At 40.7% G+C, this 62,117-nt stretch overlaps 1 protein-coding gene across 1 annotated transcript; it reads right to left on the bottom strand.

Annotated features, from left to right (window-relative positions):
* Positions 1-6,675: 6,675 nt before the first annotated feature.
* On the bottom strand, positions 6,676-41,837 carry LOC138851821 (four-domain proteases inhibitor-like). Its single transcript, XM_070081303.1, has 9 exons — positions 41,748-41,837; positions 32,013-32,120; positions 29,840-29,989; positions 23,521-23,673; positions 16,063-16,209; positions 14,983-15,135; positions 13,133-13,282; positions 8,537-8,689; positions 6,676-7,324 (listed from the first exon to the last, which is right to left on the bottom strand). Coding segments are annotated over exons 2-9 (981 nt in total). The 5' UTR covers positions 32,086-32,120; positions 41,748-41,837; the 3' UTR covers positions 6,676-7,322.
* Between the last annotated feature and the right edge of the window lie 20,280 nt (positions 41,838-62,117).

Below are 62,117 nucleotides of genomic sequence, written 5' to 3'. Positions count from 1 at the left end.
AAAGTTCTCTGTACATTTTCTACTTCGGCAATTTCACCTGCCTTGAAAGGTGCTGTTAGTGTGCAGCAATATTCCAGCCTAGATAGAACAAGTGACCTGAAGAGTGTCATCATGGGCTTGGCCTCCCTAGTTTTGAAGGTTCTCATTATCCATCCTGTCATTTCTCTAGCAGATGCGATTGATACAATGTTATGGTCCTTGAAGGTGAGATCCTCTGACATGATCACTCCCAGGTCTTTGACGTTGGTGTTTCGCTCTATTTTGTGGCCATAATTTGTTTTGTACTCTGATGAAGATTTAATTTCCTCATGTTTACCATATCTGAGTAATTGAAATTTCTCATCGTTGAACTTCATATTGTTTTCTGCAGCCCACTGAAAGATTTGGTTGATGTCCGCCAGGAGCTTTGCAGTGTCTGCAATGGAAGACACTGTCATGCAGATTCGGGTGTCATCTGCAAAGGAAGACACGGTGCTGTGGCTGACATCCTTGTCTATGTCGGATATGAGGATGAGGAACAAGATGGGAGCGAGTACTGTGCCTTGTGGAACAGAGCTTTTCACCGTAGCTGCCTCGGACTTTACTCTGTTGACGACTACTCTCTGTGTTCTGTTAGTGAGGAAATTATAGATCCATCGAAAGACTTTTCCTGTTATTCCTTTAGCACGCATTTTGTGCGCTATTACGCCATGGTCACACTTGTCGAAGGCTTTTGCAAAGTCTGTATATATTACATCTGCATTCTTTTTGTCTTCTAGTGCATTTAGGACCTTGTCGTAGTGATCCAATAGTTGAGACAGACAGGAGCGACCTGTTCTAAACCCATGTTGCCCTGGGTTGTGTAACTGATGGGTTTCTAGATGGGTGGTGATCTTGCTTCTTAGGACCCTTTCAAAGATTTTTATGATATGGGATGTTAGTGCTATTGGTCTGTAGTTCTTTGCTGTTGCTTTACTGCCCCCTTTGTGGAGTGGGGCTATGTCTGTTGTTTTTAGTAACTGTGGGACGACCCCCGTGTCCATGCTCCCTCTCCATAGGATGGAAAAGGCTCGTGATAGGGGCTTCTTGCAGTTCTTGATTAACACAGAGTTCCATGAGTCTGGCCCTGGGGCAGTGTGCATGGGCATGTCATTTATCGCCTGTTCGAAGTCATTTGGCGTCTGGATAACATCGGATAGGCTTGTGTTAATCAAATTTTGTGGCTCTCCCATAAAAAATTCATTTTGATCTTCGACTCTCAGTCTGGTTAGCGGCTTGCTAAAAACTGAGTCATATTGGGACTTGAGTAGCTCACTCATTTCCTTGCTGTCATCTGTGTAGGACCCATCTTGTTTAAGTAGGGGCCCAATACTGGACGTTGTTCTCGATTTTGATTTGGCATAGGAGAAGAAATACTTTGGGTTTCTTTCGATTTCATTTATGGCTTTTAGTTCTTCCCGCGATTCCTGACTCCTAGAGGATTCTTTTAGCTTAAGTTCGATGCTTGCTATTTCTCTGACCAGTGTCTCCCTACGCATTTCAGATATATTGACCTCTTTTAGCCGCTCTGTTATTCTTTTCCGTCGCCTGTAAAGGGAGCGCCTGTCTCTTTCTATTTTACATCTACTCCTCCTTTTTCTTAGAGGAATAAGCCTTGTGCATACATCGAGTGCCACCGAGTTAATCTGTTCTAGGCATAAGCTGGGGTCTGTGTTGCTTAGTATATCTTCCCAGCTTAAATCGGTTAGGACTTGGTTTACTTGGTCCCACTTTATGTTTTTGTTATTGAAGTTGAATTTGGTGAATGCTCCATCGTGACTAATCTCATTATGTCGGTCTGGGGCTCCGCGCATACATGACTGAACCTCAATTATGTTGTGATCTGAGTATATTGTTTTTGATATGGTGACATTTCTTATCAGATCATCATTGTTAGTGAAGATGAGGTCTAGTGTATTCTCCAGTCTAGTAGGCTCTATTATTTGCTGGTTTAAATTGAATTTTGTGCAGAGATTTAAAAGCTCGCGTGAGTGTGAGTTTTCATCAGAGCTGCCTCCTGGTGTTATTACTGCAACAATATTATTTGCTATATTCCTCCATTTTAGGTGCCTTAAGTGCCTAGAGCGGCTGTGTGGAGTAGTGTAGTGCCTTGGACGGCTGTGTGGGGTAGTGTAGAGTCTTGGGTGGCTGCGTGGGGTAGTGTAGTGCCTTGGACGGCTGTATGGGGTAGTGTAGTGTCTAGAATTGCTGTGTGGGGTAGTGTAGTGCCTTGGACGGCTGTGTGGGGTAGTGTAGTGCCTAGGACGGCTGTGTGGGGTAGTGTAGTGCCTTGGACGGCTGTGTGGGGTAGTGTAGTGCCTAGGACGGCTGTGTGGGGTAGTGTAGTGCCTTGGAGGCTGTGTGGGGTAGTGTAGTACCTAGGACGGCTGTGTGGGGTAGTGTAGTACCTAAGACGGCTGTGTGGGGTAGTGTAGTACCTAGGACTGCTGTGTGGGGTAGTGTAGCACCTAGGACGGCTGTGTGGGGTAGTGCAGTGTCTAGAATTGCTGTGTGGGGTAGTGTAGTGCCTTGGACGGCTGTGTGGGGTAGTGTAGTGCCTAGTACGGCTGTGTGAGGTAGTGTAGTGCCCAGGACGGCTGTGTGGAGTAGTGAAGTGCCTTGGACGGCTGTGTGGGGTAGTGTAGTGCCTAGGACGGCTGTGTGAAGTAGTGTAGTGCCTAGGAGGGCTGTGTGGGGTAGTGTAGTGCCTAGGACGGCTGTGTGGGGTAGTGTAGTGCCTAGGACGGCTGTGTGGGATAGTGCAGTGCCTAGGACGGCTGTGTGGGGTAGTGTAGTGCCTTGGACGGCTGCGTGGGGTTGTGTAGTGCCTTGGACGGCTGTGTGGGGCAGTGTAGTGCCTAGGACGGCTGTGTGGGGTAGTGTAGTACCTAGGACGGCTGTGTGGGGCAGTGTAGTGCCTAAGACGGCTGTGTGGGGTAGTGTAGTGCCCAGGACGGCTGTGTGGGGTAGTGTAGTGCCTTGGACGGCTGTGTGGGGTAGTGTAGTGCCTTGGACGGCTGCGTGGGGTAGTGTAGTACCTAGGACGGCTGTGTGGGGTAGTGTAGTACCTAGGACGGCTGTGTGCGGTAGTGTAGTACCTAGGACGGCTGTGTGGGGTAGTGTAGTGCCTAGGACGGCTGTGTGGGGTAGGGTAGTGCCTAGAAGGCTGTGTGGGGTAGTGTAGTACCTAGGATTCCTGTGTGGGGTAGTGTAGTGCCTAGGACGGCTGTGTGGGGTAGTGTATTGCCTTAGACGGCTGTGTGGGGTAGTGTAGTGTCTTTGACGGCTGTCTAGGGTAGTGTAGTGCCTTGGGCGGCTGTGTGGGGTAGTGTAGTGCCTAGGACGGCTGTGTAGTGTAGTGTAGTGCCTTGGACGGCTGTGTGGGGTACTGTAGTGCCTAGGACGACTGTGTGGAGTAGTGTCGTGCCTTGCACGGCTGTGTGGGGTAGTGTAGTGTCTAGGACGGCTATGTGGGGTAGTGCAGTGCCTTGGACAGCTGTGTGGGGTAGTGTAGTGCCTAGGACGGCTGCGTGGGGTAGTGTAGTGCCTTGGACAGCTGTGTGGGGTAGTGTAGTGCCTAGGACGGCTGTGGGGGGTAGTGTAGTGCCTTGGACGGCTGTGTGGGGTAGTGTAGTGCCTTCGACGGCTGTCTAGGGTAGTGTAGTGCCTTGGGCGGCTGTGTGGGGTAGTGTAGTGCCTAGGACGGCTGTGTAGTGTAGTGTAGTGCCTTGGACGGCTGTGTGGGGTAGTGTAGTACCTTTGACAGCTGTGTGGGGTAGTGTAGTGTCTAGAACGGCTGTGTGGGGTAGCGTAGTGCCTAGGACGGCTGTGTGGGGTAGTGTAGTGCCTAGGACGACTGTGTGGAGGTAGTGTAGTGCCTTAGACGGCTGTGTGGGGTAGTGTAGTGCCTTGGACGGCTGTGTGGGGTAGTGTAGTGCCTTGGACGGCTGTGTGGGGTAGTGTAGTGCCTTGGACGGCTGTGTGGGGTAGTGTAGTACCTAGGACGGCTGTGTGGGGTAGTGTAGTACCTAGGACGGCTGTGTGCGGTAGTGTAGTACCTAGGACGGCTGTGTGGGGTAGTGTAGTGCCTAGGACGGCTGTGTGGGGTAGGGTAGTGCCTAGAAGGCTGTGTGGGGTAGTGTAGTACCTAGGATTCCTGTGTGGGGTAGTGTAGTGCCTAGGACGGCTGTGTGGGGTAGTGTATTGCCTTGGACGGCTGTGTGGGGTAGTGTAGTGTCTTCGACGGCTGTCTAGGGTAGTGTAGTGCCTTGGGCGGCTGTGTGGGGTAGTGTAGTGCCTAGGACGGCTGTGTAGTGTAGTGTAGTGCCTTGGACGGCTGTGTGGGGTAGTGTAGTGCCTTTGACGGCTGTGTGGAGTATTGTAGTGCCTAGAACGGCTGTGTGGGGTAGTGTAGTGCCTAGGACGGCAGTGTAGGGTAGTGTAGTGCCTTGGACGGGTGTGTAGGGTAGTGTAGTGCCTTGGACGGCTGCGTGGGGTAGTGTAGTGCCTTGGACGGCTGTGTGGGGTAGTGTAGTGCCTAGGACGGCTGTGTGGGGTAGTGTATTGCCTTGGACGGCTGTGTGGGGTAGTGTAGTGTCTTCGACGGCTGTCTAGGGTAGTGTAGTGCCTTGGGCGGCTGTGTGGGGTAGTGTAATGCCTAGGACGGCTGTGTAGTGTAGTGTAGTGCCTTGGACGGCTGTGTGGGGTAGTGTAGTGCCTTTGACGGCTGTGTGGAGTATTGTAGTGCCTAGAACGGCTGTGTGGGGTAGTGTAGTGCCTAGGACGGCAGTGTAGGGTAGTGTAGTGCCTTGGACGGCTGTGTGGGGTAGTGTAGTGCCTTGGACGGCTGTGTGGGGTAGTGTAGTGCCTTGGACGGCTGTGTGGGGTAGTGTAGTGCCTTGGACGGCTGTGTGGGGTAGTGTAGTGCCTTGGACGGCTGTGTGGGGTAGTGTAGTACCTTGGACGGCTGTGTGGGTGTCGTGAACGACTCCTTACTTACATGTTGAAACGCTATTCTCAGGTTTGCCAGGCGCCTGTATGCTGCAGCAGTTATTTGGTTGATGTGCGCCTTAGGAGATGTGCTTTGTATGATGCTCACCCCAAGGTCCTTTTACTTAAATGAGTTTTACAGCCTCTGACCTCTTAGTCTGTACCCTGTCTGCAGTCTCCTTTGTTTTTCCCCAAGCTTCATAACTTTGCATTTGCTGGGGTTAAACTCCAAGAGCCAATTGTCGGACCAGGCTTACAGCTTGTCCAGATCCCTTTGTAGGCTTACCTGATCCTCGTCCGCTTGCATTCTCCTTAGTTTTACATTGTCTGCAAACAGGGACACCTCTGACTCAATCCCTTCTGTCATATCATTCACATACACAAGAAACATCAACGGACCTAGGACTGACCCTTGTGTAACCCCCACTCTATACATGCACCCACTCTGACTCCTTGCCTCGGATCGACACACTTTTCTGCCTTCCTGTCAGGTATTCCCTGATCCATTGCAGTACTTTGCTCCTATTCATTCCTGCTCCTCTAGTTTTCAACCGGTCTCTTGTGTGGTACCGTGTCTAAAGCTGTCTTACAGTCCAAGAAGATGCAGTCTACCCATCTCTCTGTCTCCTGTCTTACTTCTGTTACTTTGTCATAGAACTCCAATAGGTTTGTGATACAGGATTTCCCTTCCCTGAAGTCGTGCTGTTTGTTATGTATTAATTAGTCCATTCCGTTCTGTGCTCCACCACTCTTTTTCCTGATAATCTTCTCCTTAACTTTACATACATGTCAGCGACACTGGTCTGTAATTTAGTGTAGCCTGTGTGTCTCTTTTCTTAAAAATCGGGACTACATTTACTGTCTTCCACACCTCATGGAGTTGCCCCTGCGTCTGCATCTGCAGGTGCTCCCTCTCTCCCTCTCTCGTCCCACCGCTGGGCTTCTCTCCTTACCATGCATATTCATTTCTGGCCCTTCGGCTCACCTCCCTGTTTTCCTAGGTCCTTGGCCTTGTATACTTTTTCCATACTCTAGCACACTTGGATTTGGCATCTCCACACTTCCTGGGCTCACTCTGGTCTTCCCGTTGTTTCTGTTGCCCTTTGGTACGAGCTTCCACTACCTCCCTGCACTTTTTGGTCACGTGTTCCATCATTTCGTTTACTGTCTTTTCCTCTAGCTCACTTATCAAGTACTGCAGGGAAGAATGTGGAAAGATGATAAGGGAGAGAAGTGTATGAGAGTACGAGGGGATAGGTTGGGGAAAGGGGTAGTTAAGAGTACAAGAGAAGAAGTAAAAATCACAGTTGGTGCAATAAGTCTGTTTATGTAAAAATTTAAAGAGAAAGGTAGTCTGCTTCAAAGGTGGAACTTCCAGCAAGGAGATCAGTGAGTTTAGAAATTTAGGAATTTAAATGAGCATCAATAAAGGTGAGGATCATTATATAAATTATTATGTTTATATTTTAATAAGTCAGAAAAAAATAAAAAGGAAGCTACGCGAGGCAATGAATTTAAAATTGTTAAGGAATTAAGGACGAATCCAATAGGTTTCTTCCATATATAGGCCAAAGCTTTAAGAAAAAAAAACTGGGTGTAGTTAAGACTAACTTTGGACAATTTACAGGAACCTGGTATTTGTATAGCTACAGTAAATAAGACATATGCAATACTAGAACATTTTATTTGGAAACAGTTCGCTCATTAGGAGCCTTATACAAGTACTGAGCGATTTATAATATATAAAAGAGTAAAAATGTATTTTGTAGGAGGCGCCTTGGCAAAGGTGTGTTGGTTAGGTCACCTGTCTGTGGTGTCCTGCCTAAATAAAAGCACGATGTGTCAGTGAGTCTGACTTCCAACAATTTTCAGATTTTTTGGACAACAGTGTTGAAGATAATGTCCAATGAAGTTACGGTTGAGTACTATCTCTTATGCAGATAAATCTCCTTGATCAAGTGTCTGGCCCTCTCTCTCTCACTTCATCAGATGACCATACGAGCTTCGGTGAACTACTCACCGTTGCCCTATATATCGTGGACGATATATAGAGTGGGCACAACAGATTAGTGAGTCACCACTTGAAGACACAGCAGATGAGTGAGTCACCACTTGAAGACAACAGATGAGTGAGTCACCACTTGAAGACACAACAGATGAGTGAGTCACCACATGAAGTCACAACAGATGAGTGAGTCACCACATGAAGACACATCAGATGAACGTAGCACCACATGACACAACAGAGGAGCGAAATACAACAGCGTTTTGGTCGCCTCGGTGAATCTCTCAGTAATATTCTTGACTCACAGATGCTCTGTGGAAAAAAAGGGTATACCCTAGTTATTTTCAAGATTTTTGACTTAATGAAAATTCTTAACATCGAATAATATCTCTGATAAATTTATGTAAATTAATTAATGATTTAAGTCGGACCGAAACATCGTCATTAGTTTCAGTCTCCCATGTGCGGGCTATATGTGTATTCTTTTAAAAAAAAGAAATAAACTACACGTAGGAGAAACTGGTAAACAAGGGGCATTAAGAGTGACAATAACATAGCATCAGGTAGTGATACAACAACCTTATAGCGAAATGTTTAGAGATATACTCATCATAATTATTTGATATCAAAATTATGTCTAGGATAGCAAAAATATAAACAAATGATTATTAAATACCAAAATTATATATATAAAAAACACTTCCACATTCTGCAAAGTTAGACTTAAGAACTAACTATGCTTACCTAACATCACGAATAAAAATTCTACTACACTTCCTTGTACTGCCATACAAGACACATCAGCCAGAGCCGAGACTTCAGTAGAACGATGAGGAAAGCGTCAAACATTTTAGTGTGTACAGCAGCTGCTACTGAGGCTTGCCCTCTAACAATGTTGACGTTATTTTTACACGGAGATTACCTTGAGGATTTGAATGAATTATGGCTATTCTGTGTGGCAGAATGAGAGGAAAATCATCCCGCGTGATGGATGTTGAGGTAAATATGGTTCTAAACTTACCTTTTTAAAGTTATATAAAACAGGAATTACGCACAATGCAGTAGTGTGTGTGTGTGTGTGTGTGTGTGTGTGTGTGTGTGTGTGTGTGTGTGTGTGTGTGTGTGTGTGTGTGTGTGTGTGTGTGTATTCACCTAGTTGTACTCACCTAGTTGAGGTTGCAGGGGTCGAGTCCAAGCTCCTGGCCCCGCCTCTTCACTGGTCGCTACTAGGTCACTCTCCCTGAACCATGAGCTTTATCGTACCTCTGCTTAAAGCTATGTATGGATCCTGACTCCACTACATCTCTTCCCAAACTATTCCACTTCCTGACTACTCTGTGGCTGAAGAAATACTGTGTGTGTGTGTGTGTGTGTGTGTGTGTGTGTGTGTGTGTGTGTGTGTGTGTGTGTGTGTGTGTGTGTGTGTGTGTGTGTGTGTGTGTGTGTATGCGCGCAAATGAAATTAAAAAAAAAAATATGCTCCAAATGGGAACTCTAAAAACAATCTCCAAGGTCAGAACTCACAACATGTGCCACTTTTGGTCACGCGTAGGTTCAGTTGAGGATTTTTGCAGACTTCTACTTGCAGTTTACAGGCGTTTACGTAGGTCTTCCCGTCCGTCCCACACACAGGGTCGTAACTCTCGCTACAGTTGTCCAGACACAGAGGCCTCGAACCTAAGAAGTACATAAATATATTGATGTATATTTGTCAGTATTAATTACCATCCAAATGTAATTTTGTGTGAAATTATTAAGTATAATTGAACCCAGTAATTTGAGGAGATTATGTTCCTTAAGGTGACATGAATAATAAAAAAAAAATAGGATAACAGGAAAATTGGACAATAGGATAATAGGAAAATTAGCTTTGTTTTTAATTAAAATATTGTAACATATGTCGAGATTAAAATAATCCGCTTAATACTAATAATCATTAGAAAGTATAAATATATTATAAAGAGTCGTATGGTTATTTTACAATTTACGAACCGCACACTAAGATACTGCCAAAGAACTCGGTTTGACTCCCTGTTTATTCATCTGCTTATTCAACGTTGTTTTGTGTGTGTGTATGCGTGTGTTCACAGACTATATAACTCTGAGGGGAACGAGAATAGAAGTGTGATAAAAGCTGTAGGTATGTGAGAGGAGATAGCAAGGCCACGCTTGGCGCGACTAGTGCAGCCATATCACAGAGGAGCTCGCTGTAAAATCATGCAGGAGAACCCTCGTAGTTGAATGGTACAGCGGTGGGTCTGCCGCTCACCTCCGCTACGGTTTAAACCCGTCCACTCTTCTCTAAGTTTAACTATTGTGAATCGTTCATTTTAGCTTATCTTGGGAATATATGCTTGATTAGCACTAGAGGTGGGAGAAGAGTGTACCCGCAGTGAGCACTAGAGATGGCACTTCCCTAGACGCTGTGCACTACACTGGCTTGTGAAGTAGCGAGGGGAGTTTCAGTGGTCATTCTGCTGAGGTAAGACAGGCATTTGTTTTATTTTGCTATCGGTGTGTTGCATTTTTTGTGTGTAAATGAATGGAATTGTGTGTGTTTGTGAAATTCTGTTTCAAGCTCGATGAAACGGTAGTGAAAGTCAAAATATGCTTCAGCAAACATTTGGCAATGAAGCAATGGGTCGGACACAGTACTGTGAATGGTTTTATCGATTCAAGTCTAGACGAACGTCATTTGGGGATGATGAACATTCTGGTCGTCCTTCAGTGTCAAAAAACAGGCAACAATATTGAAAAAGTGAGGAAAATTATTCACTAAAGTGGTCCTCAGGGTTTCAGGGACATTGTAAGTGCAATGGGAGTTTTTTTTTTTTTTTTTTTTTGGGGGGGGGAGGGGGGGGGAACATCTCAAAGCATTTTGACAATATTTGAACATGAGGCAAGTGGTTGCGATATTTGTGCCCCGCTTGTTAAATGAAGATCAGGACCACAAAAATCAAGTCGAAGATGACCCAGACATTCTTTCTAAGGTCATTACTGGCGACAGAACTTGGATATACAACTGCAACACGAAGATCATGCAACAGTCTTTACAATAGAAAAGCCCTGACTCATCCAGCCTAAAAGAAAGCACTCCAAGTCAAGAGCATGTTCATTTTTTTTTTTTTACGAAATGGGACTCGTTCATGAGGAATTTGCTCCAACATGGCAGACAATTAACCAAAGTTTTTACATCGAGGTTATGAGACGTTCAAGGTAAGACGTGAGAAGGAAGTGGCAAGCGTTGTGGGCGTTCAATAATTGGTTCATTCACCAATGAACAATGCCTCTGCTCACTCCACACCGTCTATAAAGCTTTTCCTGGCCAAAAACAGCATGGCGGTAGTACCCCCACCCTCCTTACTCCCCAGATCTAGCTCACTGACTTCTTTCTGTTCCCAAGAATAAAAATGGCACTCAAGGGGTGGCCTTTTAACGACGTAGAGGAGATTAAAACAGAATCGCAGGATACTCAAGACGTTGCTAGGAAAGAAGAGTTCCAGCAATGTTTTGAGAACTGGGAGATGCACTGGGAGCAGTGTATAGCCTCCCAAGTAGACTATTTCGAGGGAGACAACAGTAACTAGGTGATTAGGTAACCCTATATATACTTTTTTAGAGTCCTGGAACTTTTTGATAGCACCTGTATATATATAGTACATGGCCGATGGGTACACATATATAAATGGGTGTACGGGGTCTAAGGCGAGATTCTAACAAACAAATAGACCAGATTTATTGAACTAATTCTCATCATCCTGGAACACGTCCGAAAACCTCAAAAATTATCTGCAAAATTGTTTCAAAAGTTGAAAAAAAAATGATCTTCCAAATTCGACGATGGCACAACTATTCATTTTATGTGTTAAACAGAATGAAATTTTTATATTTGCTGAATCACATTGAAAATATTTGACCTGTTTCTGAATGGCTTCAGTATTTAACGGCTGTTACACCGTACAGTCAGGAAAGTAGCCATTAAGTTTAGTTTGTATTTAGGGAAATTCGTCCATATGCTGAGTTATCTTACAAAACTTTGAATTCCTGGAATCTGTGAGATAACTGAGGAATGTTTCTTCTGATCGGCATATTTTATTAAATAAATAGCAATATTTACATTCAATAATTAAAGGATGCCTCGTCTTATCGGCTTCAAAATATTTACAGTAAATCTTTCTATAAGAATAAAGACACTTATAAGTTTAGACTGATTGATGCAAATTTGAAATTTCAATGAAATTGTCAAAAATCTTGGAATCGTTGGTTTCAGAGTACTTACTGGAGAATACCTTTTCTGATAGGCTTCAAACTTTCAGTGTTGATGGGCTTCATTAAAAGTTTGCCTTTAACCATGACCCATGTAAATTTCAAATTGTGATTTTATTAAGCAAACTGGTTTCCATGCAAGAACCAAAAAAAAAAAAATACTCTTCTGGTAGGCTTCAAACTTTCAACACCGGTATATTCTACTTAGAAGCTCGACATTGTTTATGTAGAGTGCAGATGCTGTTATGCCACTCTGCAGTGCCACGTTCGAGTCGCCTGATATCACCTGATGTGAGGCCTGTAGTCGAGAAATTGTGCTCTCTCCATCTGCTCCTAGTCCTCGAAGCATTCCTCTCATCTCTGCCTGTTCGTTATTTGGACTTTGTTTCTGGTAAAGTATGATTTCGTTGGTGAGTCGAAACATACATCTTTTAACTCTGTTCACAGAACATTTTCCAAACTTTATGATTTTTGACGTTTGGTTGAGGTTGTGTCATACTGACACTAAGTCAACCCAGACCCCAAGCTAATGTTTCTGATCTATTTTGTGTGGCATCAATTCACCACTATAGTTGGGGATTTGGTTATGCTGAACTTAGATTCAGTATCAAGGGAGTTTTATGACTTTCATAGAGGTTCTGCTGATGGTCCCCAGTTAGGGTCGTTATTTTGTCTCATTCCTGACGCTGTGCGGCTGGTTGTTACATTATTGTTCGGCGAATTGTTCGTCATATTGTTCAAGCAAGCTGTTTTGATTGCCTGGTTGGTCAAGAAGATAGATTATTTGAAGACGTTTAGTCAGTCACTGTTGAAGTCTAACTCGAGTCTTGTCTTATTGAGACATAACGAACAACTTTGAGCACATACACACATTCTCACACACACGCTTGTATATACTAGTATTATTTTTAAACTTAATGTCAACGTACCAGACGGTACTTGAGTCGTACTGTTACGAAATGTACCTTCAGCACTATACTACTATATGTACAATTTAACATTTCACTACAAGAGAGGTGTAGGAGCTTATGTCCTGAATCATATCAAACTTCTTTACTTTGATTTTGTCCACCTAGACAACTTTGTTAATAAACATATTAATTATTAGTTCGTTAGTTAGTATCCTATCAGTTGCAGTCCTATAGTACTATTAAAATTTATCATAATTTTAAAGGATAACTGACCCAAAATACCTTCTAGTATTCTCTAGAGGTGTTTATACATTATAAACATCGCATTTTGTAATATTTGATAATTATCTAAGGTTAAATCTATATAATGTACTTTTATGTGTCTATAAAATCTATTGTTCTGAAGGTCATTATTAAAAAAATAAAATCTACCTAATATGCGCGGGTCAGTCTTACCTAAAGAAAAGTTTGAACTGGTTTTAGCTTGGATTTGTTTTTCTTATGGGAGAAATTTATAAAATTGAAATATACTGCTTTTCACACGATAATTCCTGAGTGTTGCATCCTATAAGCTTCAACCCTATCATGTTGAAAGCTTCGTAATGCAACTTCTGAATGGCTTCAAACTTTAAGTTCCGGTGAAATATGGGTTATTGATCTCTTCGAAAATTTTGAATTAGAGTTGAGTTGTTTATTTCTTAATTTACCATTTTTTAAAGGGATGTTAATTTCCACATGATGACTTGTGAAGGCCTCTTCTGATATAATACAAATTTCCAACGCTAATATTTAACTTTATTCCACACTTATGCCGCACTCTGCACTATTCCAATCGAATGCATTTGGGAACTGAGGTTATGCAATACAGGGCTACCTCTCTCGGACCACACAGCGACCGACATACATCCAGTTAATTAAGATGATGAAAAGCCTCAATACTCACGACAAGGACCACTGTAGAATGTCTTCAGCTGTGGCCTCCTGTTACAAGCAAGGCGGCGCACCTCGCAGTCGCTGTGGTAAGTGACGTTGTCAGTGCCGCAGACTGGCTGGGGCAGCTTCAAGCAGAAGCTGGGACACTTGCCCGTACTGGCTGCAATGTTATGATTGTTATTTTGATTCTAATATGAAAGCATTAAAACTCTAGGGGGTCATTAAGTATCTGGTGATTGGGAGGTAATCAGATTAGATCAAAGTAAAAGGCATGCAGTTCAGTTTCCTTGAATCAAGAGCCCGTAGCCAGCATCAAGGTGCCCTCGATGAAAGGGATTATCAGTATACATTTGGTCTAACATTTTGAAATTAACAAAAGTCTAAATTAAATACTATGACTAATTACATATGTATAATAATTTATAGCGTAAATTTAAATAACATGAAACAAAAAGCATCATAAATTGTATTAAATAATTATGTTTATGTTAATGAAATTAAACCGGATGTGGAAGCAGTGAGCGATACAAAGGTGAAGACAATGGGAGAGTTTAAATGGGAAGAGAAAATAGTGGACGAACATTCAAGGAAAGAAAAAGAGAAATAAATGCGCGATTTAAAACATGAATGGGATGCGAGGAGAAGTTAATAGAACTAATTTACTCGGTGGTAAGAGAAGTGCAGACACGAGAAAAGGACTGAGGTAAGAGTGTGGATGTGAGAGTGAGGAGTTGAGACGATGGGAGTGAATGTTGCTGTTCTGAGAGTCAAGTGAAACGTGGTGTATGCACACTTCTGACAAGAAAGCAAATAAATGAATAATTTTGGTGAGAAACAATATTCACAAACACGTACACACACACACACAGGCTTGGTTATACTTTTGGCAGTTTGGGAGACACACAGATGATGATCAAACTAAATAAATTATGTGATCAGGCATATGGTCACTCTCTTGAACACTATGTGCTTAATTGTCCACTTATTGAGGAATACAGAGACAGACAGTATAATAACCTATGTGACATGTCAAGATATCTTATTATGAAAATAAGATACCAGATATATATAGTTTTGACTATTAGGTACACCTGTACAGGCTTGCTCATTATTGAGAATGTCTATTCAGCCAGTTACGCAGTAGCACCTCATTGCCTAAAAGGATGCAGACATCGGCACGAGGTTCAGTTGTTGCTCAGATCGATTATTAGAATGTGAAACAAATGTGATCTAAGTGACTTTGACCGTAGTATGATTGTTGGTGCCTAACAGGATGACTTGAGTGTCAGAAACTGCTGATCTGTGATTTTTACGCACAACAATCAGAGTTTATAGAGAATGGTATGAAAAACCCCAAATATCCAGTGAACAGTAGTTCTGTGGGTCAAAGCTCTTTGAAAAAGAGGTTAGAGGAAAATGGCCAGACTGGTGGAGGATGACAAGGTGACAGTAACTCAAATAACAACTTATTACATCACTGGTATGCAAAAAAGCATCTCTGAATGTACAACAAGTTGAGTCTTGAAGTGGATGGGCCTCTGCAGCAGAAGCCCACACTGACTCCCATTCAGGAAACTGAGGCTACAATGAGCACAGACTAACTAAAACTGGACAGTTGAAGATTTGAAAAAAAAAATCGCCTGATCTGACGAATAGTAATTTCTTTTGCGGGATGCAGATGGTAGGGTCAGAATTTGATGTAAGCTTTTGAGATATGCTGGAAAGGAAGATTCGCAGCATGAATGTGCGGGTGCATAAGCTGCAGCAACTGTGTGATGTCATCATGTCAACATGGATCCGGTTCTCTAAGGAATGTTTCCAACACTTCATTGAATATATGCAAAGAAGATCAGAACTCACGACAATTGCCCTCAGCGGCAAGGCGAAGGTTCAGCCCAGGATTAGCGCAAGCCTCTAATTCCAAGAAGCAAAGATTGTGGTAGGTCTTCCCGTCCGTCCCACACACTGGGTCGAACTGTTCAGGGCAAGAGGTACGACATGGAGTGACTGACCCTGGGGAGAAGAAGAGAGACACTTGTTAGTGTTTACACGATACGTTCGTCTTTTGTTCCTTCTAGAAAATTGTCTGCTGTTTATCGAAATTAGATTTCATAATAAAGACAAGCATGAAAACATATATTCATTACAATCGCAAAAAGGCGATCTCAGCAATGTAAAGCGAGACCCATACACATTATATATATATATATATATATATATATATATATATATATATATATATATATATATATATATATATATATATATAACAACACTGCGACTAGTCAAGGAATCGAACTCGTGCTGTTTTAGCCTGCCTCATGGTGGGGGAAAACTCATGACGCCTTAATCTACGGTACCACGCAATCAAAAGTATTGTGTAGTCCCCTGGATTAAGGCGTCATTAGTTTTCGCCCACCATGAGGCAGGCCAAAGCAGCATGGGTTCGACTCCTTGACTAGTCGCAGTGTTGTTATTGATTAATACCACTTGTTCGTGGGTACAATAATTTATATATATATATATATATATATATATATATATATATATATATATATATATATATATATATATATATATATATATATATATATATATATGCGTGTGTGTGTATGTGTATGTGTGTGTGTATGTGTGTGTGTATGTGTGTGTATGTGTGTGTGTGTATATGTGTGTGTGTGTATGTGTCTGTGCATGTGTGTGTGTATGTATTTATGTATGTGTGTGTGCGTGTGTGTGTGTGTATGCATATGTATATGTGTATGTATATATATGTATGTATATACATACTCGCGACAATACTCATGGTGCAACATGAAGACACACCCAAGACATACGGTAGAAACAGAAATATACATCAAATATTTTTTTTGTTCAAAGTACTCAAATAAAATCATTTATTACTAAAGAAGCAAGACTAGAACCTGTGATAATACTCACTACAAGAACCGCTGTACAGCGTCTTCAGCAGTTTGTTGTTACAAGCAACTCTACGTAGCTCGCAGTCACTTCTGTATGTTACGTTGTCACTGCCACACACTGGCTGGTACAGCTGGAGACACAAGCTGGGGCACTTACCCGTACTCGCTGCAATATTATGATAATTATTTTCATGGGGAAGTACAAAAACCGTGAGGGTCATTCAGCAGTTGGCAATTGGAAAGTAATCATATTTTATCCAAGAAAAAGGAGGATGGCTTCAGTTCCTTGAATCAAGAACCCTCTGAAGGTTAATATTACGAGAGTTTATTACAGACTGACGCTGTAAAATATAAGAAAGCCTGACAACAATGAATAATACCATAATATGAATGTATAAATAATTCAAAGTACATCATAATAAATTATTTGAAAAACAAAAGCATCATTTGTTGCCTAATATAATCATATTTATATGAATAAAATTATGCTGGATATCGTATCAACGAGCGATACGAAGTGATTTTACTGGGACACTCCTAAATTTCATGGACGTCCCATTCGCTCTGTAGACCTCGCCCTGTGCAGTCGCAGTGGCTCTTACTCTAATCATTACAGTCTCCCTAGAATCCCCGTTGGGAGCTGAACCTCTACCTGTCTCCACGTGACTCTGCTCTTCCACGATGTCTCATCGTGTGAAGATAAAACCCAAAAGCTCTGTCGTAAACGATACCTCGAAGCTTACACTTGGGGCAGCCCTAAAAAGCTGGCTGCAGGTCATGTTCTCGGGAATTGCATCACTGAAAGAAGCCTTCCTCGTCAGCTTCATTGATGATGAGGAGGCTAAAAAAGTTCTTACCCCAAATGCGATGAAGATCCTTGATGAACGTGGCTTTGTTATCTCAACCGATCCCCCTACTTGAAGACTAAAAGATCAGTGTTCTTGAAAAGTCTCGACATGATCATAACGGCCCTGTCCACCGAAGAACTCAAGTCTTTCACTGAGGAGCAGAATGATTGGGCCACGACAGAAAGTGTCACTAAGATATCCAACGCCTTATCAATGCTTAAAGTTACGTTTCTGGACACCACTATGGCCGCCAGAGCCCTACATCAACCCTCGACATATTGAACCCGAACGATTCAAACATATATCTCCTCGTTGGACTTACTGCTCTTATAACCACTCCATCACCGACTGCCAGGTTAAGGACAAGAAGATCTGTTCCACTTGTGGGAAAGACGGACATGACTATCAATTCTGCACCGCACCTCCACTACTCCACTACTGTTCATACTTGCATCAACTACAAGAGCGACCGTCACACACAGGCAGCTAAATGTCCCGCCCGTAAGGAGATCTTATCTAAGAAGATTAAGGAAGACATTAAGAAGACGACCACCAATTCCCTAACTTATGCTGCTATAACAACGCTCCAGACGGACACTACGAAGATCCTGCAAGCCACTCGACAGACTCCACCAACCACCACCTCCTTTTCTCCACTAACAGACGGTGTTTCCACACAAATTTACTACTGCATGTTGTTTGCTCACATGCAAACCGTAGCTGACTCTAGATCCATCAACAAGACCATTAATGAACTCTTTTCAATGAACAACATGCCGGCCTTCAAATTCCCAGAATGTCCTCCTTCAGAGGATATTCTGAAGTTCATACCAAAAATCGTCAGCTTCACAGCACCGGATAACAAGCAAGACTTGATTTTTGAAGAAGACAGCTGTACGACTCCAGAACCCACCAATGAGAGGACACCAGTTATTCCCATCAATGAGGAGCCACCATCGACTTCCACCACCACTTCTACTACTGGCGAATCAGCTTCTCTTCCACTGCAACTACCAAAAACCAAGAGAGCCAAGACACAACCACCTGACACTTCACCTCAAGATGTCCCAATACCTGAAGAAATGGAAGAAGAAACAAATTTTACAACAACTGAACCTGTCACTTTATAAATAAGTAATCCACTCAGCCAACCGTTGCATGCAACTCAAGCAGTCTATAACAAGCACCATGAACTATCAAGTACACTGTTGCTTCTGGTTGCGAACATCACACTGAAATCGCCCTAACTGAAAACCTAGAAACCGACTTCAATCACCTGGTCAAAATTACCTTATTGTCAAAATCTGCATTCAAAAGACTTCAAAATGGTTCCAAGACTGGAATAAGGAACTAATATGGACACAGCTATGAAGAGATATCGTCTTCGTACCAATAACGACAAAATTGCCACCTCTCTATAAACATAACGACCAATCACATCGAAGTCTTGCCTTCCTCTCCATCCCGCCTCCCGCCGATCTCCAGCCACCAACCACCTTCCACCGTTTTCAAGATTTAGTCTGCACAGCTTGCCTCTCGTGAATTCAACATCGCCAACGACTCCTGACTCTCCAATCTATCCCACGAGCGCCTAGCTGCTGGATTAAGCCCTGGCACTTTTTCTACAACTAAAGACAGTCCTTTCCAACGCTATTCGCCTGCCCCGCCTTCGCAGCTCGCCCCATTGGGGTCTTACCTAAACTTTTTTGATCTTGATGGACATTCGTTTTACCCAAATATTGCTCATGTCTCCAATCCTATGTGAGGTGAAACGATTCACTTGTTTTATTTCCTAATATCATATAATTCCATTGTAATGTAATACTTATATACATGTTTAATATATATATATATATATATATATATATATATATATATATATATATATATATATATATATATATATATATATATATATATATATATATCAACACACCGGCCGTATCCCACCGAGGCAGGGTGGCCCAAAAGGAAAAAACGAAAGTTTCTCCTTTTACATTTAGTAATATATACAGGAGAAGGGGGTTACTAGCCCCTTGCTCCCGGCATTTTAGTCGCCTCTTACAACACGCAAGGCTTACGGAGGAAGAATTCTGTTCCACTTCCCCATGGAGATAAGAGGAAATAAACAAGAACAAGAACTAGAAAGAAAATAGAAGAAAACCCAGAGGGGGGTGTATATATATATATATATATATATATATATATATATATATATATATATATATATATATATATATATATGCTTGTACATGTATGTGTAGTGTGACCTAAGTGTAAGTAGAATAGCAAGACGTACCTGAAATCTTGCATGTTTATGAGACAGGTAAAAAAAAGGACACCAGCAACCCTACCATCACGTAAAACAATTACACGCTTTCGTTTTACACTCGCCTGGCAGGACAGTAGTACCTCCCTGGGCGGTTGCTTTCTACCAACCTACTACCTATAATATATATATATATATATATATATATATATATATATATATATATATATATATATATATATATATATATATCTAGGCTTTTCTCCTTTTTCTAAATAGCTCTTGTTCTTTTTTATTTCTTCTATTGTCCATGGGGAAGTGGAAAAGAATCTTACCTCCGTAAGCCATGCGTGTCGTATGAGGCTACTAAAATGCCGGGAGCGATGGGCTAGTAACTCCTTCTCCTGTAGACATTTACTAAAAGAGAAGAAGAAAAACTTTATAAAACTGGGATGCTTGAATGTGCGTGGATGTAGTGCAGATGACAAGAAACAGATGATTGCTGATGTTATGAATGAAAAGAAGTTGGATGTCCTGGCCCTAAGTGAAACAAAGCTGAAGGGGGAAGGGGAGTTTCGGTGGGGGGAAATAAATGGGATTAAATCTGCAGTATCTGAGAGAGTTAGAGCTAAGGAAGGGGTAGCAGTAATGTTGAAGGATCAGTTATGAAAGGAGAAAAGAGAATATGAATGTGTAAATTCAAGGATTATGTGGATTAAAGTAAAGGTTGGATGCGAAAAGTGGGTCATAATAAGCGTGTATGCACCTGGAGAAGAGAGGAATGTAGAGGAGAGAGAGAGATTTTGGGAGATGTTAAGTGAATGTATAGGAACCTTTGAACCAAGTGAGAGAGTAATTGTGGTAGGGGACTTGAATGCTAAAGTAGGAGAAACTTTTAGAGAGGGTGTGGTAGGTAAGTTTGGGGTGCCAGGTGTAAATGATAATGGGAGCCCTTTGATTGAACTTTGTATAGAAAGGGGTTTAGTTATAGGTAATACATATTTTAAGAAAAAGAGGATAAATAAGTATACAAGATATGATGTAGGGCGAAATGACAGTAGTTTGTTGGATTATGTATTGGTAGATAAAAGACTGTTGAGTAGACTTCAGGATGTACATGTTTATAGAGGGGTCACAGATATATCAGATCACTTTTTAGTTGTAGCTACACTGAGAGTAAAAGGTAGATGGGATACAAGGAGAATTGAAGCATCAGGGAAGAGAGAGGTGAAGGTTTATAAACTAAAAGAGGAGGCAGTTAGGGTAAGATATAAACAGCTATTGGACGATAGATGGGCTAATGAGAGCATAGGCAATGGGGTCGAAGAGGTATGGGCTAAGTTTAAAAATGTAGTGTTAGAGTGTTAAGCAGAAGTTTGTGGTTACAGGAAAGTGGGTGCGGGAGGGAAGAGGAGCGATTGGTGGAATGATGTAAAGAGAGTAGTAAGAGAGAAAAAGTTAGCCTATGAGAAGTTTTTACAAAGTAGAAGTGATGCAAGGAGGGAAGAGTCTATGGAGAAAAAGAGAGAGGTTAAGAGAGTGGTGAAGCAATGTAAAAAGAGAGCAAATGAGAGAGTGGGTGAGATGTTATCAACAAATTTTGTTGAAAATAAGAAAAAGTTTTGGAGTGAGATTAACAAGTTAAGAAAGCCTAGAGAACATATGGATTTGTCCATTAAAAATAGGAGAGGAGAGTTATTAAATGGAGAGTTAGAGGTATTGGGAAGATGGAGGGAATATTTTGAGGAATTGTAAAATGTTGATGAAGATAGGGAAGCTGTGATTTCGTGTATAGGGCAAGGAGGAATAACATCTTGTAGGAGTGAGGAAGAGCCAGTTGTGAGTGTGGGGGAAGTTCGTGAGGCAGTAGGTAAAATGAAAGGGGGTAAGGCAGCCGGGATTGATGGGATAAAGATAGAAATGTTAAAAGCTGGTGGGGATATAGTTTTGGAGTGGTTGGTGCAATTATTTAATAAATGTATGGAAGAGGGTAAAGTACCTAGGGACTGGCAGAGAGCATGCATAGTTCCTTTGTATAAAGGCAAAGGGGACAAAAGAGAGTGCAAAAATTATAGGGGATAAGTCTGTTGAGTATACCTGGTAAAGTGTATGGTAGAGTTATTATTGAAAGAATTAAGAGTAAGACGGAGAATAGGATACCAGATGAACAAGGAGGCTTTAGGAAAGGTAGGGGGTGTGTGGACCAGGTGTTTACAGTGAAACATATAAGTGATCAGTATTTAGATAAGGCTAAAGAGCTTTTTGTGGCATTTATGGATTTGGAAAGCAGTTAAGAGTTTTTTCGAGGATAGTGAGGCTCAAGTTAGAGTATGTAGGAAAGAGAGATTATTTCCCAGTAAAAGTAGGCCTTAGACAAGGATGTGTGATGTCCCGTGGTTGTTTAATATATTTATAGATGGGGTTGTAAGATAAGTAAATGCGAGGGTCTTGGCAAGAGGCGTGGAGTTAAAGATAAAGAATCACACAAAGTGGGAGTTGTCACAGTTGTTCTTTGCTGATGACACTGTGCTCTTGGGAGATTCTGAAGAGAAGTTGCAGAGGTTGGTGGATGAATTTGGTAGGGTATGCAAAAGAAGAAAATTAAAAGTGAATACAGGAAAGATTAAGGTTATGAGTATAACAAAAAGATTAGGTGATGATAGATTGGATATCAGATTGGAGAGAGAGAGTATGGAGGAGGTGAATGTATTCAGATAATTGGGAGTGGACGTGTCAGCGGATAGGTCTATGAAAGATGAGGTGAATCATAGAATTGATGAGGGGAAAAGGGTGAGCGGTGCAATTAGGAGTCTGTGGAGACAAAGAACTTTGTCCTTGGAGGCAAAGAGGGGAATGTATAAGAGTATAGTTTTACCAACGCTCTTATATGGGTGTGAAGCGTAGGTGATGAATGTTGCAGCGAGGAGAAGGCTGGAGGCAGTGGAGATGTCATGTCTGAGGGCAATGTGTGGTGTGAATATAATGCAGAGAATTCGTAGTTTGGAAGTTAGGAGGAGGTGCGGGATTACCAAAACTTGTCCAGAGGGCTGAGGAAGGGTTGTTGAGGTGGTTCGGACATGTAGAGAGAATGGAGTGAAACAGATTGACTTCAAGAGCGTATCAGTCTGTAGTGGAAGGAAGGCGGGGTAGGGGTCGGCCTAGGAAATGTTGGAGGGAGGGGGTAAAGGAGATTTTTGTGTGCGAGGGGCTTGGACTTCCAGCAGGCATGCGTGAGCGTGTTTGGTAGGAGTGAATGGAGACAAATGGTTTTTAATACTTGATGTGCTGTTGGAGTGTGAGCAAAGTAACATTTATGAAGGGATTCAGGGAAACCGGCAGGCCGGACTGAGTCCTGGAGACGGGAAGTACAGTGCCTGCACTCTGAAGGAGGGGTGTTAATGTTGCAGTTTAAAAACTGAAGTGTAAAGCACCCTTCTGGCAAGACAGTGATGGAGTGAATGATGGTGATTTTTTTTCTTTTTCGGGCCACCCTGCCTTGGTGGGAATCGGCCAGTGTGTTAATTAAAAAAATAATAAAAATACATGATATATATATATATATATATATATATATATATATATATATATATATATATATATATATATATATATATATTTTGTATATATATATATATATATATATATATATATATATATATATATATATATTTGTATATATATATATATATATATATATATATATATATATATATATATATATATATATTTGTATATATATATATATATATATATATATATATATATATATATATATATATATATATATATATATATATATATGTTGTGCCGAACATGTAAAACTGGTCAATTAGCAAGAACTCATTTAAAATTAAGTCCTTTCTAAAAAATTTTCTTATACGTTTAAAGATATATTTTTTTCATTAATGTAATGTAAAAAAATTTAATTTTGCTCCAAAAGAATCTTAGAAAACTTACCTAACATTATTATAACAAGAACAATTTATTTTAGCCTAACCCAACTAAATATATTTTAGATTTGTTTACAATAATTTAATACTAAACAAACACAGTGAAATATATTTTTTTCGTTAGGTTCAGAATGATTTTTGTGAAATTATTAAATACACAAATTCTCGCTTGTCCTATATGGCAAGTTGAACGTTGCTATTTAAGCCAAGATCGCAAGTTCTGCCTATTCGGCACGACATATATATATATATATATATATATATATATATATATATATATATATATATATATATATATATATATATATATATATATATATATACATATATATATGTAAGTATATATTTATTTCATTTACACACACTTGTATGTCAAAGATGGAGATGAAAACACAAAGATCAGAACTTACGACAGTTGCCCTTAACTACGCGGAACACGAAAAGCTGAGGGTTGTTGCAAGCATCAACTTCCAGGAAGCAAAGATTGTGGTAAGTCTTCCCGTTCGTCCCACACACTGGGTCAAGCTCTTCAGGGCAAGAGGTACGACATGGCGGCACAGTCCCTAGAAGAAGAGAAATGTATGTCGCTCTGTTAAGGATATACAGCCCTCAGGGAAGGTTCCTTGACGCTGCTGAGGGGCTCTTGACCTTGGGAATTGGATCTGTGCTCCAGTTCCCCAAATTAAGCCTGAATACCTTCCACATCTTCCCAACAGGCGCTGTATAATCCTAAGGGTTTAGCGCTTCCCCCTTTATAATAATAATAATAATAATAATAATAATAATAATAATAATAATAATAATAATAATAGTGACGATTTCGTGAGTCAGTCATATATAAATTTGAAAATAAAAGCTAATTTTATGTATATATAAAAGGGTGACCCAAAACGAAAATCCCCAAAAAGAAAATACTTTCATCATTCAACACTTTCACCACACTCACACATAATCACTGTTTTTGCAGAGGTGCTCAGAATACAACAGTTTAGAAGCATATACGTATAAAGATACACAACATATCCCTCCAAACTGCCAATATCCCAAACCCCTCCTTTAAAGTGCAGGCATTGTACTTCCCATTTCCAGGACTCAAGTCCGACTATATAAAAATAACCTGGTTTCCCGAATCCCTTCACTAAATTTTACCTTGCTCACACTCCAATAGCTCGTCAGGTCCAAATTACCATTCGTCTCCATTCACTCCTATCTAACACGCTCACGCATGCTTGCTGGAAGTCCAAGCCCCTCGCCCACAAAACCTCCTTTACCCCCTCCCTCCAACCTTTTTGAGGACGACCCCAACCCTGCCTTCCTTCCCCTACAGATTTATACGCTCTCCATGTCATTCTACTTTGATCCATTCTCTCTAAATGACCAAATCACCTCAACAACCCCTCTTCAGCCCTTTGACTAATACTTTTATTAACTCCACACCTTCTCCTAATTTCCACACTCCGAATTCTCTGTATAATATTTACACCACACATTGCCCTTACACAGGACATCTCCACCACCTCCAACCGCCTCCTCGCTGCAGGATTCACAACCCAAGCTGCACACCCACTTCTTTGCCTCCATAGATAATGTTTTATACCTCCACAAATACCTCAATGCACTACTCAAATTTTTTCCTCATCAATTCTATGGTTAACCTCATCCTTCATACATCCATCCGCTGACACGTCAACTCCCAAATATCTGAAAACATTCACTTCTTCCATACTCCTCCTCTCCAATTTGAGATCCAATTTTTCTTTATCTAAATCATTTGATACCCTCATCACCTTGCTCTTTTCTATGTTCACTTTCAACTTTCTGCCTTTACACACACTCCCAAACTCGTCCACTATGCAACTTTTCTTTAGAATCTCCCATATGCACAGTATCATCAGCAAACAGTAACTGTGTCAATATATATATATATGCAAAACAACCACTCTGAAAAAATAGAGAAATTCCAAGCGCTTTCCTGACTACTCACATTATCAAGGAACTATGAAAGTAAAGCATCCAAGGAAGCTATATAAGCTATATAAGGTGTTTAACCGTTGTGGGATCTGATAGTGAGGTGTTGGCCAGACCCCTTATATAGCTTCCTTGTATGCTTTACTTTCATAGTTCCTTGATAATGTGAGTAGTCACGAAAGCACTTGGAATTTCTCTATTTTTTCAGAGTGGTTGTTTTGCATATTCCGAAATCACTTGTTTACTGTGATCTTATTGCATATATATATATATATATATATATATATATATATATATATATATATATATATATATATATATATATATATATATATATATATATGTCGTGCCGAATATGTAAAACTGGTCAATTAGCAAGAACTCATTTAAAATTAAGTCCTTTCTAAAATTTTCTCTTATACGTTTAAAGATATATTTTTTTCATTAATGTTAATGTAAAAAATTTTAATTTTGCTCCAAAAGAATCTTAGAAAACTTACCTAACCTTATTATAACAAGAACAATTTATTTTAGCCTAACCCAACTGTATATATTTTAGATTTGTTTACAATAATTTAATACTAAACAAACACAGTGAAATATTTTTTTCGTTAGGTTCAGAATGATTTTGGCGAAATTATTCCATACACAAATTTTCGCTTGTCCTATATGGCAAGATGAGTGTTGCTATTTAAGCCAAGATGGCAAGTTCTGCCTATTCGGCACGACATATATATATGTATATATATATATATATATATATGTCGTGCCGAATAGGCAGAACTTGCGATCTTGGCTTAAATAGCAACGCTCATCTTGCCATATAGGACAAGTGAAAATTTGTGTATGCAATAATTTCGCCAAAATCATTCTGAACCTAACGAAAAAAATATATTTCACTGTGTTTGTTTAGTATTAAATTATTGTAAACAAATCTAAAATATATTTAGTTGGGTTAGGCTAAAATAAATTATTCTTGTTATAATAAGGTTAGGTAAGTTTTCTAAGTTCCTTTTGGTGCAAAATTATAATTTTTTACATCAACATTAATGAAAAAAATATATCTTTAAACGTACAAGAGAAAATTTTAGAAAAGACTTAATTTTAAATGAGTTCTTGCTAATTGACCAGTTTTACATATTCGGCACGACATATATATATATATATATATATATATATATATATATATATAGATATATATAGATATATATATATATATATATATATATATATATATATATATATATAGATATATATATATATATACATATATATACATTATATATATATATATATATATATATATATATACATATATATACATATATATATATATATATATATATATATATGTGTGTGTGTGTTTGTGTGTCTGTGTGTGTACTCACCTATTTGTACTCACCTATTTGTGGTTGCAGGGGTCGAGTCACAGCTCCTGGCCCCGCCTCTTCGCTGATTGCTACTAGGTCCTCTCTCTCCCTGCCCCATGAGCTCTTTCATACCTCGCCTTAAAACTATGTATGGTTCCTGCCTCCACCACATCACTTTCTAGGCTATTCCATGGCCTGACTACTCTATGACTGAAGAAATACTTCCTAACATCCCTTTGATTCATCTGAGTCTTCAACTTCCAACTGTGACCTCTTGTGTCTGTGTCCCTTCTCTGGAACATCCCGTCTTTGTCCACCTCGTCTATTCCGCGCAGTATTTTATATGTCGTTATCATGTCTCCCCTGACCCTCCTGGCCTCCAGTGTCGTCAGGCCGATTTCCCTCAACCTTTCTTCATAGGACAATCCCCGTAGCTCTGGGACTAGTCTTGTTGCAAACCTTTGCACTTTCTCTAATTTCTTGACGTGCTTGACTAGGTGTGGATTCCAAACTGGTGCTGCATACTCCAGTGTGGGCCTGACGTAGATGGTGTACAGAGTCTTAAACGAATCCTTACTGAGGTATCGGAACGCTATCCGTAGGTTTGCCAGGCGCCCGTATGCTGCAGCAGTTATCTGATTGATGTGCGCCTCAGGAGATATGCTCAGTGTTATACTCACCCCCAGACCTTTTTCCTTGAGTGAGGTTTGCAGTCTTTGGCCATCTAAACTATATTGTGTCTGCGGTCTTCTTTGCCCTTCCCCAATCTTCATGACTTTGCATTTGGCAGGGTTAAATTCAAGGAGCCAGTTGCTGGACCAGGCTTGTAGCCTGTCCAGATCTCTTTGTAGTCCTGCCTGATCCTCGTCCGATTCGATTCTTCTCATTAACTTCACATCGTCTGCAAACAAGGACACTTCTGAGTCTATCCCTTCCGTTATGTCGTTCACGTATACCAAGAACAGCACAGGTCCTAGGACTGACCCCTGTGGAACCCCACTTGTCACAGGCGCCCACTCTGACACCTCGTCGCGTACCATGACTCGTTGTTGCCTCCCTGTCAGATATTCTCTGATCCATTGCAGTGCCTTTCCTGTTATGTGTGCCTGGTCCTCTAGCTTTTGCAGTAACCTCTTGTGAGGAACTGTGTCGAAAGCCTTCTTGCAGTCCAAAAATACGCAGTCGATCCACCCCTCTCTCTCTTGTCTTACTTCTGTCACCTTGTCATAAAACTCTAGTAGGTTTGTGACACAGGATTTTCCTTCCCTGAAACCGTGCTGGTTGTCAATTATACACTTGTTTCTTTCCAGGTGCCCCACCACTCTCCTCCTGATGATCTTCTCCATGACCTTGCATACTATACACGTTAGTGATACAGGTCTGTAGTTTAGTGCCTCATGTCTGTCTCCCTTTTTAAAAATTGGGACTACATTTGCCATTTTCCATACCTCAGGGAGTTGCCCAGTTTCAAATGATGTGTTGAAAATCTTTGTTAATGGCTCACACAATATCTCTGCTCCCTCTTTAAGGACCCATGGAGAGATGTTGTCTGGTCCCACCGCCTTTGAGGTGTCAAGTTCGCATAGCAGCTTCTTCACCTCCTCCTTGGTTATATGTACCTCATCCAGCACTTGCTGGTGTGCCCCCCTGTTCTGATTTCTTGGAGTCCTACTGGTTTCCACTGTAAATACCTCTTTAAATCTTGTGTTGAGCTCCTGACATACCTCTCGGTCGTTTCTTGTGAATTCCCCATCACCCTTCCTCAGTCTGATTACCTGGTCCTTGACTGTTGTTTTCCTCCTGATGTGGCTGTACAACAGCTTCGGGTCAGTCTTTACTTTTGATGCTATGTCATTTTCATATTGTCTCTGAGCCTCCCTTCTTATCTGTGCATATTCGTTTCTGGCTCTTCGGCTGATTTCTTTATTTTCCTGAGTTCTCTGTCTTCTGTACCTTTTCCATTCTCTAGTACACCTAGTTTTTGCCTCCCTACACCTTTGGGTGAACCAAGGACTCGTTCTGTTCTTCCCATTATTTCTGTTTCCCTTGGGAATAAACCTCTCCTCTGCCTCCTTGCATTTTGTTGCTACATAGTCCATCATTTCTTGTACTGGTTTTCCTGTCAGTTCCCTCTCCCACTGAATGTCTTGAAGGAAGTTCCTCATGCCTGAGTAGTTCCCCCTTTTGTAGTTTGGTTTTTCCCAGCCTATTCCTGCTACTCTCTCCACTTGGAACTCAACTATGTAGTCGAAGCACAGAACCACATGATCACTAGCTCCCAGGGGCCTTTCATACATGATACCCTCGATGTCCGAACTACTCATGGTGAATACAAGGTCCAACCTTGCTGGTTCATCCTCTCCTCTCTCTCTGGTAGTGTCTCTAACATGTTGATGCATGAGGTTCTCCAGTACCACATCCATCATCTTGGCTCTCCATGTTTCGGGACCCCCATGGGGCTCCAGGTTTTCCCAGTCAATCTCCTTGTGATTGAAATCACCCATAACTAGTAACTTTGCTCCCCCCATGTGTGCTCTCCTGGCCACCTCGGCTAGTGTGTTGATCATTGCTCTGTTGCTCTCATCATATTCTTCTCTTGGCCTCCTGCAGTTCTGTGGTGGGTTGTACATTACTGCAATTATCACCTTATGTCCCTCAGACTGGATTGTTCCTACTAAGTAGTCCCTTTCGCCCATGCCATCCATTCCTTCCATTTTCTCAAAACCCCACTGGTTTTTAATGAGCAGTGCAACTCCTCCTCCCCCTCTCCTCCCTCTGTCTTTCCTGAAGATTTGATATCCGGATGGAAAGATTGAATCTGTTATTATTCTGGTGAGTTTTGTTTCTGTGAGTGTTATTATGTCTGGGGATGTCTCTTTGATTCTTTCGTGCCACTCCTCATACTTGTTTGTTATTCCATCTGCATTTGTATACCACACCTTCAACTTCTTTTCTAAGACTGTGGTCTGGGAAGTATATTGGGGTTGGGGAAGTGGGAGACCTGGTAAGGAACTATGGGTTGTTGCTGTGGGGGTGAAGTTTGTAATGTAGTGGGTGGGGGCATTGGATGTGGCATGGGTGTTTTGATTTAGAGTGTTTGGTTGCACTGGGGTTGACCTGGTTGGGAGGCTTCTATAGAAAGTTGTGAGGGAGGCTGTATTTGATCTTCTTCCTGGGTCTGGGATCTCCTGTCTGTCTTCTCCATCCCCTGCCTGTGTGTGTGTGTGTGTGTGTGTGTGTGTGTGTGTGTGTGTGTGTGTGTGTGTGTGTGTGTGTGTGTGTGTGTGTGTGAGACCACTGTGCATCAAGTAAATTGTTTCACGGTATACAAGTGTATACAAGTGAAAACATAACTTATGAAACTAAACAATAACCCGAGAAAATTACTCACTAATACAAGAGCCGTTGTGAAGTTTCTTCACCAATGGGTTTTTGCATGACGCTATGTTCAGCTCGCAGTCGTTGCTGTAAGTTTTGTTGTTAGTGCCGCAGACCGGAGAGGAAATCCTCGGGCAGCCGGTATTACACTGCTCCTGGCCAGCTGCAATGTTACCATTATTATTATTTGATGGGGAAACCAATAAACAAATAGGGGTTCGCTCAGCACACCAGGATTGGAGGTAAGCAGATTTGAACCGATGGAGTACACAGTTGGGAAGAGTGTACAAGTGGGAAGAGTGTACAGATAGGATGAGTGTTCAGGAAAGTATTGCAAGACCAGAATTACTAGGAATTCCACCTGCATATCTAATAACTAGCCTGTTCCTGGCGTAATAAGTTATACAGGTAAATCACTCAATGCTGGTCAGATCAGTAGAACGTAAGGCCACATTTATTTCATAAAGTGACCAAGCAAGAAGAACGGAAATACTCAAGCAGTTTAAGTTATGCAACTTACTGAGAAACTTCCAAGTTTACGATGACACTGAAAATTAAAGAAAACAATGCAGTTGACTCGACTCAGAGAAATATAAACTATTGGGATATATGGAATTATTGCATGACTGTGTACATCTGACATTTACGTATAACATTACTATACAATTTGCATGACATTTATGTGTAACAGCAAGACTGATATAACCAAGAAATATGCTGTACTACATCTCCCTGGCATCGTCTTTAAGTCGAAAGAACTTGTACTGTATAGAAACAGTACTGCCGAAAGTACATTGTGAAGTTTTCATGAAGAGTGATCAGCTCGGCTCACACAACAGTACACGGTACGCAGCACACGGCAGAACAAAACTGACACCGAATTACCCTAAATGAGTACGACACAGGTCCACAATATTCCAAAATATCCAAGTTTCTGTCACTTGGTTCGACAATTATCATAAGCCAACTATAGCAGTGCGTAGTTACCAACAGTGACGATGAGAGATGAGGAGTGATACCCAAGATCAGAGCTGCGGAGGACATGTCATATAATAGCCTAACGTCAAATGGCGAGAACCTTCCTGAAGTTAAACAACTCTCTGAACCTCAGTTCCCAGATATTCAAAACACTACTCACGTCACCAACAAGCTCATATGATACCGACATTAGCAGTAACACAGAACTGTAAGCGAGCGGGTTGGGGCAGCAGGAAAGTGTTTTCAATCTACGGCCAGCTGTTGAATGCTGTGTGGGAAGGGTTCCATACTGCGACGAGAACCTAGTATGATTAAGCTCAAATCACTGAACTGGTAGGAATCGAGCTCCTGGTAGGGGCGTTCTTGCTGTGGGTTCGATTCCCACCTTTTCAGTGATATGTTGCAACTGTGTTATTACGATTTCGTGAGGCTTTCATGAGGATGACACGACTCTTGATATGCACTATACCAGAAGAAGAATAATAGGGCTGAGCCGGCTACCATCCATTGAAAACTCCACTCCAACAGCGAACAACGCTGCGAAATAGACAAACACTTCCTACCAACACCATCATGAACGTATACAAATGTTAGAAGTAACAAACGTACTTTAAATTATCCGTAATGTATATCTATATTAATGAATGAATGAATAATAACATACTGACGAATTTTTTCGTTCCAGTTCCTAACAAACAGACGAATATAAAAATCCCTGCAGTACAGTGTTTTTAAAATACATAATAAATAAAAAGAAGAATATATAGGCAAAGAGTGGCTAAAGAGGGCAAGAGAAGTAAGCTGAGAATAAATAAGATGCTTTTCCAAATCTAGATATGGGCGAAGAGATATTAGAGAGATAGTGAAAATATTCTGTGAGGTTCTTGAACGCAGATACAGAAATGAGTTAGAAATCTTTATGTATGGGATAGTGAAGTGTGAGACTTACTGGAGTGCACAACGACAGTTTGAAGTGACACAATGAGCAAGTTGCAAGTGAATTATGACACAGAAGTTGAAAGCAGGTGTACATAAGTGGTGGGAAAGGTGGTACCTATTGTACAAAAGGAAAGGAGACACTATAATAATGACTCGAGATAAATGCACTGTAAGCCACAAGTTACAAAAGAGTAGTGAAACAGAAAACATTATGACCGAGACATAACGAACATATTATAACGATACAGAACAAACAAGTGACAACTTACAGGTTCCCAACACCAGCAGCACCAGCTCAAGCAGCAACACCAGCGACGTCGTCGTCCAAGTGAGTGAACTCATTATCACAATGTCTTCACACAGCAGCAGAACTGAACCTGAGTTGAGGAAAATGTTACATTATTGTGCCCGCTGCTGCCCTGAAATACTACTAGAGAATAAGGAATATATCTGTTGAAGGAAAAAGTCACAGGAAAAAAAAACTAACTATGAGGGGGGATAAGGTAAAGTTTTGGAACACTTTTTTTTTTATGTTAGAGCAAGGTTAGGCTATGTTGGATAATGGTTAGGTTAGATCAGATTAGGATAGGCTAGTTTGGTTAGATTCGTCCATGTTATGTCCAACTACTAAGATATTTATATTTTGTCTATTATGTTAAATGCCCTCTGTGACTTTTTTCTGCTACTTTCTTTTCTGGCCAAAACTGCTACTTTTATTCATACTTTTCTCGATAACTTCTGTCCAGGGTTAGTCCTAACAATCTGATATCACCATCCATTGCCTAACTGCGTCTACATACCATATCTATGCGAGTTTTATATATGTGCGTTTGTGCATATATGTGTATGGGTCAGTGAATATGTATAGGTGTTCAGGTATGAGTATATTAATGTGCAAATAGTGACGTTCAAATTCCTATTCTTTACATCCCCTCCCCCTCCTGTCCTCTGTCTCCTGTGTATAATTTCATCTTCTCTTTAGTATAAATTTCCCTGTGGTGTGTGCCATTTATTGACCTGATTAAACCCTTGTGTGGGCGATACCTCATATTTGAAACTCGACTGAAGAAACCTACTGTATAGGCGAAACATTTCTGAATAAAGATGCCTAACTGTTGCCCAAGTGTCTTCTGACCAACCTGTCGGTATTGTATACCATTTTGAAATTCATGAAGTTGAAGTCTTGGGTTTGAGGACCTGTCTAACATGGGTCAGTAAGCCTACTTCATTACTCCTCTATTCCTCTATTTTTATATATACTTTTTTGCCAATATGAACTTAGAGCTTAATAAATAAGCACTGAGGTAGGCCTACTGACCCATGCTATGCAGGTGTTACTCAGTGTTACAAAAAACGCGATTCTAAAAGCTTAGAGATCTCCAGTGAATACTAGAAAGGACTGCCCTTCTAGCATCCAGCCTGTTACTGGGTTTTCGTAACAAGTAGTCAGTATCCTTGTCCAATTATCCATTAAAATTTAGTATGGTTCAATAGTGCTTTAGGATTACAACTGGTAGGCTACTAACTAGAGAAATTAAAATTTAATAAATTTATTAAGTAGTAAGTTGTCTAGAGGTATATTATCAAATTAAATTAATTACAGCAATCAAAATAAAATCAATCTCTCGAGTTCAATATTATTGTGCTGAAAGCACATATCACATTTATAATTCTTAAGTACCGTCAGGTACATTAACATTCAATAAGATATTACAAATATGTACAAGTAAGTGTGTATGCGTGTAAGTGCTCTTAAGTAGTTAGCTATGTCTCAAGACTCGAATAAGACTTAAACAAGTGACTGACAAAGTCCTCAAATAAACTAACTTCTTGACCGACTGGCAACCCGAACAGTCTGCTTGAACAACAAAGAATGCTAAGCCCAATAGCAATACAATATCAAGCGACTGCAACACAGAATTAGGAACTGGGAAATAATATAACGACACTAAGTAGGGACCATCAGCAGATCCTCCACAAAAGTTACAAAACTCCCATAATACTGAATCTTCGTTCAGCATAGGTAAAACTGTGACTGTGACAATACACAGGAACCAGTACAAAATTAGGTCAGAAGCTATAGCTAAGGACCTGAGATACTCAGAGTGTCTATGTGACACACAACCTCAGTACAACGTCGAAAATCACAAAGTCTTTACAATGTTCTGTGAACAAAGTTCTACAGAACTAACAAGAATAATGAGACAGACAATCTGTCCAACCAGCAAGCGAGTCTCGAGCAGACTGTCAGACAGACAAGCTGTCCAACCAGCAAGCGAGTCTCTAGCAGACTGTCAGACAGACAAGCTGTCCAACCAGCAAGCGAGTCTCCAGCAGACTGACTACTTCACAAGAGGTGAGGACACCCCCCCTCGATCACGTGATAGCTACGTGGACAACTGCAGCTCAGAAGCCGGCAGTATAACGAGCGACAAGCGATAATTACAGTAGTTTGACAATCAAGCCTAACTGAGCACATTTTATATACATCCTAACAACATAAGCTAAATAACAATATAACAGTCAAATAATAATATAAAGTCATACATTTACGATTTAGCTATTATCGCAAATATAAGCAATATAAAATTATATGAAAAGATAATATACATTACATATATACATAATAATCATTGTAACCCATTCAGGGGTTGCAACACCCCCCCCCAACACGACAGAGGGTCGCACTAGGAGTTGCATGAATGTCTTTCACATTATTTCTGATTACTCATATCAATATTATTATCAATATAAAAATTAAACATGAATCAGAGTCTCTCTTGTGCCAAGCACTTCTACAATTTCACAGCGTCCGTCACTAGGATATGCCCCTAGGTACTAGGGCAGTACACAGTATCGTATATCTGCATACTCGTGGTTATATACATCAGTTTAGAGACTGGATAGCGCTGACAAGGAGGGCACGTTGAGGCTCGATCATAGTAGAGGAGACTGCATTCCACTCTTAAGTAGTGGTTGTGGAATGCTAGGCAGTATGAACATCTGAGTATGAAACAGCTTAAGGTGTGTAGTGAGGGGGGGGGGGGGTCTGCGACAGGACATTGTTGAGTCACGCAGTACATCACCCGCACCACACTACTCACTCAACACTCAGCTTGTCTCCTCCTCACACAACATTACTGTGAATATATAAATATAATAATTAGACATGACATGAGTATATATAGTTAATATGGGCTGGAGGGATTAAGTTACTTTACTGAATTTGACATAGCAAGTAACAAAACGTATTTGGGCATAAAATTACGTTAATTTAATGTAACTGATAATTTTTAAGGACGAGACAGAGCGTCAGCAATTACATTACAATGACCACTTATGTGTTTTATACTAATAGAATAAGGTTGGATTCTGAGAGCCCACCTCATGATCCTAGCATTTTTACTCTTCATAGTGTTTATGTAGGTGAGTGGATTGTGGTCAGAAAAAACGTTTATTTTAAATGGGGAAGTGCCCAAATACACGTCAAAATGTTCCAATGACACCACAAGAGCTAGAGCCTCTTTCTCAATAGTGGCATAATTTTTCTGGTGTCGTTTAAGCTTAGATGAATAGTAACATATAGGATGGAGAATATCAGTGGATGTTGACTGTTGGAGCAGCACAGCACCCACTGCATAGCCACTCGCATCTATATGTAAAAAGAAGGGAAGATTGAAATTAGGACTCTTCAACACAGGAGCAGAGGATAGCAAGCGCTTCAACCTTTTGAACGAGTCTGAACAATCTCTAGTCCAGGTAAACTGAACTTTGCTACTAGTAAGCTCAGTAAGAGGAGCTACAATCTGAGAAAAGTTTGGACAGAACCTGCGATAATATCCTGCCATACCCAGGAATCTCTGTACTCCTTTCCTATCCTGAGGCACTGGAAATTCAGAAATTGCACGAACCTTAGCCTCAATAGGAGCAACCTCACCTTGGCCGATACAAAAGCCTAGATAGGTAATCTTGGCTTGACCAAAACTACATTTAGCTAAGTTAACAGTGAAGTTGTAGTGCGCCAGTCTCTCAGACAATGCTCTGAGACGCGTCAAGTGCTGTTCCCACTCGTCACTGTACACCACTAAGTCGTCAAGGTAGGCTTCTACTCCTTCTAAGTTGTGGGTCAACTCGTTCATTATACGTTGGAATGAAGAAGCCGCGTTACATAGGCCGAAGGGGGTGACGAGGTAGTTAAACAATCCATCTTGAACAGTAAAAGCAGATATTTCTTGAGCACGTTCAGTAAGCGGGGCTTGATAATTGATAATAGCCTCGTAAGAGATCTAAACGGCTGACAAACTGGGCTCCTGACACACGATCAATAAGGTCGTCAATGCGAGGTAGAGGATAACCATCAGGCAAGGTGACAGAGTTCACTTTCCTGTAATCAGTGCACATCCTGAAACTACCGTCAGGTTTAGGCACTAAAATACAGGGAGATGCCCATGGACTTTTACTGCGTTCAATAAGTCCGTGAGATAACAGAAAATCAACCTCTTCTCTCAATGCTTTATGCTTTGTTGGACTCATCCTATATGGTGATTGCTTAATGGGTGATGCTCCCTGTACATCAACGTCATGTACACCCAGAGTACAACGTTTAGGAACATCACCGAACAATTCAGGGAAATGCAAAATCATGTTTTTAATATTACCAGCTTTATCAATCCCAAGGTTACTAAGAAAATCGTCTAGTGATTGCAGAGTCACTGAATTTTCTAAACGAACCTCTATACCTCTAGAGATGTCAGGTAGACTGACGTTTTCTTCCTCTGTCCTAGGAAGAATAGAAGTAGTAGGTAGAGGACTAGCGTAGTATGCCTTGAGCTGGTTAACATGGTACACATGATTAGATTTCTTTTTCCCAGGCGTACGTACCAAATAATTTACGTCGCTAAGCTTTTTCACTACTTCCAGGGGACCATCATACCTGGCTTGTAGAGCATGACCTGGTACTAATTTCCGAGCCATCACCTTATCTCCTGCTTTAAAGGAACGAGAGACAGCACGCCTGTCATAATGTTGCTTCATTCTAGCTTGGGCTGAAACTAGGTTTTTCGAAGCTAGTTCTCTAGCGGCTGTCAGATGTTGTTGCATTAATGAAGGTGAAGTACTCAATGATGGATTTGATTTTCCTGTCCACACGTCTTTCAACACTGCAAGAGGACCACGCACTTGGTGTCCGAATATTAATTCAAACGGACTAAATCCGAGACTTTCTTGCTCACTTTCTCTCATAGCGAACAGAAGAAAAGGTATACCCTCATCCCAGTCTCTAGAAAAATGTTCACAATAAGCTCTCATCATGGACTTCAGTGTCTGATGAAATCTCTCTAGAGCCCCTTGTGACTGTGGATGATAACTGGTTGAAAGTACAGACTTTATTCCTAGGTGGGATAATGCTTCTCGAAAGATCTTAGAAGTGAAATTAGATCCCTGATCTGATTGTATCTCTCGTGGCAATCCAACCTGGGAGAAAAATTTCATCAGCGCTCTCACAATAGCACGAGCATTAATTTTTCTCATAGGAATAGCTTCGGGATAGCGTGTTGCAGCGTCCATAATAGTAAATAAGTATTGGTTTCCTAGTTTGGTTCTAGGCAAAGGACCAACACAATCAATAATAAGACGTGAGAATGGTTCACCATGCCCGGTGATAGGAATGAGAGGCGCAGGTGGAGGTGTGTGCGCTGGCTTGCCTGTCACTTGACACACGTGGCAACGTCGCACATGATCAGCTACTGTTTCCTTCATCTTTGGCCAAGTAAAATGTTTTGCCAGTTTACCGAGTGTCTTCTTGACACCCAAATGTCCTCCTATGGGACTATTGTGAGCAAAATCGATGGCTTGTTCACGAAATGTAACTGGTAACACAACGAGATGCTTGACTGTCGTGGAAACACTATCAGCTGACAACTTACATGTATTTTTCTCCATCAGTACACCGTTACTATAATAGTAACAATTATCGAGATCCTTTGCTTCACTCTCAGTAACTGCTATATCTCTCAGTCTTTCCAGTGACTGATCAACAAACTGATCCTTGATTAAATCATCATGAGTTAGAAATTTAACGTCAGTTGTGTCTTGACTAGGTTGATGACTGGGGGGAGTCAGTGTTAATGACCCTGGGCGCAGAGCGTCACTAAACAACATATTCAACCCCAAATCATTGTCATCAACTAACTCAACAGGAGACAAGGATGGTTGTTGAATCTTTGACATAGCTCTAGTAATTGCGCTGAGAGGAAATAAAATAGGTTTCTCTCTACAAGCTTCAATGGCATAATTATCATCAGTGTTATTATCAATCACAAGTGGTTCTTTACATATACCAGCATGAAGGATATCGTTCCCTATCAACAAGTCCACTGACCTGATGGGAAATACACCACTGGATATACCCACTGAAATATAACCAGTATAATAGCTTGTTTCAATATAAACTTTGTGCAGAGGCACTTTTATAACAGCCCCTCCATAGGCTTCTAACAATACATCTATCTTGCAATAGGTATCGTCAGTTATGGGCAGTACATCTTCTCTTAATAACGTGAGATAACTGCCAGTGTCTCTGAAAGAAATTATCTCAGTTAGATGTGATTCGTCAAATCCTATTTTATCTCTCGAAAAGTAAGGACTCATCGCTGAACGAATCTTTTCGTCAGATACACTTTCTGACGCTAGTCATCTATCCTGAGTAACATCATCTAAAACAGTAGGATAAGAGGAATTGCTAGGATTTTGGTGTCTTTGTTGCTCGGAAGAGGATACGACTTGTGTGGGGGCGCCAGCCGCACGACTACTTCTCGTATCTCTTTCTAATTTATAGCAATACTTGGAAATCTTCTTCGTTCAATCTCCTCTGTGCCTCTATTTGTGCAGTCTGCAACATAAGGAGGCGTTCAAACCTCTCAAACTGTTCCTGAGAGATAGGACCAGTGGGTAATGGAGGAGTAGGGAAATTAACATGGTCTGGACGGTCCTTAGGTCGGACACTTGGTCCAGCCGTCTCTAGAGAGTCTAGATCTGGTCTAGGATAAGTAAATACAGGTGTAGTATACACTGTACTAGTGTGTGGCTGCGTCATCCAACCAGCTACACTCTGTACTATTGTGTCAGTGAGGTGGGAAGGCGTGAGCGAGAACTGAGCTACACTAGACTCGGACACTAGGCCCACTTCTGCTCTAGTTGCTCTTTCTTCAACTTCAAATAGAGCCATACTTCCTAATTGTGACACTAGGTTTTCAGAATCTGAATCATAATCAGACATCTCTGTATGAGCAGGAAACAATATATCTTTAATTAAAGCTCTGACAGTTTCTGCGGTGTAATTCCTGTTATACGTCACACCGAGATACTTGGCTACTTGCCAACACGTCTGAAGTTTTAATGTACTTAACTCAGACAAAGTCAGAGTATCAATTAACTGTTTCACTTTGGCATACATCACGAAAATAATTGTACTACGAGAGAGTGATTATGGGAAACTATAATCTTAATAGGAATTTTAGTGTTGGTTGTCATAGAGCTAGAACTCATAAACAGTATTTCCATCTCCTTGGATCAAGAGACTCAGTCAGGTACATACATCCACTTGGTATGTTGTACAAGACTAAACTCAAAGTCTTCAGATTAGGAAAGTACTCAAAGTGTTTGACCATAGAGTTACTAGTATGTCAAACTGGACAATTTCTCCAACACCTTGGATCAAGAGCCTCCCGGACAGGTTCTCCAACACCTTGGATCAAGAGACTCCCGGACAGGCCCCCATTTGTTACAAAAAACGCGATTCTAAAAGCTTAGAGATCTCCAGTGAATACTAGAAAGGACTGCCCTTCTAGCATCCAGCCTGTTACTGGGTTTTCGTAACAAGTAGTCAGTATCCTTGTAAAATTATCCATTAAAATTTAGTATGGTTCAATAGTGCTTTAGGATTACAACTGGTAGGCTACTAACTAGAGAAATTAAAATTTAATAAATTTATTAAGTAGTAAGTTGTCTAGAGGTATATTATCAAATTAAATTAATTACAGCAATCAAAATAAAATCAATCTCTCGAGTTCAATATTATTGTGCTGAAAGCACATATCACATTTATAATTCTTAAGTACCGTCAGGTACATTAACATTCAATAAGATATTACAAATATGTACAAGTAAGTGTGTATGCGTGTAAGTGCTCTTAAGTAGTTAGCTATGTCTCAAGACTCGAATAAGACTTAAACAAGTGACTGACAAAGTCCTCAAATAAACTAACTTCTTGACCGACTGGCAACCCGAACAGTCTGCTTGAACAACAAAGAATGCTAAGCCCAATAGCAATACAATATCAAGCGACTGCAACACAGAATTAGGAACTGGGAAATAATATAACGACACTAAGTAGGGACCATCAGCAGATCCTCCACAAAAGTTACAAAACTCCCATAATACTGAATCTTCGTTCAGCATAGGTAAAACTGTGACTGTGACAATACACAGGAACCAGTACAAAATTAGGTCAGAAGCTATAGCTAAGGACCTGAGATACTCAGAGTGTCTATGTGACACACAACCTCAGTACAACGTCGAAAATCACAAAGTCTTTACAATGTTCTGTGAACAAAGTTCTACAGAACTAACAAGAATAATGAGACAGACAATCTGTCCAACCAGCAAGCGAGTCTCGAGCAGACTGTCAGACAGACAAGCTGTCCAACCAGCAAGCGAGTCTCCAGCAGACTGACTACTTCACAAGAGGTGAGAACACCCCCCCTCGATCACGTGATAGCTACGTGGACAACTGCAGCTCAGAAGCCGGCAGTATAACGAGCGACAAGCGATAATTACAGTAGTTTGACAATCAAGCCTAACTGAGCACATTTTATATACATCCTAACAACATAAGCTAAATAACAATATAACAGTCAAATAATAATATAAAGTCATACATTTACGATTTAGCTATTATCGCAAATATAAGCAATATAAAATTATATGAAAAGATAATATACATTACATATATACATAATAATCATTGTAACCCATTCAGGGGTTGCAACACTCAGATCCATTCATTTTCACTCGTGTATTTTTTTTTTTTTTTTTTTTGGTCTAAATTGACTGAAGGAAATATTGAAATAAACTTCTTACCATAAAAGTAGGGAAAAGTTACTTTTGATTCATTATTTTCTTAAATTAAAAGTTTTAATGTAAATGCGACGCAAGAAATATACTACAGAAAAAGTTTAAAAAAATGATGCGGACAAGCATCCGAGTTCCCCAGAGTGGTCAGTATCGACCCCTAAGTGTCAATGGGACTATCGAAGTGGTCGGTAAATGGCTGGAGGTCCAAACGGGGTCAGAAAATGGTTAACGCTGTTGTTAACCACGCCAATTCATGGATAAAACCAGCATCCTACCTGGAAAACTTCACCTTGCTACTAGTTACCTGGTACGGGGTGCTGATATCTTTGAAAAGTTGAGACAGAAATTACAATAGCATCCTGTTGCCCTCCCTCTCACCTGTCACTCCTCACTTGTTACTCCTTACCTTAGGACTCCTATTACTTATATGCCCTTGTATGAAGCCAAAATAATATCTGGCCTCATTCCGAACACTTTGCATTTGTTGCTACTACCTCTTTTTCTCTTTTGTTTCTGTATTATTTATTTTAGAGATGCTTTACATATTTTGTTTTCCAGAATTACAACTTCACATGAGTTCCCAAAGGGTGAATGTTCAAAGAAATCACAGCAATATGAACTAACAAAGTAACTCTGGGTATTATTTACCATTTGTCAGTCAATAAATTTTCCTCTTCACTAAGAAGCAAAACAGTGGCAGAAAATAATGTTTAAATAAATGGAAGAGAGTCCGAAACTATCATGAAAAAACCTTATTCCAGGTTGACTGGACAGACTTCACCGGGATTATCAGACGGACTGAGTCTCCATAGGTCCTCCAGCTAAATGACTCATACAAGCTTAGCGCTTCATGACACTATCCTGACACATACCTGCTGTTGCTACAGAGAGTGGTGAGTCTCGCACACACAGCAACAACACACCAGACCTCCAGCTTATATACACACTCCCAGTGATGAACTGCCAACCATCAATACTCACAATGTAAACATGTAACGACAGTATATCCTGTATAAGCCATTTCAGTAACCATGTCCCATAGAAGCCATACTGACACTTCTCTTATTAAATCTTCTTCTCAAGATGAGTTTCGTGGCTGAAAGCGTTACAAATGAGAAAGAGGAACCAAAATCCAGCATTAAATATCATTGTCTATAAGGAAACCTTTACACAGAAAAACGGGTGTCAGGAAAATTTTCCCAGTGTTTAGGGTATTACCCGAGAACAGTGTTGTCAGGTTACCGATTTATCACTTGGTAGCTTTCTCACCTCATTTGTCGGCAACAGTGCCTCTCTACACCTGAAGAGTCTCTTATCTATCTGTCTATATATCTTATTATCATTTTTTTATTATCACACCGGCCGATTCCCACCAAGGCAGGGTGGCCCGAAAAAGAAAAACTTTCACCATCATTCACTCCATCACTGTCTTGCCAGAAGGGTGCTTTACACTACAGTTTTTAAACTGCAACATTAACACCCCTCCTTCAGAGTGCAGGCACTGTACTTCCCATCTCCAGGACTCAAGTCCGGCCTGCCGGTTTCCCTGAATCCCTTCATAAATGTTACTTTGCTCACACTCCAACAGCACGTCAAGTATTAAAAACCATTTGTCTCCATTCACTCCTATCAAACACGCTCACGCATGCCTGCTGGAAGTCCAAGCCCCTCGCACACAAAACCTCCTTTACCCCCTCCCTCCAACCCTTCCTAGGCCGACCCCTACCCCGCCTTCCTTCCACTACAGACTGATACACTCTTGAAGTCATTCTGTTTCGCTCCATTCTCTCTACATGTCCGAACCACCTCAACAACCCTTCCTCAGCCCTCTGGACAACAGTTTTGGTAATCCCGCACCTCCTCCTAACTTCCAAACTACGAATTCTCTGCATTATATTCACACCACACATTGCCCTCAGACATGACATCTGCACTGCCTCCAGCCTTCTCCTCGCTGCAACATTCATCACCCACGCTTCACACCCATATAAGAGCGTTGGTAAAACTATACTCTCATACATTCCCCTCTTTGCCTCCAAGGACAAAGTTCTTTGTCTCCACAGACTCCTAAGTTCACCACTCACTCTTTTTCCCTCATCAATTCTATGATTCACCTCATCTTTCATAGACCCATCCGCTGACACGTCCACTCCCAAATATCTGAATACGTTCACCTCCTCCATACTCTCTCCCTCCAATCTGATATTCAATCTTTCATCACCTAATCTTTTTGTTATCCTCATAACCTTACTCTTTCCTGTATTCACCTTTAATTTTCTTCTTTTGCACACCCTACCAAATTCATCCACCAATCTCTGCAACTTCTCTTCAGAATCTCCCAAGAGCACAGTGTCATCAGCAAAGAGCAGCTGTGACAACTCCCACTTTGTGTGTGATTCTTTATCTTTTAACTCCACGCCTCTTGCCAAAACCCTCGCATTTACTTCTCTTACAATCCCATCTATAAATATATTAAACAACCACGGTGACATCACACATCCTTGTCTAAGGCCTACTTTTACTGGGAAAAAATTTCCCTCTTTCCTACATACTCTAACTTGAGCCTCACTATCCTCGTAAAAACTCTTCACTGCTTTCAGTAACCTACCTCCTACACCATACACTTGCAACATCTGCCACATTGCCCCCCTATCCACCCTGTCATACGCCTTTTCCAAATCCATAAATGCCACAAAGACCTCTTTAGCCTTATCTAAATACTGTTCACTTATATGTTTCACTGTAAACACCTGGTCCACACACCCCCTACCTTTCCTAAAGCCTCCTTGTTCATCTGCTATCCTATTCTCCGTCTTACTCTTAATTCTTTCAATTATAACTCTACCATACACTTTACCAGGTACACTCAACAGACTTATCTCCCTATACTTTTTGCACTCTCTTTTATCCCCTTTGCCTTTATACAAAGGAACTATGCATGCTCTCTGCCAATCCCTAGGTACCTTACCCTCTTCCATACATTTATTAAATAATTGCACCAACCACTCCAAAACTATATCCCCACCTGCTTTTAACATTTCTATCTTTATCCCATCAATCCCGGCTGCCTTACCCCCTTTCATTTTACCTACTGCCTCACGAACTTCCCCCACACTCACAACTGGCTCTTCCTCACTCCTACAAGATGTTATTCCTCCTTGCCCTATACACGAAATCACAGCTTCCCTATCTTCATCAACATTTAACAATTCCTCAAAATATTCCTTCCATCTTCCCAATACCTCTAACTCTCCATTTAATAACTCTCCTCTCCTATTTTTAACTGACAAATCCATTTGTTCTCTAGGCTTTCTTAACTTGTTAATCTCACTCCAAAACTTTTTCTTATTTTCAACAAAATTTGTTGATAACATCTCACCCACTCTCTCATTTGCTCTCTTTTTACATTGCTTCACCACTCTCTTAACTTCTCTCTTTTTCTCCATATACTCTTCCCTCCTTGCATCACTTCTACTTTGTAAAAACTTCTCATATGCTAACTTTTTCTCCCTTATATATATATATATATATATATATATATATATTTATATACATGTATATATATATATATATATTTATATACATGTATATATATATATATATATATATATTTATATACATGTATATATATATATATATATTTATATACATGTATATATATATATATATATTTATATATATATATATATATATGTCGTGCCGAATAGGCAGAACTTGCGATCTTGGCTTAAATAGCAACGCTCTTCTTGCCATATAGGACAAGTGAAAATTAGTGTATGCAATAATTTCGACAAAATCATTCTGAACCTAACGAAAAAAATATATTTGATTGTGTTTGTTTAGTACTAAATTATTGTAAACGTATTTAAAATATATTTAGTTGGGTTAGGCTAAAATGAATTGCACTTGTTATAATAAGGTTAGGTAAGTTTTCTAAGATTCTTCTGGTGCAAAATTAAAATTTTTTACATTAACATTAATGAAAAAAATATTTCTTTAAACGTGTAAGAGAAAATTTCAGAAAGGACTTAATTTTAAATGAGTTCTTGCTAACTGACCAGTTTTACATATTCGGCACGACATATATATATATATATATATATATATATATATATATATATATATATATATATATATATATATATATAATTATATATATAATTATATGCAATAGGTTCACATTAAACAGGTGATATCTGGAGTTTACCTGGAGAGAGTTCCGGGGGTCAACGCCCCCGCGGCCCAGTCTGTGACCAGGCCTCCTGGTGGATCAGAGCCTGATCAACCAGGCTGTTACTGCTGGCTGCACGCAATCCAACGTACGAGCCACAGCCCGGCTGGTCAGGTACCGACTTTAGGTGCTTGTCCAGTGCCAGCTTGAAGACTGCCAGGGGTCTATTGGTAATCCCCCTTATGTATGCTGGGAGGCAGTTGAACAGTCTCGGGCCCCTGACACTTATTGTATTGTCTCTTAACGTGCTAGTGACACCCCTGCTTTTCATTGGGGGGATGGTGCATCATCTGCCAAGTCTTTTCCTTTCGTTGTGAGTGATTTTCTAGGATTTTCCAGGTGTATATGATCATGTATCTCTCCCGCCTGCGTTCCAGGGAACACAGGTTCAGGAACTTCAAGCGCTCCCAGTAATTGAGGTGTTTTATCTCCGTTATGCGCCCCGTGATCACAATATGCAAAACAACCACTGTGAAAGAATAGCGAATTTCCAAGCGCTTTCGTGACTTCTCACATTATCAAGGATCTATAAAAAAAAAGGTAGTAGGTTGGTAGACAGCAACCACCCAGGGAAGTACTACCTTCCTGCCAGATGACTGTGAAACAGAAACCTGTAACTGTTTTGCATGATGGTAGGATTGCTGGTTTCTTTTTCTGTCTCATAAACACGCTAGATAACAGGGATATCTTGCTGCTTCTACTTACACTTTGGTCACACTTCACAGACACGCACATGCATATATATATATACATACATCTAGGTTTTTCTCCTTTTTCTAAATAGCTCTTGTTCTTCTTTATTTCTTCTATTGTCCATGGGGAAGTGGAAAAGAATCTTTCCTCCGTAAGCCATGCGTGTTGTATGAGGCGACTGAAATGCCGGGAGCAATTGGCTAGTAACCCCTTCTCCTGTAGACATTTACTAAAAAAGAGAAGAAGAAAAACTTTATAAACTGGGATGCTTGAATGTTCGTGGATGTAGTGCGGATGACAAGAAACAGATGATTGCTGATGTTATGAATGAAAAGAAGTTGGATGTCCTGGCCCTAAGCGAAACAAAGCTGAAGGGGGTAGGGGAGTTTCGGTGGGGGGAAATAAATGGGATTAAATCTGGAGTATCTGAGAGAGTTAGAGCTAAGGAAGGGGTAGCAGTAATGTTGAAGGATCAGTTATGAAAGGAGAAAAGAGAATATGAATGTGTAAATTCAAGGATTATGTGGATTAAAGTAAAGGTTGGATGCGAAAAGTGGGTCATAATAAGCGTGTATGCACCTGGAGAAGAGAGGAATGTAGAGGAGAGAGAGAGATTTTGGGAGATGTTAAGTGAATGTATAGGAACCTTTGAACCAAGTGAGAGAGTAATTGTGGTAGGGGATCTGAACGCTAAAGTAGGAGAAACTTTTAGAGAGGGTGTGGTAGGTAAGTTTGGGGTGCCAGGTGTAAATGATAATGGGAGCCCTTTGATTGAACTTTGTATAGAAAGGGGTTTAGTTATAGGTAATACATATTTTAAGAAAAAGAGGATAAATAAGTATACAAGATATGATGTAGGGCAAAATGACAGTAGTTTGTTGGATTATGTATTGGTAGATAAAAGACTTGAGTAGACTTCAGGATGTACATGTTTATAGAGGGGCCACAGATATATCAGATCACTTTTTAGTTGTAGCTACACTGAAAGTAAAAGGTAGATGGAATACAAAGAGAATAGAAGCATCAGGGAAGAGAGAGGTGAAGGTTTATAAACTAAAAGAGGAGGCAGTTAGGGTAAGATATAAACAGCTATTGGAGGATAGATGGGCTAATGAGAGCATAGGCAATGGGGTCGAATAGGTATGGGCTAAGTTTAAAAATGTAGTGTTAGAGTGTTCAGCAGAAGTTTATGGTTACAGAAAAGTGGGTGCGGGAGGGAAGAAGAGCGATTGGTGGAATGATGATGTATAGAGAGTAGTAAGGGAGAAAAAGTTAGCATATGAGAAGTTTTTACAAAGTACAAGTGATGCAAGGAGGGAAGAGTATATGGAGAAAAAGAGAGAGGTTAAGAAAGTGGTGAAGCAATGTAAAAAGAGAGCAAATGAGAGAGTGGGTGAGATGTTATCAACAAATTTTGTTGAAAATAAGAAAAAGTTTTGGAGTGAGATTAACAAGTTAAGGAAGCCTAGAGAACAAATGGATTTGTCAGTTAAAAATAGGAGAGGAGAGTTATTAAATGGAGAGTTAGAGTTATTGGGAAGATGGAAGGAATATTTTGAGGAATTGTTAAATGTTGATGAAGATAGAGAAGCTGTGATTTCGTGTATAGGGCAAGGAGGAATAACATCTTGTAGGAGTGAGGAAGAGCCAGTTGTAAGTGTGGGGGAAGTTCGTGAGGCAGTAGGTAAAATGAAAGGGGGTAAGGCAGCTGAGATTGATGGGATAAAGATAGAAATGTTAAAAGCAGGTGGGGATATAGTTTTGGAGTGGTTGGTGCTATTATTTAATAAATGTATGGAAGAGGGTAAGGTACCTAGGGATTGGCAGAGAGAATGCATAGTTCCTTTATATAAAGGCAAAGGGGACAAAAGAGAGTGCAAAAATTATAGGGGGATAAGTCTGTTGAGTATACCTGGTAAAGTGTATGGTAGAGTTATTATTGAAAGAATTAAGAGTAAGACGGAGAATAGGATAGCAGATGAACAAGGAGGCTTTAGGAAAGGTAGGGGGTGTGTGGACCAGGTGCTTACAGTGAAACATATAAGTGAGCAGTATTTAGATAAGGCTAAAGAAGTTTTTGTGACATTTATGGATTTGGAAAAGGCGTATGGCAGGGTGGATAGGGAGGCAATGTGGCAGATGTTGCAGGTGTATGGTATAGGAAGTAAGTTACTGAAAGCAGTGAAGAGTTTTTTCGAGGATAGTGAGGCTCAAGTTAGAGTATGTAGGAAAGAGAGAGATTATTTCCCAGTAAAAGTAGGCCTTAGACAGGGATGTGTGATGCCACCGTGGTTGTTTAATATATTTATAGATGGGGTTGTAAGAGAAGTAAATGCGAGGGTCTTGGCAAGAGGCGTGGAGTTAAAAGATAAAGAATCACACATAAAGTGGGAGTTGTCACAGTTGCTCTTTGCTGATGACACTGTGCTCTTGGGAGATTCTGAAGAGAAGTTGCAGAGGTTGGTGGATGACTTTGGTAGGATATGTAAAAGAAGAAAATTAAAAGTGAACACAGGAAAGAGTAAGGCTATGAGGATAACAAAAAGATTAGGTGATGAAAGATTGGATATCAGATTGGAGGGAGAGAGTATGGAGGAGGTGAATGTATTCAGATATTTGGGAGTGGACGTGTCAGCGGATGGGTCTATGAAAGATGAGATGAATCATAGAATTGATGAGGGGAAAAGGGTGAGCAGTTCACTTAAGAGTCTGTGGAGACAAAAAACTTTGTCCTTGGAGGCAAAGAGGGGAATGTAAGAAGGCGGGGTAGGGGTCGGCCTAGGAAAGGTTGGAGGGACGGGGTAGAGGAGGTTTTTGTGTGCGAGGGGCTTGGACTTCCAGCGGGCATGTGTGAGCGTGACGTGCTGTTGGAGTGTGAGCAAAGTAACATTTATGAAGGGATTCAGGGAAACCGGCAGGCCGGACTTGAGTCCTGGAGATGGGAAGTGCTGTGCCTGCACTCTGAAGGAGGGATGTTAATGCTGCAGTTTAAAAACTGTAGTGTACAGCGCCGTTCTGGCAAGACAGTGATGGAGTGAATGATGGTGAATTTTTTTCTTTTTCGGGCCACCCTACCTTGGTGGGAATCGGCCAGTGTGTTAATAATAATAATAATAATATAAAAAAACAGAACATCAATGGAAGGCATATTTACATCCCCTTCGTTAATACCCATCTTCCACTTATACGCTTCGATCATGTCTCCCCTCATTCTTCGTCTTAAAGGTGAATGTAGTTTAAGGGTCTTCAATCTTTTTTCATTCGGAAGATTTCTAATGATATGTATTAATTTAGTCATTCTACGCTGAATGTTTTCTAACGAATTTATGTCCATTCTGTAATATGGAGACCAGAATTGAGCTGCGTAATCTAGGTGAGACCTTACTAAAGATGTATAAAGCTGTAATATAACCGCTGGACTTCTGTTGCTTACACTTCTTGATATAAATCCCAGTAATCTGTTTGCCTTATTACGTATGCTTAGGCATTGCTGTCTTGGTTTAAAGTTGCTGCTTACCATAACGCCCAAGTCCTTTTCACAATCTGTATGGCTAAGTTCTACATTATTTAACTTATAAGTGCTAGGGCTATGGACACTCCTGAGCTTCAGAACCTTGCATTTATCTACACTGAACTGCATCTGCCACTTTTCTGACCAGATACTGAGTTTGTCTAATCCTCCTGAAGTTCCATAACATCTACGTTTGAATCAATTATCCTACCTATCTTTGTGTCATCGGCGAAAATGCTCATTTCACTAGTAATTCCCTCACCAAGGTCATTTATATATATTATAAACAACAACGGGCCAAAGAATGATCCCTGTGGAACGCCACTAGTTACAGATTCCAACTCGGACCTAACCCCATCTATGCACACTCTCTGCTTCCTGTTCGTGAGCCATGACTCGATCCATCTTTCCCCCAATGCCATGAGCTGCCACTTTCTTTAACAGTCTTTGGTGCGGAACTCTATCAAAAGCCTTACTAAAATCTAAATAAACAATATCAAATTCTTTATCGTGATCAACAGCCTCAAAACCTTTACTGAAGAAAGTTAATAAATTAGTTAGACAAGACCGGCCTCTCGTGAATCCATGCTGAGTATCATTAATCAAGCTATGCTTATCAAGATGGTTTCTTATAATATCAGCTATAATTGACTCTAGTAATTTACCTACAATTGAGGTCAGGCTTACTGGGCAGTAATTTGACGGTAACGACTTGTCCCCTGCTTTGAAAATAGGAATAACATTAGCCATCTTCCACATATCAGACACTACACTTGTCTGAAGAGATAAATTAAAAAAATATTAGTTAATGGTTCACAGAGTTCCATTTTGCATTCTTTAAGAACTCTTGAGAAAAGCTCATCAGGACCCGACGATTTATTTTGTTTCAGTCGTCTACTTGTTTCATAACCATTTCGCTAGTGACTGTGATATTACATAATTTATCTTCTTCAGGCCCATTTTAAAAATTAATTACTGGGATATTGCTAGTGTCTTCCTGTGTGAAAACCGAGAGAAAATAATTATTAAAAATCGAGCACATTTCATTCTCCTTCTCAGTAAGATGCTCAGAGTTATTTTTTAAGGGGACCTGTCTTATCTCTAACTTTTGGTCTATAAACCTGGAAAAAACCATTTGGATTATTTTTCGAATCCCTAACAACTTTAATTTCATAGTCCCATTTAGCTTTTCTTATTCCCTTTCTAACGTCCCTCTTAATGTCAATATAAATTCCTTTCTTCTGCCCTAAAAGATATTTAAGCCTATTATTCATCCATTTTCGATCATTTCTATTCTATCGAATTTCTTTATGTGGGATAAATGTTCTTTGGGCAGCATGTATAGTGTTTCGTTACCCCAGTCAACAGATAAGTGTTCTCTAAGCCCATTGTAATCTGCTAAGCGAAAATCTGGGACCATTACTGAGTTGTTCCTACTATCATACTTCCATTCAATGCTAAAAGTAATTGATTTGTGGTCGCTAGCACCGAGTTCCTCTGTAATTTCTAAATTATTAACAAGGGTTTCCTTGTTTCCCAGAACCAAGTCAAGCAGGTTATTTTTCCTTGTAGGTTCTGTCACAAACTGTTTCAAAAAACAATCCTGAACTACTTCTAAGAAGTCGTTAGATTCTAAATTCCCAGTCATAAAGTTTCAATCAATATGACTAAAGTTAAAATCCCCTAGAATTACTACATTATCTTGCCTTGTGGTCTTAACAATTTCCTCCCAAGTAATCTCCCTTGGTCCCTATTTAAGTTTGGGGGACAGTATATCACACCAAAAATCTATTTTTCATACCCCTTGATACAGTAAAAAAAAAACTTTTGATAAAGAATTCTCCCCAAAATCCTGACGGATGTGTCTATAAGATTCCTTGTAAAATTTGCGATTAAGTTTATTACGGTCAAACTGGTAAAAGTCTCGAACTAAGATTAAAACAATATAAATATAGCATTAAAACTGGACAAGATTCTAATGCTCTATATAATCATATGAGAGATTCTAACCATCCAATTTATTTTCAAAAGACTGAGAAAGCTGTATCAAGCAAGTCCATGGTCGACACGAATATAATTGAATCTTGTTTCATAAAAAGCAGTTTTGAAAATAATATGAATATTTCCTTTGGTTTATATAAATTGGATTCATTTATAATTAATAAAATTTGGGAAGAATTTAATGATACATTAGACAAGTAATAAATCTTAATTCTTGGGTAGAGTATTAGGTGGGTTTCACAGAGTCGGGTGTCGTCACGCGTGTGTGAGGTGTTGCTTTGTTGTGGTGACGTGATGGTGAGGTGTAGTCTTGACCCTTTATATGCCTTCCTTTGATGTTTTGTTTTTTATAGTTCCTTGATAATGTGAGAAGTCACGAAAGCGCTTGGAATTTCGCTATTCTTTCACAGTGGTTGTTTTGCATATTGTGATATCACCTGTTTACTGTGATCTTATTGTATATGATATATATATATATATATATATATATATATATATATATATATATATATATATATATATATATATATATATATATATATATATATATATATATATATATATATATATATATATATATATATATATGTCGTGCCGAATATGTAAAACTGGTCAATTAGCAAGAACTCATTTAAAATTGAGTCCTTTCTAAAATTTTCTCTTATACATTTAAAGATATATTTTTTCATTAATGTTAATGCAAAAAATTTTAATTTTGCACCTAAAGGAACTTAGAAAACTTACCTAACCTTATTATAACAAGAACAATTTATTTTAGCCTAACCCAACTAAATATATTTTAGATTTGGTTACAATTAAATAATACCAAATAAACACAGTGAAATATATTTTTTTCGTTAGGTTCAGAATGATTTTGGCGAAATTATTACATACACAAATTTTCACTTGTCCTATATGGCAAGAAAAGCGTTGCTATTTAAGCCAGAATCGCAAGTTTTACCTATTCGGCACAACATATATATTACTGAATCGTTGTTATTGTTTGCTTGGGAGAACTGTGTGGGTGAGGGTGTGTAGTGTATGTGTGTTTGTGCTTGGTACTCGTATTTATGACAAGCATTAAGCTACAGACACTATAATAATATAAGTATTATCCTGCAGCTGTCTTAGTAATCTTTGCTAAATAAGTAAAAACAGTCAGCAAAACAAGGAAGTAAAAATGTGAACGCAGAAGCAGAGAGAAGACCACAACCACCAGGTCCTGACCACCTTGAGATCTTATAAGTTCAAGAAGTCAGTTTTAGATGATGGAAATACAACAAACAATAAATAATAATATAAGAACATAAGAATGGGGGATCACTGCAGAACTCCTACTGGGTAATTCAGGCAACGTTTCGCCTGCACATCAGGCTTTTTTTGCAGCCTAACAATTTACATCGAATATGAAAACAAGCCTAATAGATTAAATACGACTAGAAAAACCTGCTGTGTAGATATAATGTCGTCTGAATAATGCCTCGAATTACCTCATTTGTGTCTTTTTTTCATCTACAACTCATCGGTATTTCCACGTCATCTACTGATACAAAACTGGGTTTATGTTGGGGATTATCCCAAAGACTCATGCCACCGTAAATACCCACGTAAATACCCACGTAAATACCCACGTAAATACCCACGTAAATACCCACGTCTCAACTCCACATATGTCTTCTACAACCTCTACAGAGGAACCCATGTAAGCCTGTACAGAGGAACCCCTGAAAGCCTCTACAGAGGAACCCCTGAATGCCTCTACAGAGGAACTCCTGAAAGCCTGTACAGAGGAACCCCTGAAAGCCTCTACAGAGGAACCCCTGAATGCCTCTACAGAGGAACCCCTGAAAGCCTCTACAGAAGAACCCCTGAAAGCCTCTGCAGAGGAACCCCTGAAAGCCTCTACAGAGGAGCCCCTGAAAGCCTCTACAGAGGAACTCCTATAAACCTCTACAAATCTCTTGAATCCCTCAAACTTTTTTGAGTATATTAAAACTGTACTCAAAAAATGAAAATAAAAATCTGAATTATAGTATAATATTTGAAGCAATGTTACAACCAGCTAAATGTGGCGTTACTCGGGTCGCCATATGGAGAAGACCCGGGCCGGAAGTACCGGCGAATCTCTAATAAATGAACCAGCTAAAGAAATACATCTCAATATACGAGAGATATACACAGAGAGGTGTATATCTGTCAGTGTATGCACATTGAGAGTTTATTTTAATCCCTATTTTATAGATTAATGTATTCTTGACATGCATCTTTAATTCCCTTCACGTAGTCGATAGGATTTAAACCCATTTAACCCTATCAATAAAGCAATCTCAAAACACAATACAGAATGTAACTGCCTGTTTACTGTGAGGCTCAAACAAAAATTCACAAACTTCTCTCATTTAAATAAGAAACATAATTTACACTTCACTTGATGATAATGAATATTATTACAACCCAGGAGTCCAAAGACCTGTTATCCTAGGTGTAAAGGGAGCAAAATAAACACAGCAGAAAAACGTTTGACTTATATTGTCCTTCACCAAGTAAGAACAGAATTATATGCACTATATACACTATATACAACAATAGGTATTAGCGTACTCCATGGTAAGCAAGGCAGAAGAGAAGCTACTAGAGAGCAGACCGTGCTTCAACCAGCTCTAGAATGGGAATGACAAGGGCAGACAGGTGTGTGGTACCCACAACACCTCTGCAATTTCCAAAACCATCTTCTCATTGGCTGGAACCTAGGCACTGATCGAACGATGGGGCCCCATCGTCATTCCTTAGCGCCTGGTTTGCTGGTTGGGGGAGATAGCCTTTCAGTGAGGGTGTGTACATGCGCCGAATAAAGGTTACCTACTCTTTGCATGCCACACCCCCACCCCAAGAGGCTCAGAACTAGGCTCCCACCTCCCATTGGTAACCGTGCCACCATGGCACCATATAATGGGACCGCCTTTCCTCTCAACCATCCAACTCTTAGATAGAGCTCAGCTTTAGGTTAGCCTTGGCTAACTGACGTGCCACCTGCAACCTTGAAGACGGGTTGTAGAGTGTTGAGCTAACATCTTCTCTCATCCATCCTTCTTTGAGCACCCGAAGAGGACCTCGTACATTGTGCCCAAAGATCAGCTCAAACAGACTATACCCGGTAGACTCCTGCACAGTTTCCCTTATTGAAAACAGCAACAAAGGTAGTGATTCATCCCAGTCTGTAGGAAAATGCATACAAAAAGTTCTCATCGTGGTTTTTAACGTCTGGTGGAATCTTTCCAAGGAGCCTTGGGACTGAGGATGATAGGCAGTGGATAAATTGTGGATTATCCCTAACCTAGTTAATGATTCCCTAAATGCTTTGGCAGTGAAGTTAGTACCTTGATCACTTTGAATTGATTTAAGACTGCCAAAACAAGAAATAAATCTGGTTAAAGCCTTGAGAATGGCTTTAGTATTAATACTGCGCATGGGAACTGCTTCTGGGTATCTAGTTACTCTATCCTTAATGGTAAATAAGTACTGATTTCCAGACTTTGACTTAGGTAGTGGGCCTACAAAATCTATAATTAATTCTGCAAAAGGTTCTTCATCAGCAGGTATAGGCTGGAGAGGTGCAGGTTTAATGGAATGTCCAGGTTTCCCTACTTGCTGACATTCTCGGCAACATCGGATATGATTCCTCGCATCCTGCCTTAATGTTGGCCAATAGAATTCTTTAGTGATTCTATATAATGTTTTAATCATTCCTAGGTGACCTCCTAATGAAGTATTATTAGCTATATTCAATATCTGAAGTCTAAACTTTGTTGGAACCACTAACCTGTCTGACAGTTGCCGGCCCTCTATCTCCTTACCAGTCTCAGTGCAGATCAAATAGTCGTTTTTAAGTTTATACTTGACCGGATGATCCGAAAAGGATTTACCCATGGCTGCCTGAAAAGCGAAATTCAAAGAAGGGTATTTTCGTTGTTCCTCCCAGAAGGACAGTCCCTCGGGCATGGAAACAGAGATATCTGGCAATCCTGCAACCCTGGAATAGGAAGGCTTGATCTGGGTCTGTTCACTTAATTTACGAGGCCCTGGCCAGTTTTCTTCGTAAAACAAATTGGGTATTCCGAGGTCAGAGTCGTCCAAGGATAGGTCAGCATTCTCGCCAGACAACCCTTGGGATGTTGCCCGAGTCATGGCCAACACCGGAGAAGAATTAATCATTATGGGTTCAGGACATGCACTAGCAGTGGTAATGTTATTACCCAGTAATAACATGGCATCTTTCATAGGAAATCCCTCGGATACATCCACAGTCAAGTATTCAGTGTAATATTTGCACTGTACATAGATTTTATGCAAGGGGACAGAAAAGATCGCTCCTCTTAAAGCTTCCAGCAAAACAGAGGATTGTAATGAAGTGTGTTCAGAAAGGGGAAGTACTCCCTCTCTTATAAGTGAGCAATATGCTCCAGTATCTCTAAAGGTTCTGACTTCAGTTGTTTTTGAGTCTTTCTGGAGAGAAATACAACTCTGACAGTAATAAAGAGCCATCCCTTTCTCTACTTCTTTCAGGGACATGTTACTAGATAGATAGATAGATAGATTTTCCCTATAGGTTGGGGTTTGTGTGGGCAGTTGGGACGGATGTGACCTACTTTATTACAGAGGAAGCAGACGACAGGCTTGCCCTTAACTCCCTGCTGACGTTGCAACTGGTGTCGCTCTGGCTGGTGTCGCTCTGGATACTGTCGTCGAGTTGCACCATATTGAGTGGTTTGTCGCTCACCAGGTGGACCATAAGTTGAGTAACGTGGCTCACCAGGTGACTTAGTTGGCTGACGTAGACGTTCTCCCTCCGGCTGGCACTTCATCCTCCAACGTTGATGATCTTGGCTCATGCCAGGCTGTTGAAAAGAGAAATGGGACCGCTTGGACAAGGAGCAGTTAGTTTCGAAGGTATCAGCCAACCTGGCTGCCTCCAGTGCAGTAGTTAAGACACGATTCTGCAAGAAGCCTCTAACCTCTGGTCCCACAGACTCCAGCAGGTTGTTAACTAGGACAAGTTGCACAAGATCATCGAAGGTAGCAACATCACTTGCCTTATACCAGCTGGTAAAAGCTTTGGTCTGCTGCCGCACAAAATCCACCAGGGACTGACTAAGCTGTCGTCTGCCTAACTTGAATGACTTCCTATACTTAACTGAGATATATTGATATGCTCCCAGACCTGTGGTCTTCACCACTTTATAATCGGAAAAATCAGCGTCATTTAACACTGATATAAATTCCTGTGCCTTACCAAACAACGCTGAGTAAACCAATGACGCTCAATACTGTTCCTGCCACCTCAAGACTCGAGCCTGGTTTTCGAAAGTTTCGAAACATTGTTCTGGTTCTGCCTCATTGAAGTGGGGAACAAGCTGTACTGCTTTCTGTAAACTAAAGTCATTTACAACTTGAGAAAACTGCCTTCTTTCTTTTTCCCTATCAAACTCTTCCATGGCATATGCTCTCTGTTTCCTAGTCTGCTCAAGATTGATTTTCGCCAACTCAAGTGCCAACGCAGCTGACTCGGCTTCAGACAACCCTGTTTCACGAGACTGACGATTTTGCTCCGTTGATGTATCATTTTCCTCCCGCGAGAACATTGGGGTTTTATTCCTGGCTCCCGTAGAGGGAAGAGTCTGATGTGCCGTCTCCTCTTCCCAAAGTTTGATACTTATAAGAGTACAAAGCTGAGCAGCTGTGAGAGTGTGTTCGTAATCAATGCCAATGGAACGAGCAATTTGCCAACAACGCTGTAGGGAAAATTTAGGTAGGTTTACCAACGTGTATTCCAACACCAGACGTCTGACTCGTCTAGGTGGCATACCCCAACGTATAAACTATTAGCTATGCACAGTACGACTGTAGAATACTCATACCCCAACGTAACACGTTATTTGCAAGACACGCTTAGCCATGCACAGTACGACTGCAGAATACGCACATACCCTGGCAAGGCTAATACTCAATAGCAAAGCTGATTGAAAACGTATGCGAAACATCAAGGGACCTCCAAACACGTAGTTCAGAACACCAATACGCAAGCAGGTCTGACAATACAAGGAATGCCTGTGTACAACACCGTAATACACACAACCATTTAATAAACTACAGAAACTCAAGACTTATCGACACAGAAGACAACACTCAATACCGAAGAATCCTGGAATCATCGCCTATCTCTATATCCGACAACTTCAACCAGACACATGTGCAACTCTTGGGTATCTTTATTGAGGAAACGTTTCGCCACACAGTGGCTTCATCAGTCCATACGTAGGAGAAACTTGAAGAACAGGAGGAGAATGAGGTAATCAGTCCCTCAACCTTGAGTCGATGTGTTCAGTCCATCAATTTTGAATAGAATACGGCATATCAGCGGAGAAGCAGCTTATAAACCGTATGGCAGGAGAGGTGCAGCAGTCATAGGTCGTGTCACATTTGTTCAATGTGGAAGTAGGTCGTGCCCAAGAATTAGGCAAGCGAAGAATTCCTAAGTATTAAGATCCCAAGAAGTTGCAGTGTCTGACAGATTTGTAGATGAATGGTTCAGAGAACCGACATGTTGATAAATTAGACACATGTGCAACTCTTGGGTATCTTTCTTGAGGAAACGTTTCGCCACACAGTGGCTTCATCAGTCCATCAAGAAAGATACCCAAGAGTTGCACATGTGTCTAATTTATCAACATGTCGGTTCTCTGAACCATTCATCTACAAATCTGTCAGACACTGCAACTTCTTGGGATCTTAATACTTAGGAATTCTTCGCTTGCCTAATTCTTGGGCACGACCTACTTCCACATTGAACAAATGTGACACGACCTATGACTGCTGCACCTCTCCTGCCATACGGTTTATAAGCTGCTTCTCCGCTGATATGCCGTATTCTATTCAAGATTGATGGACTGAACACATCGACTCAAGGTTGAGGGACTGATTACCTCATTCTCCTCCTGTTCTTCAAGTTTCTCCTACGTATGGACTGATAAAGCCACTGTGTGGCGAAACGTTTCCTCAATAAAGATACCCAAGAGTTGCACATGTGTCTAATTTATCAACATGTCGGTTCTCTGAACCATTCATCTACAAAACTTCAACCAGAATAATGGCTTCTATAACATAGCTGAACTACTTGCCAAGAAACTTCTTCATCGCTATCCCACATAAGAGCATAGGAATGGAAGAACATTGCAGAAGTCTGTTCACAAACTTATCCAGTCTCCCTTCCAAGCTACCCAAGATTTTAGACTCTATAACCCCACTCGGTACATCATCAGATGCAGCATTCTCCACCTGACCACAGCATTCTGAACCTGACTATAAATACTTGCGTATCTTCCACCCCAGGTAGATTTGTTTGTGACTTGAAAAAGCCCACTGTGTGGGCGAAACGTTGTCAATAAAGGATCACATTATACTGCATATGTGTTTAGATTTCCGTCACCCTAGGCTCAACCCGTGCTCTAAGTCCAGCGTCAGCTCCCGGACAGGCCTCCATATTACAACCCAGGAGTCCAAAGGCCTGTTATCCTGGGTGTAAAGTGAGCAAAATAAACAGCAGAAAAACTTTTGACTTATATTATTCTTCACCAAGTAAGAACAGAATTATGTACACTATATACATTATATACAACAATAGGTATTAGAGCACTCCATGGTAAGCAAGGCAGAATAGAAGCCACTAGAGAGCAGACCGTGCTTCAACCAGCTTTATAATAGGAATGACAAGGGCAGACAGGTGTGTGATATCTACGACGCCTCTGCGATTGCCAAAAACCATCTTCTCATTTGCTGGAACCTGGGTACTGATTGAACGATGGGGCCTTATCGACAACCCTTAGCACCTGGTTCGCTGGTTGGGGGAGATAGCCTTTCAATGAGGGTGTGTATATGCGCCTAATAAAGGTTACATACACTTTGCGTGCCACAAATGTTGATTAGTTTATTCACTGAGTCATGAACTAACAAACAAGAACAGTTAACCTATGAGACACTATCTTATCTACGATGTAAGACAACATTAGTGATGTTTCTCAAATGAACTGTTTTCATTGAAAAATAAATAGAAAAACAGTGCAGAGCAAGTATTTATTTCAGACGACATTTCACTCAGGACTGAGCTCTGTCAAAATTTTTTTAAAATCTCAATCTTAACTAAACGTAGTCTAACGTGAGGGGAGGGTTTACTCTGCGTCACCTGTCCTTTTACGTGCCTGTCAGGGTGTTGCTCCCGTCACCAACATTCCTCGATGTTCTTTCCTCTTGAGAGCATCTTATTCTGTGCACGTCGCGGGAGTGTGAGAAGGAACTAGGTCCTGATAATTTACTAGCAAGGTCTCTGCTGTTTCCAGAATGCTTGAGATACACATTAATTCTTGGAGTGTCGTTGTGCATTGGTCAGTTTACAGCTGTGGAGGGTCTTGTGGCTTCAGTAAATGGTAGCAGGGAGTTTCTAAGCCTGTGAGGGGATGAGGAAGAGAAGGAGGAGGAAGGACAAGAAGTGGAGGAATTAACAGAGGAGAAGCAAAGAAAAAAGGATGAAGAAGAAGTATGCTATATTCTAGCTAGAATCTCGCCTCTTACTCGTTTCTTACTGTGTGTGTGGGTGTAGCAGTGGTTGTGTGGTTCTGTGTCAGAGATTTTCTTAGTCTTGGAATATGCGTTCTACCAGCCTTCGAATGACTGGTCAGAGACAGCTGCCACTAGCGAACAGAAGTCTGATCCACAACTACTAGCATGGGTTTAGTGAATTAGGATATACTCTTTCCTGACATAAGTCTCTCTATAAGGCTTGCAGGGCACGACTTCCCATTTCTAAATTCAAATTGGTGATATGTGAGGAATTCCTTAACGTCCGAGAGCTCCGCTTTCTTTTCATCTTTTCCATTACTCTGCAGTTTTGTCCAAAGCCCATGTCTGAAGTTTCTCACCTGATGAGTCGTGCAGAAGCCTCAGTTCTTTCTGTTTTGGTTGTCTTGCATCCTTTTACAACTAAAATGTATTTTGTTTTGCTAAACAGCATAATATCGCACATATAAACAGCAAAGGCATCCGGTATCCTAAAAAAGAAACCGAAAATTGTAAACTGACGAGAGGAGAGAGACATTGCAGTAAGCTTACTGACCTGGGTAAAGCTGGTCCTCCTCCTCCTCCTCCTCCTCCTCCTCCTCCTCCTCCTCTTCCTCCTCTCATCAAACCATTATCACTCACATATCTGTATAATTCATTCATAAAGCCAGCCAGAGGAATTACTTCAATTATTGCATTTTCCGTTTGTTCTACGTAGGTAGGACCGGATCAGGTTTGATCAAAGGGAGAGAGGAAAAATTCCTTGAATCAAGAGAGGAGATACTCTGTTTAGGACTGTGATAACAATTAAAAAAAATAGTGCAAGACAAATCCCACAAAGTACTCATTACCTGGAGTATACCTGGAGAGGGTTTCGGGGGTCAATGCCCCCCGCGGCCCGGTCTGTGACCAGGCCTCATGGAGGATCAGTGCCTGATCAACCAGGCTGTTACTGTTGACCGCACGCAACCCGACGTACGAACCACAGCCTGGCTGGTCAGATACTGCCTTTAGGTGGCTGTCCAGCGCTTTCTTGAAGACAGCTAGGGGTATACTGGTAATCCCCCTTATGTATGCTGGGAGGCAGCTGAACAGTCTTGGACCCCTGACACTTACTGTGTTGTCTCTTATCGTGCTAGTGGCATCCCTGTTTTTCATTGGGGAGATGTTGCATCGTCTGCCGAGTCTTTTGCTTTCATAGGGAGTGATTTTCGTGTGCAAGTTTGGTACTAATCCTTCTAAGATATTCCAAGTGTATATAATCATGTATCTCTCCCTCCTGCGTTCTAGGGAGTACAGGTTGAAGAGCTTCAAGCGTTCCCAGTAATTGAAGTGTTTTATCTCCGTTATGCGCGCCGTGAAGGTTCTCTGTACATTTTCTAGGTCAGCAATTACACCTGCCATGGAAGGTGCTGTTAGTGTGCAGCAAAATTCCAGCCTAGATAGAACAAGTGACCTGAAGAGTGTCATCATGGACTTGGCATCCCTAGTTTTAAAGATTCTCATTATCCATCTTGTCATTTTTCTAGCAGATGCGATTGATACGATGTTATGGTCTTTGAAGGTGAGATCCTATGACATGATCACTCCTAGGTCTTTTACATTAGTTTTCGCTCTATTGTGTGGTTGGAATTTGTTTTATATTCCGATACAGTTTTAATGTCATCAGTGAACTTCATATTGTTTTCTGCGGCCCATTTAAAGATTTAGTTGATGTACTCACCTAGTTGTACTCACCTAGTTGCACTCACCTAGTTGTACTCACCAAGTTGAGGTTGCAGGGGTCGAGTCCAAGCTCCTGGCCCCGCCTCTTCACTGGTCGCTACTAGGTCACTCTCCCTGAGCCATGAGCTTTATCATACCTCTGCTTAAAGCTATGTATGGATCCTGCCTCCACTACATCGCTTCCCAAACTATTCCACTTCTTGACTACACTGTGGCTGAAGAAATACTTCCTAACATCCCTGTGATTCATCTGTGTCTTCAACTAACAACTGTGTCCCCTTGTTGTTGTGTCCCATCTCTGGAACATCCTGTCTTTGTCCACCTTGTCAATTCCTCTCAGTATTTTGTATGTCGTTACCATGTCTACCCTATCTCTCCTGTCCTCCAGTGTCGTCAAGATGATTTCCCTTAACCTCTCCTCATAGGACACCTCTTAGCTCTGGGACTAGTCTTGTTGCAAACCTTTGCACTTTC

Source organism: Cherax quadricarinatus, unplaced genomic scaffold (genome assembly GCF_038502225.1).
Source record: "Cherax quadricarinatus isolate ZL_2023a unplaced genomic scaffold, ASM3850222v1 Contig2280, whole genome shotgun sequence".
In the NCBI taxonomy this organism is placed as follows: Eukaryota; Metazoa; Arthropoda; class Malacostraca; order Decapoda; family Parastacidae; genus Cherax; species Cherax quadricarinatus.
Note: the sequence above shows the minus strand (reverse complement) of the source record. Positions and strands in the feature narration are given on the sequence as shown.

Coding starts and splice junctions, on each gene's coding strand:
- LOC138851821 (XM_070081303.1), bottom strand. CDS start 32,085: ATGAGTTCACTCACTTGGACGACGACGTCGCTGGTGTTGCTGCTTGAG. Junction 29,990..32,012: donor GCTGCTGGTGTTGGGAACCT/GTAAGTTGTCAC, acceptor GTAACATTGCAG/CTGGCCAGGAGCAGTGTAAT. Junction 16,210..23,520: donor CGTAGTTAAGGGCAACTGTC/GTAAGTTCTGAT, acceptor ATAATATTGCAG/CGAGTACGGGTAAGTGCCCC.